This window comes from Daucus carota, chromosome 2, assembly GCF_001625215.2.
Source record: "Daucus carota subsp. sativus chromosome 2, DH1 v3.0, whole genome shotgun sequence".
Taxonomy (NCBI): domain Eukaryota; kingdom Viridiplantae; phylum Streptophyta; class Magnoliopsida; order Apiales; family Apiaceae; genus Daucus; species Daucus carota.
The window spans coordinates 47,093,775-47,145,662 of NC_030382.2; the positions used below are offsets into that span (position 1 = coordinate 47,093,775).

General features: G+C 33.0%; 4 protein-coding genes across 8 annotated transcripts; 2 read left to right on the plus strand and 2 right to left on the minus strand.

The window, feature by feature from the left end:
- The first annotated feature begins 3,588 nt into the window (after positions 1–3,588).
- LOC108206509 (two-component response regulator ARR3) lies at positions 3,589–5,515 on the plus strand. The gene is made up of 5 exons (XM_017376830.2): positions 3,589–3,875; positions 4,010–4,086; positions 4,178–4,255; positions 4,363–4,433; positions 4,884–5,515. The coding sequence occupies exons 1-5, from the start codon at positions 3,707–3,709 to the stop codon at positions 5,323–5,325; spliced, it is 837 nt and encodes a 278-aa protein (XP_017232319.1). The 5' UTR covers positions 3,589–3,706; the 3' UTR covers positions 5,326–5,515.
- A 1,651-nt stretch (positions 5,516–7,166) lies between these two features.
- Positions 7,167–12,011, minus strand: LOC108206569 (pyruvate dehydrogenase E1 component subunit alpha, mitochondrial). Its single transcript, XM_017376909.2, has 9 exons — positions 11,437–12,011; positions 11,094–11,330; positions 10,914–10,993; positions 10,137–10,214; positions 9,152–9,247; positions 8,775–8,846; positions 8,570–8,623; positions 8,381–8,446; positions 7,167–7,726 (listed from the first exon to the last, which is right to left on the minus strand). The coding sequence occupies exons 1-9, from the start codon at positions 11,891–11,893 to the stop codon at positions 7,682–7,684; spliced, it is 1,185 nt and encodes a 394-aa protein (XP_017232398.1). The 5' UTR covers positions 11,894–12,011; the 3' UTR covers positions 7,167–7,681.
- Positions 12,012–18,479: 6,468 nt separating this feature from the next.
- On the plus strand, positions 18,480–32,199 carry LOC108209504 (DExH-box ATP-dependent RNA helicase DExH15 chloroplastic). Of its 4 annotated transcripts, none has more exons than XR_010289031.1 (18): positions 18,484–19,063; positions 19,259–19,434; positions 19,701–19,814; positions 20,680–20,788; positions 20,886–20,972; positions 23,476–23,594; positions 24,310–24,460; positions 24,593–25,189; positions 25,271–25,549; positions 25,817–26,023; positions 26,250–26,597; positions 27,500–27,736; positions 28,479–28,699; positions 28,911–29,010; positions 29,100–29,246; positions 29,720–29,836; positions 31,503–31,677; positions 31,960–32,199. XR_010289031.1 is itself a non-coding variant. In XM_017380442.1 (16 exons), exons 1-16 carry the CDS (start codon positions 18,587–18,589, stop codon positions 29,816–29,818), a joined length of 3,468 nt encoding a protein of 1,155 aa, XP_017235931.1. In that variant the 5' UTR covers positions 18,484–18,586; the 3' UTR covers positions 29,819–29,837. The 4 variants fall into 4 exon arrangements, 1 of the variants encoding a protein (XP_017235931.1); XR_001804633.1 differs by having other exon boundaries at positions 31,591–31,677; XM_017380442.1 differs by lacking the exons at positions 31,503–31,677; positions 31,960–32,199 and having other exon boundaries at positions 29,720–29,837.
- Positions 32,200–35,054: 2,855 nt separating this feature from the next.
- Positions 35,055–45,263, minus strand: LOC108208999 (paired amphipathic helix protein Sin3-like 3). Of its 2 annotated transcripts, none has more exons than XM_017379673.2 (24): positions 45,120–45,263; positions 44,945–44,975; positions 44,657–44,793; positions 43,908–44,063; positions 43,618–43,810; positions 43,437–43,535; positions 43,148–43,312; positions 42,834–43,056; positions 42,028–42,164; positions 41,004–41,079; positions 40,880–40,909; positions 40,381–40,637; positions 40,135–40,289; positions 39,721–39,848; positions 39,383–39,637; positions 38,058–38,714; positions 37,867–37,940; positions 36,722–37,351; positions 36,520–36,611; positions 36,298–36,436; positions 36,074–36,226; positions 35,809–35,969; positions 35,627–35,738; positions 35,055–35,519 (listed from the first exon to the last, which is right to left on the minus strand). In XM_017379673.2, the coding sequence occupies exons 3-24, from the start codon at positions 44,728–44,730 to the stop codon at positions 35,367–35,369; spliced, it is 4,119 nt and encodes a 1,372-aa protein (XP_017235162.1). In that variant the 5' UTR covers positions 44,731–44,793; positions 44,945–44,975; positions 45,120–45,263; the 3' UTR covers positions 35,055–35,366. The 2 variants fall into 2 exon arrangements, with proteins under 2 accessions (XP_017235162.1, XP_017235161.1); XM_017379672.2 differs by having other exon boundaries at positions 42,834–43,059.
- Positions 45,264–51,888: the final 6,625 nt, after the last annotated feature.

The following is a 51,888-nucleotide window of genomic DNA, read 5'->3' on the forward strand; positions in this document are numbered from 1 at the left end:
CAAGGGAGGGCGAAACTATCTTAACTTCCAATTTATGGTGCAGTGATGCTCATTCAAATTATGTTCGCCTCATCATTCCTCTAGGACTCAAAAATAAGTCAAAGAATGGTCATATTATTGTAGTTACAGTCGGTGCAGCCTAAACTGATTATATTTAGTACTCTTCAATTCTGTACTGTTGACGCCTTCCGAGTATATTTCATATAATCTTGTTAAATACATATGAAAGTTTGAAGGATTAAACAGAGAAGAAGCTCTGTTCTGCGGTCGCGAGAGAGAAAAAAGAAGAGTTCGTACCAAACAAATCTTTCATTTCGATTTGAAGATACTTCTTCATTCTTCAGCTGTATAGTATGAAAAACTGAAACACCACTTGAAGAAAATACTGGCAAATTATCTGTGAACTACAATGTTATTACCAAACTGCTTTCTGTTAACTATATCCATGTTAACAAATTTACTCCTAACATTGTGTAGCAGATAACCATTTCTCAGCATCTAATTAATCAAAATGTATTTTCTCGAAATGTTCAGATAGTTGGGGCGCTTATAGCAAGTTTAGTGTACTTGATAACAGCCTGGTGGTAAATGGAAACTATCCCTGACATTTGTGCAATTGCATCTTCTGGTGGCACTGTGTGGACTTGCCCGGGAGATCATGTATTCTACGATGCATCTGTTGTCTGGGGCATATCGGGCCTCGTAGAATTTTTTTGGAGATTTAGGCACTTATGCAATGGTGAGTTGGTTCTTTTTGCCTGGAGCAATTGCTCCTGTTTTTGTCTGGTTAGCTCACAGGGCATTCCCTGACCAGGAGTCTCATAAACATGCCACTGCTACTGTTAAGTGTTAACTATATCAAGATGGTGATGGTAAATCCAAGAAAAACGGTGGAGTGATGGTTGTTGACTACTTGTTGTAATGAGTTGGTCCGAGTGGGAGATTTAATACGGCGATTTTAGTGATTTATTATTGTTAGTGTTTGTTCTTTTTTTTAAAAGAAATAAGATTTAATTACTGAAAAAACTATTAAACTTTTATGATTTTTTAATTTAACCATAATACTAATTTTGTTGCAGAAAAATGCAACTAACTAATAGAAAACATATTTGAGAGAACCCAATTTCAACCATGGTTAAATGGATGTCCTATATATGCAACATTACTAAAATATCATTGTTTTTTATAATTTTGGTTTAAATATTTACATAATTCATTATACACGGACCAAATGTTTTTATTTGAATTATTAGGATTATTCATAATATAATTTTAAATTATTGTCGGCTAAATAATTAATTTATTTTAGTTTATATTTTTTTTGATTAGTAAGAATTTACTCTTATTTTAAAATTATATATGTATATATATATATTAATATTGTTGAAGAATTATATTTATAATCAAAAATCATAATCAAAAAATATATAATATTTATTAAAAATCATGTAGAAATCTCAAAATACCATATATATTATATGTGCTTGTGTAGGTTGTACCCGAACAAAATACATTTATCATATCCATGTTGCAGTAATATCGACAAAATTATTAACACTGATTCATTAAGTGATCAAGAGTTTGAATAAATTTTTAAAATTTTAAATCACATGAAAAATTATCGATACACAGGTATCTAGTAGGCTGATTGTGTTTCAAAAGAATCATGCTAACATTGTCCTCTACCTTCATACATAAATTATGATTCGCTCTATATTTGTGTAAAATATGAATTAGGATTTTGACCTTTTAATTGGATAGTAAAAAATTAATAAAATTCATATATTAATTAATTTAATAATAATAACTTGATAATATATGTGGCATACATCTCAAAGTTAACTTAACCATTATGGATTAGTGATAGTGGGTTTTTAGAATATAATTTTTTAAAGTTACTTGCATTATCCTGCAATAAATATACTATTATGGTTAAAATGAAAAAAACATGATGGTTGTATAGTTTTTTTGGTAATTAAGTCAAGAAATAAATCTTGTTAAAATTTATCACTTTATAAGATTTATTCCCTCACTTTCAATATTGAAAGATTTGAAAGATCAGGAGGTGGAACACATTTTAATGTTTTTATAAAATTTTCTTTTTTTAATATTTTTTTTAGAAAAAAGAAGTTATAGAATTATAAAATATAAGAGCATTAAATTTTTTGCCGAATAGTGAAAAAACGTATAGAATCGAATGAGATTAAGAGAGTATTAAATTTGTCAATATTTCAATATTATCATATTTCAAAATATATTATAAAAATTTTAATTGAATATATTATCATATTTCATGATATTGATTCAGTGATAAAGATTTGTATGGTGATGCATTTATGGTCGATTGCAAAACAATATTGAGAGTTGTAGATATCTTTTCAAAAAAATCGCTAGGTTGCCTACCGAAGAAGGAATGATTTTTACAACGATATAATTCTGCGTTTGTTCAATTTCGATTATATCTGTAGATAACGTATGGCTTTTCATTATTGAATTATTTTCCTTTTTCAAATTTTTTTTTAATTGAATATCTTAAAATTTCAAGAACAATATCTTGAATGAACTATTCCTAAAAATAATGCTTTGACACAGATTTTAATTGCATAATTTATTCGTATATAATCTCAATATTATTATTATGATTGAAAACAATCAAAAAATATCAATTAAGATTTGGGAAAGAAAATATCAGTAACTTTTTTTTTTGTTCATAAAATCTTATGACAAAAAAAAGAAAAAGATATCATAATATCTGTAAATAAAATAAGTATCAATATACAGATTTCTTACCATAAAAAAATCTGTCAGAAATTGGACCGAGTACCCTATTCTCGTTGGACAAATCAGACGGATTCAAAAGACTGGAATTTAAAATTCGGATACCAGATAACTCCCGTCCCGAAGTGAAACGCTCTTGACGTTAACAAATCTGCAACTTTGAAAAAAAGTATCCATAGTCCGGTAAAAGGTGGCTGTGTGATATAAGAGCAAGTCCAACAATGTCCTAGTTAGAGCCCCAAATATAATATAAAATATAGTGTCCTAGTGATTTAGGACATGGTTATGTAAGTTCAACTCCAACAATGTGCCTTATTTTCAATATATGTTTAATATTTTATTATTAAAGTCTTCCTTTCATCATTAAAACACAATATAAAGTAGAGAGAGAAAGAGGGTGGATATAAAATTTTATATTAAAATATTAGATAGGGCAAGGAGAGAGGTGCCCTATTAATAGGGCTTGAAGAGATTGTCCTAGTGATATAAGGCATCACTAGGACACTCTTGGATCAACATTTTTCATCAAGTGCCTTAAATTATAACTTAAGACAAGTTATAGGGCTTCTCTTGGACTTGCTCTAATAACAAAAAATATTGCGGGGGGCAGAGTGTAACGTAATTAATTTAAGACAGAGAAAATCAGGTGGGGGATATGGAAAGATTGTGAGATCCGGAACAAAGTGGAAATCAGAATCTTACCATATTTTCATCGATATTATTAAACTAGATTTTCTCTCCTACACTATCTTCCCTTCTCTTTATTTCCTGACACTGACCCCAACACCTTCTCCTACTACCATTCATTATTTCCATATATAAACAACTTCTTGAACTAAAGTTCAAATAGATTTCTCACCCTTTCTTCTCTCTTTCTTTCCCTTTCTAGCTATACCACTGTATCTTCTAGCCTGCCTTTTCTTCATCCATGGCCAGAAACACCGCTTTCTCACGCCGCAGATGGTCCTCTGAAAGTGTCCAAGAGCTGGGTGAACTTTTGCCTAGTGAGTCTCATGATGTTCATGTTCTTGCTGTTGATGATAGTCTCATTGATAGGAAGGTTATTGAACGCTTGCTCAAAATCACATCCTGTAAAGGTACACACAATCTTTTTATATTTCGGGTCTGCGTACATTTTACCCGTCTTGCAGTTGAGTTGTGACGGAGGTGTTTGAAATATTTTGATAAATAGTGAACAACTTCTGAATAGTTTGATGTGAAAATTTTACAGTTACAGCCGTTGATAGTGGGAGAAGAGCTCTACAATTTTTGGGTTTGGATGAAGAGAAGGCCTCAGTTGGTGTTAATGTAAGTTTGATAGATTGTTTTTTTTTATACTTTTTAGTGGAATAATTTTTTGTATGCGTCTTTAATTGAATGTTTTGGGCTTGGCTTTTAGGGTCTGAAGGTGGATATGATAATCACAGACTACTGTATGCCTGGAATGACCGGTTATGAGTTGCTTAAAAAGATCAAGGTATATTTGAGATTGATTGTTTATACTATAAATTAAACTAAATTAAAAAGTAATGCAATGAAAATCTGTATGTGCTTAGTTTGCTTATAGCCCTTCTTGTTCTGCAGGGATCCTCGACTTTTAGAGAGGTGCCTGTTGTTATCATGTCATCGGAAAATGTCTTGGCAAGGATTGATAGGTAATATTCTGACTATTGTTCCAGAGCTATTATAATCGTAATAGAAAAGAAGTGTTACAGATTTCAAACAGAGAATTCATATTATAAATTAGATACTTATGGAGACGAGTGAATACAAGTAGCCTTTCACTGCAATTCTAAACATTGTGGTGCCATGAGTCATCAGCTAGTGTAAATCTTAAAGATCTAGACGATTGTTAGTAATACATTTTAAAGTGTTTTAACTTATAAGTTACAAATATAAGGTTAAGTTTAATACAGAGTACTCTGTGCCCTGGCATTTGATTTCTGCATGTGATTAACGCAAAGAGACTGAAGATAGCGTTAAGAAATATTCAAGGAAGCAAGTGTGTGATCAAATTAAAAGTATAATGGGACAAGTAAATTATGTTAAGGTATGTGAAATAAATTGTGTTTATGATCATAGACTAAAGCAAATTTCATATGCAGGTGTTTAGAGGAAGGTGCAGAGGATTTTATAGTAAAACCAGTAAAATTGTCGGATGTTAAGAGGTTGAAGGACTACATGTTTGGAGAAGATAAAGTTGTAACCCAAGACAGGCCAAACAATAAGAGAAAATTGCAAGATATGTCATGTTTTGATCCCTCTTTGTCACCACCACCACTGTCCATCTCATCCGCATCACCTGAATCCCCCTTGTTGATCCCTTCTCTTGATTCATTGTCGACGTCGTCACCTAAATCGCTAACATCAGTCCCCTCTCTTGATCCATCATCGACATCGTCACCTGAATCACTCTCACCACAGCTGTCAGCACCGTCATCGCCACAGTCTTCCCCACAATTTCCAGAGCCATCATCACCTCTGCCTTCGCCTCAGCTGTCAGCACCATCGTTGCCTCTGTCTTCACCGTCACCGTTAAATACATAGACAAGGCGGCTTAAGATGTCCAACTATGAATTAGATTAAGAATTTTGTAACTATTAACTTTTAAAGAATCACACTATATGCAGGTTCATTCCTTGTTTTCTCTGAAGCAGTTTGTTGTATTAACTTGTCTTTACAACAATTACCGGGTTAACTCTTATACATATCAAATCAAAGTTAAAGTTTTATTACAGTTGAATGTTACTGCAGTTATAGTTGACTCACATGAGAACACCTGATGTTTTACAGAAGTTAGCCATCTGAAAAATGAAATCACCAGGAAAAAGTTAGGTTTGAATTATTCCACTTACTTTAAGCTGGCCAGTAAGGTCACCACGATATTGACAATAATTATTAGAATGTGATGTTGAACAACTCTAATTGAGTAATTGAGATTTGAATTGATTTGATTCGGATTTGGGTTGATATTAATGTCTGATCTTGTCGGGTTGAAATGAATAATAGGAGTACTATCAGAATTATTGTTAGGACTTGAAAGAGGGAGTATATATGTTTATCAGTACGTTCCTTTTGGTCAGTGGTTGAATAATTCGCAGTCAAATTTACGAGGACTTTGAACAGTGAGGATCGAGAAAGGCAACGAAGTACTCCCTCCATCCAATTTAAGGGGCGGTTTGGCGCTGAAAAGAAATGACTTATTATTTAAAGTAAAGAAGTGGATTAAAAATGATAAGTGAACTTGACTTATAAGTTATTAAAAGTGTTTGGATAACTTTTGTTTATAAGTCAATTGAGAGTGTGGTAATTTAAATTTATAAATTTTAAAAATTATTAAAATAAATAAAAAGTTTATTAATAAATAAAATTTGTTACATATTAAAATTTTTAAAACTTCATAATAATATGCAAATACTGAAAAAGCTCAAAAAAAGCTAGCAATCCTTACTTCCAGCTTCTGACTTAAAAAACCCAAAAAAGCACCTCGGCTTATTTTTGCCAAACACTCGGTAAAAAGTAGAAGTTGCTTAAAGTGGTAAAAGAAGCCCAGAATCACTTCCAAGAAACTTAGCCAAACACCCACTAAGTGTCTAGTTTGACTTTTAAATGGTCAAATTAATTAAATTATATTTATATAAATATTTACTAATAGTTATTAATATTTATTATTTGTAAATATAAGGCATTAATTTAGAAGATATATATATATTCTTATATTTTTTAAATAAATGACATGTGATTTATTTAAAGAAAATAAATAAATTCAAATAGTTGTACAGCATATACTTACTTGATCATCAATCTGACTCTGCTGGCCTGACAGAGTGGGTTCACCCGCCTCAATTCATTCATCATGTACTGGATAACGAGTGTTCTTAATGGATTGTTTACGTTTGCTTCAAAAAAATATATAGAAATTTATTAAAATTTTTATATTTTCAAAATTGTTCAAAAATACGGTTTTAAAATCGGAAATAAATTACAACGACCTATTTTTCTGAAAGAAACAGTTATATAATTAAAATTATAAATAAAATTACACCAATTTTTCTTAAAAATAATTACTACAACTTCTATATATTTTTAAACAAACCCAATTTATGGCCTGAAACAAAGTCTAAACATTTGTACGTTCCGCACAGCTATCCACGTTTGAACTTGTAGTCAACAGAGACAGCAACTACAATAACATGATGATTCATGAGATAAAGTTGTCCAGTCAATTACTCCAATCGAACATGGTCAATGGACCTTATGGAAGTGATTGCAGTCTGCTGTTTACAGATACCATTACTCCTACTGTGTCTGTATTGCATTCACCGATGAGTATCTACTACAGCTGCACCACTCCTAAATAAACAGATTTATTACTAGCATTCTATACGTTGTCTCAACCTTTTATTACTAGCATTGTATACTTTGTCTCAACCTTTTATAAAGTGCAGAATCAGCCCCGGGCTGCTTCAGCCACCAATGCTACGCTACGACACATGTACACACGTAGCATGCCTGCGTAAGCATCTTTGGTCCCTCTTTACAACAAAGATAAGCTAGGGCTCATTATTTATGAATTGAATGACAATTTCATTCTAGCTACTTATTTGTCGAGCACACTCCCAGTGACTTGTGACTGTCAGGATACAAGGAGGCTCGGCAAGAAAATATGAATAATTAGATAGCTTCTACAAACCAAAATTGAGTACCATTGTTGAATCCTTGATGCCTAGAATACTGTCAGAGAAGTCCCCGACATAAAAAAATTGCGGAATTTGTGTCAGCTTCAGGCAGGCAGTGTGTGACAGAACATATGCTCCTGAGTAAAAATTAGATGGCAGCAGGAATGAAATTTGCATCCCTTTTATTTCTTCATGTTTTAGTGTTTTCTCCAAGTTTATAAGCCTCAAGGAAGAACAGCTTTAACTCCCTTCCTATCTGCTCCACACGCCTGCCACAGACAAGTGAATTTTTACGGATTCTAAGTCGCTGGATTGCACAAACAAAAATGACAAACATGACTGCTGGGCAAGGGGAGGAGACTAGAAGTTTAAAACAATAGAATATAGCCCCCGACTCACAGAAAGCATGCTCGGAAAAGTCCAGACGTTATTTGTCAAAAATATGTGAAAAGGAGAGATTGGTTGGCAATTAGGCATATTAATATATAATGACTCATACATGAAGCATACAAATATGTACACCAGATTCGTATTTATACCCAAGTCATTTACAGAAAACACTAACACAGTTATTATCTGGTTGATATAGAATCAATTTCAGTCTAATGTTTATTACCACCACAATCAATACTTTATACAATTAATATTTCGTGAAGACTGGTGGTGGCATCTCCCCTAATTCACTTTTTTAAAACAACCTCAAAGAAGTATGGAAAATATAATTGTTCATCACCCAAGAGCAAAACAGACCACAAAAGAACTGCAGCAAACACTTTTTATTCATAACACTTAAATAAATTTGCATGAGATTTTTCTTTTCATCTTTAGGGGAAGGAGTGGTACATTCAATTAACACATAGTTGCCGAACTTTTATTTATATTACTGCATGCACTTATCAGTAGAATGAAGAAATACAATTTACCTCAACTCCATATCCTTTCACATACACATTAGTGTACAGTTCGGATGGATCTGGCATTGGACTTTCCTGCAACGCCAACAAGCAGGATACATGATTAATTAATAACTGGTTGTTCACTCAATGAACTGCTAAAATTGTCAACCGACGGTTAATCATGACTTTAAGTATCGATATTTGACATGATCACACCTTGGCTTTCGCAATGGCGTCATCCACCTCTTTTCTTTTTTCCTTCTCAATATCCTGGAGAAGAGAGATAAAAAAAACCATAAGACTTTTCCTTAAAATAAAGACCGAAACGAACCTCAATTATGATAGAATGGAAAATATTTAAAAGCCAAAATGAACATGCAAATACAAAGCTGTAGATTTAAACTTCACATCCAATTTTTACCTTCAGCTCTTTTTCAGTGGCTATATCATGAGCTAATAATAGCTTTCTTACTCTTTCGATTGGATCACGCTCCTGCAGGTAAGTATATTAAAAAACAACGCATCAGATATTAAGATTTGACAAGTAAACTTTCAAAATCTTCCAAATAAACCATGTCTTCTCATCCCTGACCCAATAAATATGAAAGATCACATGATTGCATGTTAATAGCGCAGTGCTTCAGATTTTCAATTTCTCAGAACAAAAGGACTGACAAAGAAACATTTTTGTCTAAATAATAGCATCATAAAGTGTAAGTATCAACCAGAACTAGGACAACACCAAGTATCTCAGTAAACACTATCACATCAGAGACAGAGTATTGATAGTATATCAACCTGTCTGACACCGGAAACTTCATCACGTGTTCGATATGTGCTCCCGGGATCAGACATTGAGTGGCCATGGTATCTATAGGTGTCCATCTCAAGAATCTGGCACAAGGGAAAAGGAAAAATAATCAATAAGTTATGCTATCTGGAAATTCTTTAAACATTACATGACTCTTGCTTTACCCCTAGATGTTATGGTTGCAATAATACTATCCATCAAAATGATGTTGATACATGCATAAAGTTATAGGCTCAACGACTCAGGCTGTGATTATCATATGGTACTTGCCATCCTCAATGGAATCCTCACATTCTTTGTTTTTCTTACACTAATGCATTTGCACGAGTGTAATATGGCTCTTCCAAAATCCATTTTGCAGATGAGACCAAAAAAAATTCTAGACACTTGTTAGTGTATACAGTTTCTGTGTGTACATCACAGGCCACCTACAGTACATGTGATTAGATATGATACATCTAACTACAAAAACCAAAATTCATAACACTAATTTAGAAGCACAAACAACCTATATATAAATCAGGTAATTGAGCTTAATTAGATGAGATGTTATAAGGTTGTTGAAATGCTTGAATATATCACCCAAGACAAAAGAAAAATCGCGAGAGGCAGAGGCTAGACTGTATAAAAGTGTATTCAGGCCATTCTAGTACAATTGCAACAATGAATAGTCTCTTTACAGTCTCTGTAATTATTATGAGCTTCTTATACCAATTATACTGTCCAGTGTTAGCTATTATATGAATTTCATTAATAACTGAAGAACAGCAAATCATTATATTATGAGCCCGGAAAAATACTTCAATTTGGGTAAATATAGAACAAACCACTGAAGGGGGTGTGCTATTTTCGAACCAAAGACCACATTTTTGCAATTATAGAGATACCACACTTACTTTTACATCACGATTGGCCTTGCTCTTAGAGAGGAAAAACTTGAAAAAGAGGTGATGTAGTACTGCATTTACTTACAAGTGGTCCATTCTTCAGTGCATGTTCCTTAGCATACATACAAGCTTGTTTCACAGCTAAGGCATCCATACCATCAACCTGCTTGATGATGAGAACTTAAAGTAATTACTAATAAACAGGACATGATAAATTTTCTTCTTCTAACAAGTAAAAGGCAGCGATGCCAAGATTGCTCTATGCATGCGATTCTTTTGTACAGTTTATGCTGTAGGACATGTTACAAACAGAACAACTAGAAACAACTTTACAAGGCTTCTTCTAACAAACATGTATCTCAACAAAACTCAATGATCAAAATACAACTTTTAAACTTGGATTACCAATACCCTACATACACTTTGGGGATATTTGGTTCATGGTTAATAAGCTTAGTTAACGGGAATCGGAACCCTAATCTCATGTGTTAGTAGGATTACTGGATTAGGAATTTAGTTGCTTAAAATGGAAACCTCATTGCCATTAGATGGGTAAATCGCTCCCAAACTACGCCATGGAATTTCATATCATTCTCATTTTCATTCCCATTAACCCCTTTCCCTATACCCTTCGTTCCCATTCCGGATTCTCATTCCCATGAATGATCCAAATGCCCCCTGTATGAATCAATTTCACCCTAACTAGTGCTCAACTTTTAGCAACTTTAAAAAATTATACACTGTCAATCATAAAGCACGAAACAGTTACCAACAATGTCATAAATCTTCTGAAAATTGCAAAAACAAAACTGAATCAATTCAGTTAACAGATTCCTCAGAACTACAACTAACCAAACAGCACCTTTAAACCAGGAACATAGTCCCCTCTCTTATAATAAGATGGGCTCTTAGCCGCCCTCCATTCCGCTGTCCCCATACCATCTGCAAAAACAACCACCACCAATCATAATACAATTTCTCACAACAATTAACCATCAAAACAATTTTTCTGAAAAGCCTAAGTCATTGATTAAACACATACAGTGGTTATTCTCGCAAATGAAAATGGCTGGCAAATCCCAAAGAGCAGCCATATTAAGTGCTTCAAATAACTGTCCCTGATTGGCAGCCCCATCCCCATACAAAGCAAAACTCACATGATCCTCCTTATTATACTTCTGAGCAAAAGCCAATCCAACTCCCAACGGCACCTGAGCTCCCACAATTCCATGCCCACCATAAAACCCATTATTCGGTTTATAAAAATGCATCGATCCACCTAAATTAGTTAGTATTTTAATTTCCGCAATTCAGCAATACGTGTGCACGAGTATTTAAATTTTAATTAACAAACTAAAATTCAGAAAAATAAACACAAAATGCACCTTTTCCATTAGAACACCCATCTTTCCGTCCCATCAACTCGGCAAACGTCCCCAACAACGTCCCACCGCGACAATAATAAATACAATGATCCCGATACGCCGTGATAATACAATCCTTTCTCGTGATCCCCGCTTCCATCCCGATCGCCACCGCTTCCTGGCCGTCATAAAGGTGACAGAAGCCGCGTATCAGCTTCGCTTTGTAGAGCGAGTCGGCTGCGATTTCCATCCGCCGCATCGTAGCCATGTCGGTGAAAAACGTCATCAATTCTTTAGCCGATGTCTCGACAGAGCGAGACGGCGGCTCGCAGTTATGGCCAGTGAACGGGATGCTTGTTTCGACCGTGATGGGTGTAGTGTCGGATGAGAACGCGTGGCGGAGAGAGAGGGCTGAGGCGGCCGGGGGCGGTGGCGTTAGGGGCTTTAGGAGGTGAGGGCTACGACGGAGTAGAGCCATGGGGATTGATCCGATGTGATATGAAATTTCCTGTTTTGTGGGAATAATGCGCGTATGTATAAAATGCAGTGTAGTGGTAGAATTTTAAGTGAGGAGTAGTTAAGCCTAAATTACTGAACTTGTTAAACGCTTGGTGTTTAACTTTTAAATCGTCCCAAATGGTTTACATACGCTGAATATCGTCTCTTATTAACAAAAAAAAATCATATCCTATCCTATATTATAATACCTGAGTCTACCCAGGTATGCAGTTAACCAATCAGAAAAGAGGAATTATTTTAGGACCAATTAGAAGTCATTCCTAAATTTTAGACCAATCATATTGATTCTCCAACTTTCCTTCTACCACTATATGCAGTTAACCAATCAGAAAATAGGAATTATTTTAGGACCAATCAGAAGTCATTCCTAAATTTTAGACCAATCATATTCATTCTTCAACTTTCTTTCAACCACCTTATGCAGTTAACCAATCAGAAAAAAGAATTATTTTAGCAGTAATATTATTCATCATCCAACTTTTCTTCTATTAAATTTTATCCAAAATATTAACCACATACAAGTTAATCATGAGTTAATCAATACAATTTTTTTATTATACAATATAATTAATCAGCTCCTTTTCATTATCTGATTATAACTAAACTAATTAGACTCCTTTTCATTATCTAATTAAAAATAATCTAATTAGATAATAATAGAATTTGAGATTTGCTTTAAGTAATTTAATTCAATTCAATTCAATTTATGAAAAAATAAATTATTTAGGATGTTAACCAATAAAAAAAAGAGGAATTAATTTAGTAACAATATATCATTCCTTATTTTAGCCCAATGATATTCATTCGTTAACTTTAGATAATTTTAGAACAAATCAGAGTCCATCTTTAATTTTTTTTATATGAATAATCAACAATTATATGTTTAGATCAATTTGATAAATCTTTTTTAAAATTATACGAGTCTCCACACCCTACAGATTAGAACGAGCTTTTTATTTACTTGATGGCAAAGAAAAACAGTTTCCTTCTGTTGCGGTGGATAAAATATTAACATGTTACATGACGTGCATAGTCTTTCGAGTATTATATGATATATAAAATTAGATATTTACTATTTTAGAAAATTAAATTCACACTTAGCTAATATAAACATCGTTTTTATAATTATAAATATATAATTATAATGTGATTGGTTAACTGCATACCTGGGTAGACTCAGGTATTATAATATAGGATAAATACAAGTTAGCATCCAGAATGACCAGTTTTCATAAACCTCACAGTAATTTTATAATTTACTAAGACAAATTTTTTATTAAATCCATAAAATTTATTGACATAAGTGAATTTTTACAAGATATACACTTTTACGGCATACTCGATTGAATTTAATAATTTTTATTATTTCATAAATAAGTTAAGTGCATACAAATTATCAGAAATATGGCTATAATGACAATTATGCAAATTAAATGAATATGCGTATAAATCAATTAAATTATATAATATAATAATAACGACTAATATTAGGCATGTATCTACCCGATCCGATCGACCTTAACCCAACATTACTTTATTCAATAGAGGAAATTAAAAAACATTATGACCTTGAAATTACTCGCCCGCTCGCGTCCCCATTCACTAACTGGCTCCCCAGTTCTCATATATATATATTATAAAAAATTTATACATAAATATTACAATATTGTTAAAATTAAAATAATTTTATACAAGTCCACCCATAAATTTTCATATGACTAAACAATATTTCTAATTTGTTGCGGTGGTTAAAATATTAACATGTATTACGTGACATACATGGTTTTTTGAGTATTATATAATATAAAATTAAATATAATATATTTCTAATTTGTTGCGGTGGTTAAAATAATTTTATACGAGTCCACCCATAAATTTTTATATGACTAAACAATATTTCTAATTTATTGCGGTGGTTAAAATATTAACATGTATTACGTGACATACATGGTCTTTTGAGTATTATATGATATAAAATTAAATATTTCGTATTTTATAAAATTAAATTCATACTCATCTAATATAGTGAAAATGCCCTAAATAATTAATATTTATGTAATGCATGCCCAAAATAACAAACGTCGAGTTTGATGCCTTTTTGATGCCTCTTTTAACCAATCAGTGACGCATTCAAAGGATGCGTGTATATGAATCAAGTGATTTAACCGCTACGGGGTACTTCTGATCCAAATAAAGACAACCCCTGCATATTTCTTCATATCCAAAATAGCTTTGGACTCCGTGATGCTGTATGTATGATCATATATGTGTTTTCAAAAGGGAACAAAAAAAAATGACACGCATTCTGACTATGCGTGTTTGTTGATCACGCATACTATATATGCACTCAGTATTCGCATTCAGAGAATGCGACTCTTTGTGGTTATTTTGGTCCATTTTAGTGTGGGTGATCATTATGGACAATATGCGCAGAAAATGAGTTATATTGGATATTCACCCTCTAATATAAACATCGTTTTTATAAGTGTAAATTTATAATTATAATGAGAAAAATAATATAAAATAAACACAAGTTAACATACAGAACGACCAATATAGAAATCTCATAATGACTTTACAATTTACTAGGACAAAATTTTCATTATGTTCGTGATTAAAATAGATATAAAAATAAAATATATTTATCATTTTAAATTCATAAAATCTTATTTACATGAGTGATTTTGTTACAAATTTATACTTTTAAGGCATGCTCCATTGAATTTAATAATTTATATTACTTCGTAAATAAGTTAAGTGCATACAAATTTTCTAAACTATGGCAACGAAGACTAATCATGCGGATATAAATGAATTTTTGCGTACAAATTAATTAAATTATATATTATAATAATAATGACTGATATCAGGGGATGCATCCACCCGACTGACCTTAATCTGACATTACTTTATTTAATACGGAAAATTGAAAAAATTTATGGCCCTGAAATTACTCGCCCCGCTCCCTTCCCTGTTTACTAACTGCCTCCCCAATCCTCATATATATTATAAAAAAAAATTCATACATAAATATTACATAATTGTTGAGGATAATATAATTTTATATGTACATTTTTTATTCTCTTATTAGTTTTCAATATCTCATATTATAAAAACAAATTAGTTTAGATCAACATCGGTGCAAATTCAGGATTCAGTATGAAATTGAGATAATTCACATTTTGGATCCGAAACCGGGAGCGGGATTGCATTCGCATTCCATGATTTCTAAACGATAGTCGATCCTTATATAATATTTGATTGAAAAGAAAATATGATTATTTCATTTCATATAATATGAGGGTGTTGAGTAGAGTATTTAAGGAATAATATTATTTTTTTTAAAAATTTATACCTATATTATGTAATAAAATTATATAAATGATAAAACAATATGTACTTGAATTTGTAAGTATACAAACTTATTTTTATTTTATAAAAATAACCATTCGGTGCGTAGCACGGGTAAAATGCTAGTTATCTATCTCAAATCTTGTCTCGATTTCTTTTTAAATTAAATTCTTCATTTTTTAAAAAATGATATGGTATATAAATAAATGAATAATTTATGTGTTAACTAGAATTTGAACAAATATTTAGATATAAATTTTGGGTATCTAACATTTTTCTTACAGGAATCATCTCATATATGTGCGATCGTTTTAGTTTGATTTTATTTTAACAATAACCCCCGCAAGTTTATGACATGTTGACTGAAATAAAATTATTCTACACATATTTACATTTTGATATTATTAGTGATAAAACAACTCAACAATCATCGATTTTCACTAATATGCGGCTTGGAAATATGCATTTCAAATTAAATGATAAATTGCAAATGACTAAATTTGAGTTGTCATTTCAAATTTTCAGATTGTACTAAAATTTGAATATCATCGGAATGAAATCCAAATTCAAATTCTCCAACAGCTTATTTGATCAAATCCAGAGTTTCAAATGAAATTCAAATTCCTAAACAGCCAGAGGATTATAAATTTAATTTACGTGAAAACCAAACATTGTAAATTGAAATCGTTAAAAGTTGAAGCATTTTCTGTGCAATCTTTGGGCATGATCGAATATCCATTACACTGTTTATTAAATTATGACAATAATATTAGAAATAAATTCCTACGGGAGTACGGGGGAGTAACGGGACTATAGGAAAAAATCCTAATCTTTGAAAACACAAAAATGTTCACAATCAGCCTGAATCGGAGAACATTCGTGACTTCGAGAACAACACCAGCATGGTGTTACTGACCCGTCGCATGTGGTTTTATAACAGTACGCTGTACCTCCATCTTTTATCTCTCCTCCGCTGCGTATCGGACTTAATTTATCTCTGGCTTCACCTGGTATAACAAAAAAAACAGTAGCACAATTGCGCACAAAAATCAATTGAAATTTTACGACCAGGAGAAAATATTTCAATGCATGTTTGAGTTTCAACTGCTGATATGCATGCAAAGACAAATATACGTGTATATACACTTACACATGTTGGGTGTAAATATGCAAAGAAGGTGAAATAGAACGAGTGAAATAACTTGATGTTTAGCCATGTCGAAAAAATGGTCGAAAGAGATGAAGGGTGGACGAGTATCCATCATGTAATTATTTATATACGAATGAGGATGTGCATGATCGGTCCTTAAATAATAATCAATGGATTTGATATTTATAATCAATAGATATTTCATAAAGACAATAATAATCAATAGATTTGATTTGATATTTATAATTAATAGATATTTCATAAAGACAATAATAATCAATGGATTTGATATTTATAATCAATAGATATTTCATAAAGATCAGAACTGCGTGCCTAAACCTAATAAAAATAAAGCTGCATGCCTAATAGAAATCCTTTTAAATTATCCATCCCTTGTCACCCGCGATCCAGCTCATTTAATATTATTATTTCAGAATTTATGACCCATATCTGTACTAAATTATAACAATAAAATATTAATATAATCTGTAATATAATATAATATTCTCATTTTTAACTACCCTTCCCCTATCATTAGTTAAAGTTTCAGGATCGTATTTGTTAAAATCATTAAATATGATATCAAGAATTTAATACAAATATTATTTAAGATTCAATTCTAATTGATAACACATAAAATTTAACTCTTATAGCAATACATTTAAAATATATCAAATTAAATTTGTTAGTTTGATTAAATTTATTGATATGTATAAAACATTAAGCATAAAAGTTAATAATAAAATAATAAAAAAATACAGATTCATTTTAAGATGGTCATATATATATATATATATATATATATATATATATATATATATATGTATATATATATATATATTATAAACTAACATTTAAAAAACCAAATTATATAGTATTTTCAATTCTTTAAATTATAATTTATAAGTTTATTATCCAAAGAAACAAAAATAAGTTGATTTTAACTGCGAAGGATAAAATCCATCCTAGTAAGTTCGTCATTTAGACAAACTATTTGCGAGTAAAAAAGTTTAATATTATTTTTATAATTTCTTAAAGTAATATTAATTATTAAGAACTGGTTTTTTATAATTATTTTATTGTAATTACTATATATATTAATTTAAAAACTAAATTTGATAGAATATTAATTTAAATTATAATATATAATTTTATCATATCAATTACTATATTAACATGAATTAATTATCAATGGTAGTTTTTTAATGTATAAAATCAATTCAATAATGAAAGGTCATGCGTCTAAAAAACAGTCACGTCGAACAAATATAAAACAGAAACAATTATTAATTAATCAACAATTTATGGAATCACGCGATTGATTGAAGATGGGATATTTACAAGTACAATCTTCTCCACATCCGATTACACTTAATCGTGTTTGAGTTATCGACTATAATTGTAATCGTATAACAGTTTTTATCACCAAATCAAAAATCATACTCTTACAAATAAAAAAGTGAAAAACCAAAACTCTCAAGAAAGAAAAAAACATCCAACTCTCACTAAGGAGAGACTACACCAACTAAAATAATAACTAAAGATAAATAAATCTTAAATCTGAAACGGAACCACAGAAAGAAACAACAAAAATCGGACCGAAAGTCCTCCCGTTTGAAATAGAGAAAAAAAGACAACGAAATTTCCGATTATTTTAAATTTAAAAATTCTCCGAGAATAGATCGCAAGCAGAACCAAAAAAATAGGAGAAATCGGAGTAAATGCATTTGTTAGATACTCCCTTCGTTTTGAAATATAAGTCGCTTAACTTTTTGGCAGACATTTCTAAATCTTTTGACCGCTTAGTTAAAATTGTTATTTTTAAAATATTCATTTTTTAATTTAAAACAGTAATTAAATATTTTTATTCAAAAAAAAAAAAATCAAAAATAATGATCTTAACTATGCGGTCAAAAAATTTCAAAATATGTGCCAAAAAGTTAAACGACTTATACTTCAAAAGCGAAGGAGCAAATTTTTAGCTCAATGTGGATAACAAGGTGTATACGATTAATAATAGTTTGATTCCCAATATTTAACGCAACAGGATCAACGGCCAATTAAAACAGGAATTTAAGCCTGAACAAGAATGGATACACGATACAGCATAACACCTACACGCAATTATCTTCAATCCCTCCCACTCCCGCCATGAGCGTCCCATTCTCTCTCCTCTCTCCTCAACCGCTCCCTTTATCTCTCGTCTCTCTCCCACTCTCATCTCTCTACACTCACCGCATCTACCAAACCCTACCATTTCGCAAGCTCCGCGCTCAAACGCCTCTCTCAATTCGAACCTTCTACAAGTTCCCAAAGCCTCTCTTCGCCCTCGACTCTCAGCTCTCCGATGCCGACGACGACGATGACGAAGCTGCGGAAGAGTACGACGATATCTCCGGAGAAGTCTCCGAAGGCATTGAAGAAGAAGATGATGATAGTGAGGATGAAACCGAAGATTCAGCGGACGGAGATGGTGACGTCATTGCGCCGGAGTTGAAGTCGACGTATGAGGAGTTTAAGTGGCAAAGAGTTGAGAGACTTTGTAATGAAGTTAAATTGTTCGGTGAAGAGATTATTAATATCGAAGAGCTTAAGTCGATTTACGATTTTCGTATCGATAAGTTTCAGGTTGTTTATCCTTTCAAATTCACTTTTGATTATGCAAATATATACACTCTAGCTCATTGTATGATTATCATGCTTTGCCTGATTAAGATAAGGAGGTCATGAATTTACGATTTTCGTATATTTGTCTATTCAGACAATCAAGTGATTTAATTATCTAAGTTTGTTAATTTGGTATGTATTCCTATTTTCGTATAGAGATTGTCGATTGAAGCATTTTTAAAAGGTTCGTCGGTTGTGGTTTCAGCACCTACAAGCAGCGGAAAGACCTTGATTGCAGAAGCTGCAGCAGTTGCTACTGTAGCTAGAGGAAGAAGGTTGTTCTACACCACACCTCTCAAGGCATTGTCAAATCAGAAATTCAGAGAGTTTCGGTATGTAATTCTATTACTTCTGCTGTTAAATTAATTAAAATTAGAGATGTAGGGTGAATTTGACACTTCATAATTAGATTGCTGTTTGATACAGTTTGATTATATGTTGAATTTTATCTCATGTCATCAGATATGTTATTCAGGGGGCACTTTGTCATTATCTTTCTTAAAATAAGGACTCTAAGTTGGTTATAATAATTACAAATTTGAAGGTTCATTATTCTGGGATATGCGTGTGATCATGCTTTAGTGTGTTTTTGCCTCAGTGAGACATTTGGCGATGGTAATGTCGGTCTTTTGACAGGGGACTCTGCAATTAATAAAGATGCTCGGGTCCTAATCATGACTACTGAAATTCTTCGAAACATGTTATATCAGAGGTATGCCAAATTTGATTTTTTTCGCAAGCACTTATATGCATTTGTATTTTGGACAAGATATGAAATGTAAATATTATGTTAAAAATAACTTATGCATACCTTGATGTTAAATAAAATTCAAAATATAGATTTATAAGTTTTGCAATCATACAAGATGGAGATCTGCATAAAGACTATTCATTAGACATGCTCAATCATCAATCCCCTATTTCTCTGATCTGGTTCTTTAGTGAATATTACTTGTTTAAAGTGATATCCTGTTTCTCAGTCCTTCCTTTTTTGACAACCACGATCCTCTAAATAGAGTCTTAAATCTAGACAGAAGAACAATTTAGAGTGTATACACGGGGGGAGTGGGGAAATAAATTTAAACGTCTGTCCTGGGTCTATTCAGCTTTACTTTTTTTTACCCACTATTCAGTTGTTGAATTGTATTTTTGTCCTGCTGCAATTTTGCAAGTAAGATTGAATTATTTCTACAGCTATTCAACAAATCTCATTCTAAAGTAATCACTTATATATATAGTTATAAATGAAGAATAAGGTTATCCATCAGACAAATTATAGTGTGTGGATCATAAAGCTGTCTGATTTTAGTTTCCAAATTAATCGCGCCCTTCAGTTGGGGTAACACATCCTTTACAATTTACAAACTAAATGTTAAGCTTTCAGCCTTCCATACATTTGTTTTCATATCCATATCATTACAGTAATTTATTTGCCTGCAAATCTATAATTTTTTGCAGCTTCTTTAGTACTTATTGCAGTTGCTGCTAGCTGCATCTTATGCCGTAGCTATTTTCGACTAAATTAACAGCTTAAAGCCTTAAATTATCATAGTTTTTCTTTCCAATTTCTTATGCAGTGTTGGAATGGTTTCATCACAAGGTGGTCTTTTTCAAGTTGATGTTATTGTTTTGGATGAAGTGCATTATCTAAGTGATATATCTCGTGGTACTGTTTGGGAAGAGATAGTGCGTAACTATTATTTTCCAGGCTGTTTCTTTATCCATGATCTCCAATATGCTTTGACGGTTCTTAACCCATTGTTTTGTAAATACATATATATAGGTTATCTATTGTCCAAAAGAAGTTCAACTTATATGTTTGTCAGCAACCGTGGCAAACCCAGACGAACTAGCTGGCTGGATAGGTCAGGTACAGTAGACAGTCACTTGTTAAGGTTTAATATTAGCACCTTCAATAATTATCGAACCTCAACACTCTCGCTATACTAAGCTTCCCGTTTTGTTTGGTTCAGTGTAGCAAGTATCTAATTTAAAACTGAAACTTCTATACTTCATTATATTGTTTAATTGACAAGTTTTGGAACACTTTAACAATATTCAGATGGTTATTGCATTCTTCCCTGGATATAAGAGGTGTCCATGTGAATTGGTATTTTGTACTTATTTGACAAATTTTGTCCGGGCCGGGCGGGATAAGAGAAGGTTCCTTGAATGGAGTTATGTGTGGTTGACTAGTTGGGGAAACATATACTAGGTCTGTTTAATGGATCATAAGTATAGAAGTGTCTGGTATTCAATTTTGTTACTTTTTACGAGTACCCTTTATCAAAAAAGTTCTAATGTGGCCATGGCAATTGAGTTGGGAAGGCCATAAGCATATATACCAAACTTCAAAGTATACTTGTTATGATTGATGGTTTAGTGGTGAGATGGGGTAAAGAAGTGCCAATAAACCTAGTAAACATAAACACCGTCTAACCTAGTACATGCTATGAGGAAAGTAATCACTTGGCCAATATGTTTTAGTTGTCGAAACAATCAGAGTGTTAAACCTCCCAAACTTATGTGTATTTGCACTGTAATTGAAGAGGTAGATAAGGCGTCTAAAATTGAAGTTGTGAACAGAGAAGTCAACATCATCATGGAGTTGAAATTTGATGTCTCTAGGTTTTGGGACAAATCACTTTGTGTTATTTATAATAGACTTATAGAGATCGTGGGCAAGTTTTTATAAAGGAGAGGAAAATGTTGCGAGAGGATGAAATAAAAGATAAGCTTGTACAGTATATGTTTTATGTACTACTGAGGAATAGATTTAATTGCATGTATAAAGTTTAACTATATTAGAAAATTAAAATAAGTAGGGATGTTCTAATTTGTAGTAGTTGAATAATAAAAAGAAGTTGTCTCCTTAATTTACTAGTTTTTTTTTAAGTACAAAGAATTTACTTATATACTCCCTCCGTCCCACCTGATTCTTTACATTGAGATTGGGCACAAAGGTTAAGAAAATTGTATAAAGTAGTGGGAAAGAGTAAGAAAAATGGGGAAAGTGGTATGACCCATTAACATTTAATTGGTAGACTGGGAAAGGTGGATGAGCTTAGTTTTTATATTATAAAAATTTTCTATTTTTAGAAAACTTTGAAATGTAAAGAATTGAGAGGGACATCCCAAAAAGGAGAGTGTAAAGAAATAGATGGGACGGAGGGAGTAGCAATTATTTTTTATGAGGAGATGTAGTTTTTTTTAACTAAAAGACTTCAGTAGCCCAATCTAATTATTTCCTGTCTGCATTATTATCTTCGCTTTAAACAGAACTCGCCCTCAAGTTTTGAAGTGAAGAATGATCCACAATGCGAAATCACTTTATATAACCCCAAAGAATTGATCAAATGAATGTACGAATGCCAATGCTAGATGTCTTGGTTTCATTGAAGCATAATTAAATCACATAATCAACATGGACGTGTAGAGAAATTCCTTTGACTTAGTCAATGAGAGATATGGAATCATAGGCCTTTTATTTAAAACTTTAAATAAAATACAGAGTTGCCAGTTTTATTTCTGCCACATTATATGGCTTTATGGCTTTATAGGACAAGTAGGTTTTTTCATAGTGATTTTTTCAATAAACAACAATTCATCATTTATTTTGGCTAGCCCTTTCTTAAGAGAAAGCTTATGTTTTTGTGCTGGCTGTGAAACCAATTCGTGGGAAGGCAAGTAAGAGAAAGGATCAGAAACATGAGATAGAACACATCTCCGTAAACATCAGTAAATACTAATTATACTAATAATCTTCATGTGTTTTACATATCCATTAATTTATAGTTTTCAAGATTTGATTAATATTGGATAACTAAATCTCTTTATATAGATAGAAATACCATCTGGGTTAGTGGTAACTGATCCGAGTTACTATCCATATTGTAATAGATAATTATCATCACATACTCCCTCTTTTCCTAACAATTCTTTACACTTTTCTTTCCTGAACCTCCCTCTCAATACTTTACATTTCAAAACTTTCTGAAAGTAGTAAGCTTTTGTATTATAACAATTAATCTAACCTACTAATTTCCACCTGTCTATATCTATCAATTAAATATTGGATACTCCCACCAGTTTACCCACTCTCCTTACACTTTCTCACTACTTTGTACACTTTGGTTAACCTCCGTGCCCCAACCCAAATGTAAAGGAATGGGTGGAATGCATTTATTTTATAAAATAATAAAAATATAAAATTAAAAGCAAATGTCTAAGAACTAAATTTATAATTCAGTCCACGATTTTTCTAACCATATCGATGTTCTTTATAAAATCTTTTATCTAGTTGATATTATCAAATAATGTTGTGGTTTCATAATGGCTAACTTCGTTCTCATTTTGCTTCATGATTTTTCAAGATTCATGGTAAAACTGAGTTGGTGATGTCATCAAGGCGTCCTGTACCACTAAATTGGCACTTCTCCACAAAGACAGCTTTGTCACCCCTACTTGATGATAAAGGAACGACAATGAATAGGTAACCTTCATAATACTATTACTACCATGTATAGTAAACCTCCATAATATGTGTCTCCGCGTCATTTAAATAGTTCACTTCTGATTTGTTAGAGCAGATAGTGCTCTGATGCTTTTACTGAATTTTATAATGCTGTCATAAAAAAAAAAAAAATACAAATCACCTACAATTTATAATAAGCGATATAGATTACTGGTAATTTACTTGACACATTGCGTTTAATCTACTTAAATCTGAAAACTTTGTTATGATTTCTTATGGCCAGAAAAGCTTTTCAAACTGGAAATGCAATATTTCCTTTCTTTTTCTTTTTCTTTTGCTAAATGAAATGCAATATTTCAAAAAAGATTTTACTAAAATGTAGACATCTTTAAATAAAAGTTTTGTAATATATTTAATAGGAAGTTTGAATTATCATTCTTGACGAGAGATTGATAAAATTCAGCCAGAAAAAAGCAATTTTTGTACAGCTTAAGCAAAATTTGCTTTGTGTCTTGAAACTTAATGAGCCACAGTAAGTCGAGCACTTTTTAACTTCTGGTTAACAAATCGAAGTTGTGCTTTTTTCTAATATATAATGATCACGTGAAGCAGTTTTCTCAAACCTTTTTTTTTGCCGGACCTTTTCCAAATCATAAAGGCATAATTACTATATGTCTATAAAGAAGACTTGGACCAAATAAGTGCCTTGCAAATTTTCTTTCCAACTGAACAGGAAGCTGTCGGTTAACTATCTGCAACGAAATTCTGCGAGAGAGAAATCATACGATGACGAGGGATCTAGAAGAAGGAAATCTAGAAAACAGCGTGAGAATGACATGTCCCCTCCTTCAAGGAATGACATAAACACCTTCCGCCGCTCCCAAGTATGAACCTTTTCTATTCCATGTCCTATGCTATAGAATCATACCTCATTTACTATCTAATACAACCTGTATGGTGTGCTTCTTATTAGTATTACTATTTGTCAGGAATGATTGGTTAGTTTAATTCTTTAGGTACCTCAAGTTATAGATACATTGTGGCAACTTGAGACGAGGGATATGCTGCCGGCAGTTTGGTTTATCTTTAGCAGGAAAGGATGTGACGCAGCTGTTCAGTATATTGAAGACTGTCTTCTGGATGAATATGAGAAGGCTGAAGTTGAACTGGCCTTAAAGAGATTACGTGCAAAATATCCCGATGCTGTGCGGGAGTCTTCTGTTAAGGGTCTTCTCCGAGGAGTTGCTGCTCATCATGCTGGTTGTCTACCACTTTGGAAATCTTTTGTGGAAGAGCTGTTTCAGCGTGGACTTGTTAAGGTTGTTTTTGCTACCGAAACTCTTGCTGCTGGAATCAATATGCCAGCGCGAACAGCAGTTGTTTCATCTCTTAGCAAGAGAATTGAAAGTGGAAGAACACAATTAACTGCAAATGAACTATTTCAAATGGCTGGTCGTGCTGGACGTAGAGGCATTGACAAAAGGGGTCATGTTGTTCTTGTTCAGACTGTCTTTGAAGGGGCTGAAGAGTGCTGTGAGGTTCTCTTTTCTGGACTCAAACCTCTCGTGTCACAGTTTAAAGCATCATATGGGATGGTTCTGAATCTTCTTGCTGTATGTATTTCAGTTGGCTTTCACTTTTCCTTTAACTTTGATACTGATGAACTTTCTAAACAATTAATTCTTAATTTGTAGGGTGCAAAAATTACTCGCGGACTAAGTGAAGCAGATGAATTAAGCATTTCCCGAGCCGGACGAACTATGGAAGAAGCCAGAAAGTTAGTTGAACAGAGTTTTGGAAATTATGTAGGAAGCAATGTTATGATTGCTGCAAAGGAGGAGCTCAAAAATATTGAAAGTGAGATTGAAATGCTTCATTTAGAAATTAGTGATGAAGCTATTGATCGCAAGAGCAAAAAGGCATTAACGACAATGGCACACAAGGAGATTACAGATCTGCAGCATGAACTAAAGGTAGATGTTTAGTTTATAGATTAGAGGGATTATATTATGGTTTTCTCAATATGCAACTTCATATTACTTGATCCCCCCTCCCCCCCCCCGGCGTCTTCCTTTCTGGTTAATGCGTATACAATACAGTTTATATTTATAAAAATGATTCAAGTGTATTAATCAAAGTATTTGCTTTCTAGTTTATGATTTTTTTTAATTGGCTTGATTTAAATATTAATATCGTTGTTGTCTGAAACCAACTACTGAAGGCGTGTTGTTTATTGGCAGGCAGAAAAATGTGTACGGACGGAGTTGCGTAGAAAGATGGAATTAGAGAGGGTGTCTGCTCTGAGGCCTCTACTAAAGGAGTTGGAAGGTGGAACTTTGCCTTTTATGTGTTTGCAGTACAGTGATTCTGGTGGAGTTCAACACCTGGTCGCTGCTGTTCTTTTGGGAAGCACTGATATTTTGGATGGAATAAAACTGAAAAAGATGGTAGGTGTTGTATCTCCTGTGTTGATAAATCAATCACTTTGAGTGTTTATTAGCTGAAAAGCGTGTTACAGTCATGTTTAACATTAAAAAAGTCTCAGCCTTCTTACATATTTTAGTGTTGTAAGCTCAAGTGAGAAAAAACTCTTAACCGGTTCATATTTAGCACAATTTATCTCCTTTTCAGTGCAATGTTCTCACAGTGTTACCACTTTCATCTTGAGAACAGGTCCATGTACTCGATCTTGATGGAGAAAATATTCTTATCAACTCTACTGAAGGGCAAAATTCTGAACCGTATTATTATGTGGCTCTTGGTTCGGATAACTCTTGGTATCTCTTTACAGAGAAGTGGATTAAGTCGGTCTACAAAACAGGATTTCCCAATGTTGCGTTGGCTCAAGGTGATGCATTGCCAAGAGATATTATGATGACCCTACTCGAGAAGGAGGATACTCAGTGGCAGAAACTAGTAGAATCTGATCTTGGGGACCTTTGGTGTGGCGAAGGATCTTTGGAGACGTGGTCGTGGAGTCTTAATGTGCCAGTTTTGAGTAGTCTTTCTGAAAAAGACGAGGCAAGTATTATAACATGTTGCTTTATATTAATATCTGATCAGAATGTTCAATTTATGAAAAATACTTTTTAAAAAGTGGTTTGCTCACATCTGCAAATCTATTACACCACTTATGAGGGGAATGCTGTAATTTATGTTAAGCCTCGCAGTAAACACAATATTCCTTCATATGGGCCTTTAGGAGCTATAGGAAAATTGTTGTTTTTTCGTCTAATGTGAAACGGCTTAGCAGGGTGTTCCTGATTTTTGTAGAAATAGAAAGAAAATTCCAAAGAAGTGAACATGTTCTTGAGTTTTACATTTTATAAGAGGAAAGTATGGGCATGAACGTAATAAGAAATTTGTTGAAAAGGTTGATATGGTTATTGGTGGACTCATCGAAAACGTCTTTCCTTCAAATTTTATAATTTCAAGAGGAAGGTTTTGGAGAGAAACACATCTTCCCTTTTCTTTCCTTTTCTTTCGGAAGTAAAACTCAATCCCTAGTATTGTAGCCCAGTATATAGTCTTGTTAACAAGAGGTAGAGGTTTGATTCTTAGTAGAGCCAAATGTGTAAGTATTTGAGTTTTTAAAATTAATCTTGTGCAAAAGAAAAAAAACTTGGGACCACATTTTAAGACCTCGCAATATACTTCATATAGTCATATTTGACTATGCGTGCTGATCAATTTGAATTATCTTAAGATGCGAATTTTTGATAGCAGGCCTCCGAACACTCTTTTTGACACAATCATCTTTGGTAACATGTCTTTTTGCACATTGCCTGATCTAGACAAACTTTTTTTTCCAATCTTGACACAATTTTTGAGTAGCTGGTAAGGGTTCAACCATCATATTGCCGTTGTAGTTTACTCGAGTATAATTCATAACCTCGTGTAAATATTGCTTTTTTTTTTTTTAGGTTTTACATTATTCACAAGCATACCATGATGCAGTTGAATGTTACAAGGAACAAAGGAATAAAGTTTCCCGATTGAAGAAAAAGATAACACGCACAGAAGGATTTAGAGAATATAAGAAGATTCTAGACATGACAAAGTTTACCATGGAAAAGATTCGGCGCTTGAAGTCTAGGTCGAAGCGCTTGATTAATCGTATAGAACAGATCGAACCATCCGGATGGAAAGAGTTTCAGCAGGTAACTTGAGCACGTAAAGAGTTACTTCGGTTCTCAATTATATGCTCGAATTTATAAATACACAAAATTTTTGCTCCCGGAGAAAGGACAATGCTAGTTTTTATGAGGGCCTGTGTCCTGTGAACATTGGAGTAGGAAAATTGAAGTGTGAAAATTATATGTTTCAGTCTGCATTAAAATGTACTGCTTTTGACTTCGAGGGTAGACAGTAATATCTTTTATTATTTGGTTAGCTCTAGAATGATCTATTAGCTTTGTTTATTTAGTCGCATCAAATTTCTTGAGCAGATACAGCATCATAACTCAGGGAGTACCATAAGACTATGGTGCATGACATAGAATATTTTAAAATAAGGCTCTTCTAAGTAGATGTGCTGAATGGTATCTTCCTGTGGTTTTGAAATTGAACTTTTCTCCACAACAGAAGTGGCCTAGTTGATGAATTTGAAAGAACTGGATATTATACTTGGGCAGCAAAAGTCATTTAAGATTGCCTTAATTTGTGCTCTGGTGGGTTTTTTAATATTGATTAGTTCTTGTAAGCAAGTTCTGTTATGATAAATCTGATGTTTTAATTACAATAGCAATCTTCTTTTAATATTTATCATTGACAGAGTCAAAGTTATGGAAGCCATATGTAATATTTTTGAGCATGTCAAGTTTTGTGCAATTTATTTACTACTGCGCTTAAAAATCTAGTATCGTAGTCTGTAAACACGTCATAAATAAAATATGTTTACAGGTCAGCAGTGTCATCCACGAAATTAGGGCACTGGACATTAATACACATGTGATATTTCCGCTTGGTGAAACTGCAGCTGCAATTCGAGGAGAAAATGAGCTCTGGCTTGCAGTGGTCTTAAGAAATAAAATAATGTTAAACCTGAAACCTGCGCAGCTAGCTGCTGTTTGTGGAAGCCTAGTTTCTGAAGGGATTAAAGTTCGACCTTGGAAAAACAACAGGTACCTTTGTTTTGATTTAAATTTAAGGGCTTGCTTTTGCCATGTTACATCGTAAATGAAGTTTTAATAAGAACTTACAAGCTGGGCGTTGAACATAAAGGAGCACCATCAATTTAAGAATGCTAATAATCACAAATAACTGCAGCTCAAATTTTGTTTTCATGATTGAACAAGTTTATTAGATTGTATTTAATTAAAATCTGTGTTGCAGCTATATCTATGAACCTTCAACCGCTGTTCTGAAGGTTGTCACTGTTCTGGAAGAGCAAAGAAGTTCTATTGTACAACTACAAGAAAAGCACGGCGTGAAGGTAAAATAATAAGATTGGGAATCCTTTATCTTTGTTATTTCTTGATACACTTTATGTTATTTATAGTAAGACGTGCATTGATGGTGTAGATTCCCTGCTGTTTGGATAGCCAATTTACCGGTATGGTTGAAGCTTGGGCTTCTGGTTTGACTTGGAGAGAGATAATGATGGACTGTGCTATGGATGAAGGTGATTTAGCTCGCCTTTTGCGAAGGACAATCGACTTACTAGTTCAGGTACAATATATACTGTACAATGGATGGGGCTAAAATTCGGAAAGTGAGAGGGCGAAGTTTGGACAAAAATCTCTAGATATAACAAAGATGATATTTTATATGCTATTTCATTTTTTAGATCATAAAATACAATTAAAAACTAGATTCTTTAATTTTTGTTGAATCTGTAAGGAGTAAAACTAAATTTTTAAATGAGCAAACTTTAAAATATTACAAAAGATTTTACATGAACTATACTATAAGTATTAAAAACTGTATTTGTTTTTTATAAGTATTAAAAACTGTATTTGTTTTTTTAAATTCGAACATAACATAACTCAAAGAAGCTATTTTTTGGGTACTACTATGTATTGCTCATCTTCATATTCCTAAATTGTCTGATGTTGACCCCCTCCCCGGCATTCCTAAATTCGAACATAATATAACTGAGAAAAGCTATTTTTTTGGTACTAATATGTATTGCTTATCTTCAGATCCCTAAATTGCCTGATGTCGACCCCCTGCTGCAAAGAAATGCAGTAGCAGCATCCAGTGTCATGGACCGCCCGCCAATGAGTGAATTGGCGGGATAAAGCTATTTTGCTATAAAGGTCAGTCACTTGAGCTGATGATTATTGAGTTTATATATTCAATTACTTTGTTGTGGTAGGGCACAATTAGTGTCGATCTCATATATGAGTACCTGTTTTTTAGGCTTGTCAATTTAACTATGGCCTCGTTTGGTATCACGTAATCCAACGCAATAACTCTTACTTCCGTGGAACTCAAGTTTGTTACACCGTTTGGTTTGACAATGTTACCGGTATATACAGCAACCTAGATTTCCAAGGTATATATAATTCCTCAGTGACCCACTTACCTCATAGGTGGGTAGTGTGAGTTACGTGGTCACCCATTAAAATATTATATATAGATTATATTATGTCAAAACCATAAATATATGTCAAAATCTAAGTTAAAAAAGACTAATCCACATTAAATGTGATAAAATATTAATTTTTATTTAGAATTTACTCATATTAACATTATATATTTATATTAATATTTTAAATTTAAATTCCGTATTAATTAGTATGTATATATACTTTATTTTCTGTTATGTAAAATATACTCTATCCTAATGGGTTGTTTATATTTGGGAAGGGGGGCTCCCTTGTAATGTATAGTTTCATAAATTATTTTAACTTTTTTCTCTTTTGAATAAACATTTAAATTTTTATTACTTTATAGTTTATTTTAACTTTTTTCTCTTTTTATTACTTTACACTTTTTGGTGTACGCGGGACATTAGGAACTTTATGCAGTATTGCAGTGTAACCAACTTACAAGGATAATAAGTTGCAGTGTAACCATAAAACCCGTGAACCAAACAAGGCCTATATATGTCTTTATTTCTCTTGTTTCTTTAAGAACCTATGCATCTCTATATTGATATATAATGGTAGAATTCAGTTGGTCATTAGTTGAAATTTCTCTTCAAGAATCTAGCTTTTAGATGAGACATGTATTGTAATTAGAAAGTGAAGTCATTGAAATTGCAATGAGGTTAACTGCACATACAAGTACGGAGAGTCGGAGACATAACTCATAAGTGTTAATTTTTAACTGCTCAAGAACTAGCTGCCACCAGGCAGCCATTATAGAAGGTGACTTTCTTGGAAATAGAAAATTTTATATACTAGAATTTGGGACCTAACTGGTGATAATGACAGCTATACACTAGAGGGAATGTGGTTATCGTATATGCTAAGTTGACTTTCCTTGCAGTTTATTATTATGAGATGTACTTGATGAAGGAGATAGGTAATATAATACCAATGTTAAAGAAAATAATCAGCGCAGACATCTATACTGGAAAGGTTTCTGAATTAGGAGATGATACATGTCAATGCTGTTGTATAAGGATAGAGAATTCTAGACTCTAGGACTTACTTCGAGTAAAGAAAAGAAAACAGAGGAAAGATGAAGGGAGAGGAAGGTGGTGAGTCATTGAGTTGAGAGGGAAAGAGAAGGGTTTTGATTACGTAGTCTTCACTCCCTCAGTCTCTTCTTCTACTGTTACAGGAAACCATTGGTAGTATTCACTATTCAGGCCCCTTCTTGAATGTTGAATTCTGCAATACTTTGGAGGGTTTTCGATTTGCTGGAGTACTTTTGTTAATTGCTGAATTTGGGTTGTTATAGAGTATACTGATCCGTCCATTTATATGCATTCTACATTTTTTTTTATAGTTTTATCCCTTTCTGATTTAGCAGAAGTGTTGCCTTGATACTTGGATAGATACCTTATATTACAATTCATCTGGTGTACCATCAAGAAAATCTTTTTGTTGATTTTGTTAAGGAAAATATTTGGAATGCTCAATCATCAGCGAGACGGTAAACAGTTATTGCTGCTGCTCGATCCTACCCGCTAGCATCTTGCTTGGCGGTAAGTAAACCGAGAAAAATGATTAAACTCCTTTCTTTTAATGCTTGATAATTTTTTGTCATATATATTTAATTATTATCCAAGGACCGGGGATACAATCTTCTCTTGATGGGGTAGAGCAGTATGGGTTTATATATATATAGGCAATTATATATATTATCATACTATTTTCTTAAAAAGATTAAAGTTCATAGAATAGTAACTCGGCAATATGATTGAAGTTGATTTTAATAGTTTTTGCTAAGTTAATTATATTATCTTTTGGTCTCTTTCTATTTATAGTGAGTGGTGCAACCAAGCTTGTCAAGGATTTATTGAATCAAAGCAAGCAGCGAGGATTGGATCCACATGAAACAAAGTGGGAGCAGCTGGTGACTGGAAATAGAATTTTTGATATAGGAAATGTAGTTAGAAAGAGCATAAAACAAGAAATGGTAGAGGGTTGCAACTGAATGCAACACTTATATTCAATTGTTTATACTTATGTTATTTTTTTTGACAAATGCAAAAAGATTTCATTAACCTGAATATAACTCAGTTGGGACAAACCCCCAACTAGGTGATAAAATAAATAACATATTAAAAATAATTAGATGATTTGTTTCCTGATCATTTAACACATAGAATTTAAAAAATTTTAAAGCTAAAAACGAAATCAAAGACATCTCAAGTGATCCAAATTGCACCAAAATTTTTAAAAATAGTAACATTGCAATTGACCATATCATATAAAAACTATTGTGATCGGAGAAGTGGCACCACAACTATTTACATGCCGGAGACTAGCTATAGATCTGCCGAAGGCACCTCAGCTACTATAGATCTGCCGAAGGCACCTCAGCTATATACATGCTAGATACCAGCTATAGACATGCCGAAAGTGTAAACCCGGTGTAAACCCGTAAATGATGAACAATCTTTGATTGTGAAAGATGAGCTCTTGCAATAATCACCACTGTCTCATCAATAAACTTGTTCTCAACAGATCCAACATGAAATAAACCCAATCATGACTAAACAAAAACAAACACTCCAAAAGAAGAGACAAAACACACACTACAAGAGGAGAGACACACAAACACCCAAAAGATTGAATTTTATTGAAAAGAAATTAACGAGAGTAAAAAATAGATAATGAAGATGTTGGGGCTTTTTACCGAAAAAATTAGTAGAAGCCCCTCGATTTACTTGAAAAAGGACAAACTCTAATAGAGAAGAAGAGAGGTTTATACTTATGTTATTGATTTGTCTCATTGTTCATAGTTTGAAAATCAAAATTATACTTTGTTTCACCTCACCGGGAAGGCTGAATCAGCAATGCAGGTGTTTGATCACAGAGACTTGTGCATAGTCTTTATCTTTTGGATCATCAAGACCAAGCAACCAATAATCGTTGATCTAAAATTTCCTCTCTTCATAATTGCTATTAACAATCAAAGTTGCAGTTTAGTTATACGTGGTAAGATTATAATTGGTCATGTCCAGACGTCATTTGTGTGTATAAAATATGTGGGGATAATTGGGATGAATATGTCAACATTCAGGTCGTTTGGTTGGAGAGGAGGTATGAGGTTGGAATGAGAAATCGGGTTAAGCTGGTATGGGTTTGAGGTATCATATCTGATATCAGGTGTTTGGTTGAGTGGTGGAATGAATATGGTTGAATTATAATATTTATGAGTTATTAATTTAAAATATTATTAAATTAATATTTATATATATTTTTGAGTCATTAATTTCATTTTGTATTAATAATCTACATGAAATGATAAAAATAGTAATGAAAATAAAAGAAAAAGAGTTTGATTCCTGAAACCCATGTTTCATACCCACCTCCCCTTGGCTATGAAAATCTCATACCTTGGGTTTGAGGAATGGGTTTGAGGGAACAAAATTTTCAACCAAATACCAGGTATGGGTTTGGAATGAATAAAACTCATACCTGATACCAGGAAAGCGCGAACCAAACGACCCCTCAAGGATTTAGGTAAAAGAAAATGTTTAAGGATCGAATAGAAATGAAGGAAAAGGCTGGAAATTATCATTAAAATTACTGAACCTGCAAGATTTTAAAGTTCAACAAATATAATCAATATTAGGGGATTTGTTAAAATTATAGAAAAGATGAATATTTTATTGGCACTGGTTTCTTTTAATAATCATATATTATTCATTTATAATATATAAATTATTTTTAGTTCAGGTTTTAAATTATTGGATATGTTGTAGAAACAATTTCTTCAGCTAAAATTCACTGCCCTTACCTGATTTTGGGTATAATTTAGACTCTATCAGCTAGTTAATTAGCATGTGATTAAAATAATTACGGAGGGATTGAATATTCCAGAGTCGCACGGTTTTACACTTCTTCTACTGTCGCTGTGTTTCATTATGTGCCGCAATGATCCATCCTCAGGTCTTTTGATAAATTACTTTTAGTCCTTCAAATTTAATCTATACTATTTTTAATTAATTAAAATCATAATTCAATATGCAAGGATATGGTTTATCCTTGAGCTTCCTTATATATTAAGATTATTAATATTATAGATTGATTCAAATTTGCCTTTAAATGATTTTATTCAAATTAATAATATTAGAATTAGGGATTAGAAGAAATCTAAAAGATAAAAATAACAAGTAGATAATTAAATAAAACAGATCGAAAATATTGGTATCATTCTATAAAGTTTAGATTTTTTTCTCAAAACAAATCTTTGTCAAATCTATAAAAAAAATAAAATTTATTTTCTATTTGAAATTTAAATATAATAATGATAATAATGGATAAACACAAAAGTTCAATACAATGATAATATTTACTTGATGAAATATTTTAAACTGAAAAAATATAAAATTATACAAACGCAGTGGATAACGGTGGTTTATACCTGTTATTACATAGCTTGCGAAATTAAGGGTAGGATTTGTAAGCTTTTATTTAAATTATTCATTATTTGAACAATTTTATTGTTTAACTAGAACTTGTAATAATAACTAAGCACATTCTAGAAAAAGTTTATATTAAGTAGTTTAATATTTTATTAGACAATTTTATGAGTCCTGAAAACTAATAAATTATTTCATTTAAGATAATAGATTCAATTTCTTTTTTGGTTATAACTAATTAATAATTCTATATAATTTTTTTTTTGACATTGTAATATTGATATACAAAAGAATATGATAAATGAAACCAAAGTTTGAAAAGAATGAAATAAACGGAAAAATTAATTTGAATCAGTTTCACTTGTTATTGTAATTATTACACTAATTGAGCAAATTAATACCATTATGATTCCACAAAAGCTAATAACATTTCTAGTGGAGAAGACACAGCGCACGCATATATAAGGGGTCCTGTTAACTTATTACAATGGCAAAACAAACTAATACCATTATATTCCACAAAAGCTCCTACTTAATCTCTCGAAGATATATTGTATAAAGTGTGCAACAGAGTTCTTGAGAACAAAAGAGATGCAGCTTTTTGGAGTAGTTATTTGACATTTTAAGACATTGCTAAAGAATACATCACCTAGAAACTACCAAGACTACAAATATCATCAGTGTGCTGGCATGTGAACTTCCACTAGATTCAGAAGTTGGATCTGAGAGGTGTTTCCCTTGTTTCCTTTTATCTTTTTGAAGCAACCATACTACTTTAGAGGTCATATAATTGCATTATCCTACAAGGCACATAACAATCTATTAAACTTTTCTGCTCGGTCTGAACTAGCATTTGAAGGATTTGCCGAGTCGCAGTTTGATCCACTCAAGTGATTAGTTCTTCTCCTTTTTATCCGGCACAAGAAATCTTCAGTATCTAAAACATAAGAGACCTGCCAATATTCATATTCTTAAGCTCACAGAAGAATCAGCAACAAAATAAGCAAACAAATGTAATATATATTCAACACAAGGAACAAAGTTTCTTAAGATTTGACACCTTGTATGAATTGCAGGATATCTTGCATTCGAGACCATTAAAGATTTGAAGCCCCTCCATGGCCTGGCTAGTTACGGATATCTCATCTTCGCATGCAAATTTGCGCTTATTTCTGCAATAAGATTTGTATCAGTGTGGTCATAGATACCAGTATTGAAACAAATTCCCGTCACATTCAATACCTCGTCAAGGCAATCCCTGGCTTCTTTGTGTCTCGGACAAGGGAAAGGAAATCATTGTTCATATAAGATGCAAAGTTTGGGTCCATGGAAACAGCAGTTACTTCAGGCTTCTCATACCCATAATCCATAAGTTGTATAGACACATGCAGTGGTGCCGGTGACTGCAATTCAGAATAAATATATCTTTATCTGAATAAACTCACCTCCAGATCTTTACATTATGTTATGCTAAGATAAAGGACAAAATCTAATAGTGTAGACTTACACATTCAATACGATATATGTTCTCATCATGAAGTAGGACACGGGCATTGTCATGATATATTGTATCAACAAATCTCCCACCTTTTCTTGATTTTTCATATGCATATAGCTGGAGCAGTTTGTTGTCCATTTCATCTGTTGCAACTGCTTGCAACTGCAAAGATATAATGCCGTTTTTTTAATAAATAGAAAAACGAAGGGAAGAAAGAATAATGCACACTGTACCTGTTTGACAATTTTATATATTAGTTTGTCTAATGTGAAGAGAACATATGACTGGGCTCCCATCATAGCTCGGCACTCATCCTCAAATTTTGTATTATCAGAGGATCCATCCAGCAGACTGTAGAATGAATTTATAAACCTGTACGGCATAAAGGAAATTCTGAGTACTGTTTGATGACAACAGAATATTAATTCTTTAACAAACTCAGGAATATTACTCACCTAGCATACAAATCATTTGGGGTTTTATCATTTGAACCCTTCCAATTCTTTTCAGCAGATGACTTTGCGGACTTTATTCTTTCATATAGTGTCTGATAATTGGTACAGCATAATGTTTAGAAGGATGCATGAATGACAGATGTCAATCAGAAATTGCAGAAATATGAACAAGTAAACGCATTTCACAGCAAAGTGAACTTACTTGATGAAGACGGAAAAGCACATAGAAAGAATCATTTCCATAAAAAATTTGAGATATCTTTTTCTTCTCCTTTGTCGTTGAAGGCACGTGCATAATGAGAGGCTTTACTGATTGTAAAAAACTTCCAGAAAACGGTGCATGTGTTCCATCTCCTTCATTATCATGGGCGTCTGCAGTTCCTTCAGCCTCGCCCTCACTCTCAGCCTTCTCTTCCTGTTCTCCTACTTCACGTTCATGGGAGCAATCATCTCCATCAGCAGACTCACTTCTTGAAGCTTCACCATTTTCGGAGGCATTCTCTGTGTCTGATGATCTGTGAGCACTTTCCTCACCTTCATTATAGGCATCAACATCAGTTTTAAGTCTCTCTCCACCACAAACTTCTTTTTTCTGGCTGGTTTGATATTTTTGCACATTTGTGGTACCGGTTTTGAGTTTTCGAGTAGCCTCTGCAGCAGAATCTCCATACACCTGGAAGTTATCTTCTTCAAAATCTCCATTTGGGGATAATTCACCCTCCTCTCTTTCAATTTTATTGTGCCCAGCGTTTTCTTCATTATATTTCCGATTTCTGATGCTTTCTGGCACTGCTCCATTAGAAGATGAAACTGGTTTTGTACCATCACCACCCTGCAGCATCAAGAAAGATCAAGAAATTTCCAAAAAGAAAACATGACGACTTAGGAAAGCTACATCTTGTCAGATGGTGCATTGTAAAATCTCCTATGAGTACTATCTACACAACCTTCCAATTCATATTAAATAACTTTCCATTAATTTCAGATTCTTACAATTAACTTATCTTGGTCTCAAGGTATCGCTCTTGTACCCTACATGGGATGTAGAGGGTTCAAACCTTGTCAAAGGCAAGGAGGGTGGGCCAGTGTGTTTAATTATATAAAACAATTAACTTATTTTTTTCTCAATTTGATCAGCAACAAACACATTTAAAATAATGAAACAGGTGAAATGTACTGCATCATGGTTCCACAGAAATGGTCAAAGTGCATCTAGTCTCATGAGGATCACAAGAACGAAGAAAAAACTAAAACCCCGAATCATTCCATAACCAATTAACCAGCTCATTTTGTACTAGAGCAGAAGAAACAAGCTTCCAACTAAGGAACTCTTGGACACAGCAATACCTCTGACGAAGGTAACTTTTCAGAAAGTCCATCAGCCACAGCTTTACCAGGTTTCAAAGGAGTTGCACAGAGACCTGGCAAGGGGATAAGTATTGAAAAAGAAGAATTAAATTTTTTGTAGCAACTGAATGAGGAAAATTGCTCAAAGAAGAAGATGATAAGTGATAACCACAGATTGTAAGAGTACCTACCTGATGTATGCCCCCCTTCAAGCCTTCCATGACTTTCCTCTACTCCAGCTGAAATTGAGACACTTGAACATGCTAGCTGTTCATTCTTGCTGATCCTTGATGTAATATCTGCTGCAGTAGCAATAATTTGCGCATTTCCATCTTGGCATAAGTTGTTCTTATGTGCAATATGATCTGGATCGTGATAACCATTTTCCTTAACCCCATTACCGGAGTTTACTAACCATGCTCTAGAGGTACTCGAATACTCAGGGGGAGTATTATCATCTCCATTTCGAGATGGTTTCGAGTGTTTGCAATTACTTACAACGGCTGAACCAAGAGGACTACCATCACTATCTCCACAACCAGGGACAACACTATTACCCTTAACAAAATCTTCAGTGTCTTCTGCACAATGCGGATGAGATGGAACACCAAGCACTGGTTCGAGGAATGTCGTCCACACCTTCATAACTTTATCCAACTGTTCAGTTGAACATATTTCTCCACAGGAATATTTAATGAGCTGATAAAGATCTTCATGAATGTCCGAATCAGGATATTTAAAATCCAAATTTGGTACAACAGGCCTTCTGTTTCCAGCACCAAGAGATAACAATACATCATCCTCTCTATGTTGAGTTTCGTTGATTTCTTTGATCTCAGTCAGCAATGCTTCCAAAAAAAGAAAGATATCAAGTTGGGTAGATGAGTAGATAGTGTCTGATATGAATCATATTATCTAAGCATGTTTAATATGACATACAACTTGAGACTACTATGTTCTTCCATGTCCTATACTCTTGCAGACTTGTACAACTTTAGATATAGCTATTGGTCCATATTCCACTCTTATATAAGTTTTATAGTGGTCTTAGGATCCCAGAATACCAACTTGCCTCCACACAATTGAATACTAATAGTGTTTAATAGAAGATCAAGCATGCATAGGCAAAATAGACAGGAAGATGAACACTGATTGCATATAAGCTCATATTAGACAGCATGGAAGAAAACATAGAGTAATGACAACACAAAGATGTATGAGTTATGGACAGAAATTGAGATCGACAGCTATGCCCAGGAATGCATCTAAAAAGGACGAGTGAAGAAAGGAGGGCTTTGAATTCACTACAAGACAAAGAAATAACTCAAGAAAAGAGAATACTCTGTTGCAATCAGTTATTTAGCAGTTATTGGCCATAATGACACATATCACGGATGTTTGAATGAAAACAAGAACCACATATCTAACCTAATTTTTTAGACAGAAAAAATGATATGAAATCAGCTAACCATAAACACTATTTGTCAAGTTAAGTGGGATACTAAGACCAAAATACCTTTTGTGCTCAGGCTCTTTGAATCTTGCTGCTTAAAATAAAAACTCCTGTGATCAAGTGATTTATGGTAGTTCTTAGAATAGATTTCAGCCCAAACTTTATTGAAATCAGAACGACATCTCGCCCACTCTTCTTGTTTCTGCTTCAAGCGTGTTAATATTACTGGCAGGGCAAGAGGTGCATTTTTCCTTAATACATCCATCACGTCAAGCCCGTGATCACCATACAGACGTTCAATGCACCTTAGATTTAAAGCTACAAGAAACCAGAGAAGAGAAGTCAGCAAGGAAGCAAAGATTAATACTCGGGAGAATCATTGTTCACTTGCTAGATCTAACCTGTAAAATGGTCTTCGATATGAATCAAGCTGTCCGTTTTGATGGAATTATCATTGATCCTGTCTAATAGTTCTTCAACGCGTTTTGTTGTCACGTTAACAGATTCCAGTAACATGTCCAGTTCAAATCTGACATCATAAATATCAATAGCATCAACAACTTGAATTATATACAGGTAACAATTTGAAAAATGGGTTCAAGGTTCAACATATTGACTTATAGAAGCGGATATATATCACATATGACTATAGATATATCAGTCCACAAAGGATTATTTTCTGGGAAAGATTTGTATACACAAATAAATTGGCAAGCATGGGCGATTTTTTGCCAGATGCAGTATGAGCAAATATTAGGAGCAAATATAGCAACAGTAGTGTGCCATTCAACAAAAGAAATGGCAGAAGTACCCACCTATCATCTTCACATCGAAACAAGCTTTCCTCATACTGGTTTTTGCGCATGTGTTTAAAAGAGTAATCCTCACTTCCTGAAGTGACTGAAACCCAGTGATCATTCAATACTTCAACACCAATATTTGTTCTCTGGCTTACTGAAGGAATCGGATACTGCATTGTTTAAAATTATCAGAAAATGAATAAAGCCTTCATAAGCTAATTAACTCAATTTTTAAATGCACCCAAGAGAAGGGCCACCTACATTGTTAGGCAAAAGACGGTAACTAGGTGTGCAGCTCTCACAGTTAGAAAGGTCAAGTTCTTGAATTGGTTTAGCCAAAAACTTATCCTTGCTCGAATATAGAGAAATTCTGTTTCCCGACACATCCTTGTTTCCGGAGCCTACTCCTTTATCAAGTCCATCCCTCTCTTTGCTTTCACGGTCCATATTATCGTCGTCTCTATCTCTATCATCCATCTTTCCCGATCTAGGTAAATGCCCATCACTCCACAAAAATCCTGGACCAATACAGGTTCAGTCAGAACTTGAGAAACTAACAAGGATAAAAAGTAAAAACCCGTAGTAGTGACATAATGGTCAAAACATAAACTAAATTGTAGCCTATGGCTTTATCTGCGTATATTCAATTTCAAATTCCAGAAAGACTCCACGAAAGTAAGCAATAAAGAGCACTCTTTGTAATATTGTAAGACGAAATTAAACTAAAACAAAAATTAAAGTAGTAAACCACAATACTTACTTTTGCTCAGAATACCAGCAAGAAAACCCCCTGCATGAAAGGCTTTTATTAGACAGTAATCCACAAACACGAGCATTCTAAAAATATTTAGTGACCAATAAATTACTAAACAATTATATCATACCAATCTTATCAGCGCGGTTTATGATTTCATTGAAGCCTTCCATAAGGTCTGAATACCTTCCGATAATATTACCAACCTAAACAAAAGAAATGGCTCGAATTTATTAGCTCTTAGTTTGCACCGTGATATACGTGCCGAATAATCAAAGGGAGGACATCTCTAATAGTCTGTGTTCATAAACAAGGTCTGGTATAACAAGGTTCCAACTCAAATCACTTACCCATACCATCTGTGTTTATAATTATAAGTGTTCCGGAAATGGATTTTTTCTTGCTCTGTACATCCTAATTATAATTCCAATCTATATGTGTCCCTATTATGATGTTCTTTTTATGTAGTCAGTTTTACTTTTCTAAATAACGTAACAATACCATCAAATTAATCAATCAACTATAATTTCATAGACAGTGTTGGAAATTGACATCATGTGCACAAAAGGAGAGACAAAAACAATTATGTCAATTCTGTTTATCAGTGGACCTCTATGTATACTGCTTCATACCTTCATACCACAACAAAGTTTGGCAAGGTAGACTTGTGAAACGTGAAGAGCTGTACCCTCTAAATTGTATAGTAGAGTATAGTTGACTGTCCTAGTACTGTAGTAAATCAGTACTTAACCACTAGAGAAGTAGTTAGTTGCTTATAAATAGAAGACTATTAGCTTTAATATAACTCTCAGATAAAATATGTGTGGAGACTTTCACCAACTTCTTACCTCACAAACTGCCTTTCACTCTTGGCAACTACCTAATAATCACAAACCCTTTCACTCTTGGCAACTACCTAATAATCAAGTGTTCTCTATTTAAACCAGTAAAAATCACCCAACTCTGATATTCTCCTCCTATGTCCTGTGACTGCTCTCTTTTTTAATATTCATTTCCTGAAAAAGTTAAACTTGCAAGCAACGATAGATCCTACTTGATACTGTATTGCATATCAGCATATGCTTAAGGCTTCAGACAATATAACCACTACATTATCGTAAAAATGACAATGTTATAAATGTCATAAGCCTTACCAGAGAATCCAATTCCGACCGTGTGATTATGCCTCTGTTGAAAACATCGAGACACCTGTAAATTTCCAGATACTGCTCTGAATTACGTAGCCTCTCCTTCACCTTCTCAAAAAAGGAACATCCTTCTTCAAGCATACCTGATTCAACAAAAACTAAATTACAGAAGAAAAAGAAGACAAAACGGCATGTGACCAAATTAAAAATAATAATAACAATGAGAAGAAAAATAACAATAAATGACAAAAAGAAGTACTTCCGTATATATAAAATTAAAGGACCAAAAACGAACCTACTCTGCAGAACTTCCCATACAATTGAAAACTAAAAAACCATGAATTTCTGAAAAAGATTAAAATGCAAGTGTGGTGGGAGAACTGAAACCAATGACCTAATACAAGTCTGCAAGATTTTTAAACATCGGGTTGTGGAGACCCGCGTTCTACCATCCATGCCGGTATGATTGAATATGCGTTATAAAAGGAAAATCCCAATGACCTAATGCAAGTCCGGAAGATTTTTAAACTTCCCTAAATTGTCAGGAAAGGTCGCTATAGAGAAAAGATGGGTCAATATATACACACAAGTGAATCTAGAGTGTGAAACCCTTGTAGTTCAAATAGCATTATGAACAAAGGCAAAGGTCAGCCTGAATCATATCCTGGCTTTCTGCTGAAAGACTACCAATACTTAATAGTACAGAGTAGTCTAGAAAACTGGTGACAATTATACAGCCTAAGACAGGTATATCCAAGTGCTATCCAATAGTAGCGACCCTTGTAGACAGTCTAGAGGTTCTACATCTTCACCTTTATTATATGGGTCAGTGACAATGTCATCAACTCTATGGGCATTCTTGCGTTTTTGCGGAGAACATTTAATGTCCTGGTCTATATCTTTATCATCTCGATCCTTGTCTCGCTCTTTGTCACCACGCCTTCTCTGCTCTTTGTCAACTCTCGCCAGCTCTTTTTCATCTGGATCAGCTCGGTCAGTGCTGATGTCACAGTCAGCATGTGAAGATATGCCTTTCTGCTAATAGCAAAACATGAAAAGGTTTTTATATTAATTAAAAGGAGTGCTGAGATTCTAAATTGTTGGTTTACATATTTAACTTTCCCACATGTATAGGCCTCATTGTTGTCATGGGTAAGCTCCTATCATCACGATACAGGATGGGGTTCCTTGTGGTGTGAGCATAATGAATTGACGCTGTCCCTGTGGAATCGGGTAAGAAGTGAGCAAACTCGACTAAAAGGTCTGGGTGATCACGGAAAAGGTCAGAAACCTGCAAATGGGTGGCAAATTATTCTACAGTAGAAAAAGGAAGTTCTAGAATACAAAGGCTTGTAAGTAGTAATGTATAAAGAAAGGAAAGGTGTAAATCTACACAGTTGATAAGACAAACGTGCCTCGCGATAGACATCTTTGATGCTTTTGCTTTCCCTTCTATACATATTCAAGATGTCGAGGAAAGACTTGTAAACCTGATCATCACCTTGAAACCTTGTCTGAGCAGGCAAAAAGGGGATATTAGTTGGGAAACAGGAAAAGGGCAAGTACATGGAAAGTCCAATTGAATGTAGCTTTCACCTTAATTTTGTTTACAAATTTAATGGCCTCCTCGAATGCAACTGACTTCTTCGCCGGGTCTGGACCGTAAGGTTCACCATCCCGAATAGTAATCTCGTATCCCTTGGGCAGAAAGGTATTAAATCCTAAAATCAGTGCATGGTGTCCTTTAAATAATTCCTTTACCCTTTCTATGACACCTGTTGTATCAATTCTATCAACAAGAAATGAACACAAACTGAGATGACTAATTAGAAAGTTCATAAATGCATCAGCTGAAAAAGGTAGAATAAAGAACACAACTTTCAAACCTTTGAGCCTTAAAATCTTTCATAACTTCAAGAAACTCATCATATTGTTCTCTTTTATCATGAAAAATGTCCTTCACAGCCTTCAGGTATGTTAGGGCATCATTTGTTGTTAGTTTTTGCGTGCTGCCTCCACCATTCATCTGAGCTTGCCCAGAGCTGTATATTTCGAGAATAAAAATTGGGGAGAAAAAAAATCAACTGTAAGAACAATATTGCTAATAAAATTATTAGAAGAAATTATCTTGCCAGCGACTATCTCTAAACAATTGTTAAGTGAAGAAAGAAGTGCAACACATTGAGTTGACCACATCTCCAAAAGCTAAACCACGCAAGTCCAGGCAACAAAGTTCTTCCCAATGAAAAAATAATCTTTCTGATTCGAATTATAGAAAGAGTAACATCGGTAATAAGGAAATAATTAATTACAACACCAAGAACAACAAGTGTAGAGTATAAGCTTTTAAGTATAAATTCCAAGTTAAATCAAGTAAAGAAACTACATGAAAACTATTAATATTTTGCAAAAATAAACCAATAACGAATTTAACAAACTGCTAATCAAGATTCAATTTTATTGTTTGCTAAATAAGGGTCAGCTTTACCTTAAAAACTATTACAACATAACAAATTCAGACTTATTATTGAACTTAATTTCATTGCCAACACTCTGTAACAATAGATTCAATTATTAATCAACAAGAATTGTCAAAATAAACAGAAAATTAATACGGAAAATGAGAAAGACTTACGGTTCAGGGCGGGAAGAAACCGTGGGACGTTTAAGCTGCGAATTCATATAAGCATCATCTACAGACCTCTTCATCTCTCTAATTAAATTCAACTCTACAACAAATCATGCTCTATCCACTCCAATATCATCCATCATCTATATTTGAAACTCCGTAATTCAGTCAAAATTAACAAAAACAGATCTAATTAACCTCATAATCACAAATTAATCAAATTTAGCACCACTAAACAAGCTTCATTGAAACACAAAAACACGCACACAAATACGCGTATATATGATGAATTACCTGCAAACAAATCACTTTTAGATGATAAATCCTGCAACAAAATCAAAAATTACATTAACTGTAAGTAAAGATAAGCATATAATATAATAAAATAAGATGATAATGTAATTTTTTTTATAAATTTACAGATAACAATTAAGATCGAAGAACAGAGCAATATTCATCGAGAGATTACTTGTTAGAAGCTCTCTGTGTGCATACAAATATCGTATGTATATAAATTCTGCAAAATTGGCCTCTCTCTGCCTCTCTCTCTCGCTCTCTTTCTCGGTACGCAAGACAATATATGAATGTGTATCTATCTCAATAGCAGTAGAATGAGAGATTTGAGGGTGAGAGATTTGGCTTATAATTTTGGTCTTTGTGAATAAAACCTTTGTAAAGAGAAAAATAATGAATACTGTTACGCTTTTCGTTAGTATACGTAGTATGATATAATTGTTATGCTTTCGATTTTTATTTTTACTAAGCAATACCATATTCTAATTTCTTTTCCACTAGAATCCTTTAAATTATAGAATTTTTTGAATTAATACTCATAAATTGATAAAGATCGCGGTTCCACTAATATTAAAATCAAATAATTTTGTACTCATATTTAATATATTAAAAAACGTTGTATTAAATAAATCTAGATTATTACGTAAATTGATATTTTCGATCCTAACATATTTTTTATATAATTTGTGAATATAAAATAAGTTATGATACTTATTCATACAATTTTTCTCGTTATATAACTTTGATAGGATATCTTTTTTTCCGAATAATTTTCTGAGAAATTAATCCGACATTTTTAATATTTTATTAATTTAAATATACAGACACCTTAATTATAATTAATTCCTTTATGAAAGAAGATTAAATAAAATATATTATATAACAACTAAAAATGATAGAAAGTTTTAACTTTTAACATATAAAATCATCAAAGTGAAACAACTAGCTCAAAAATGCATTTTCAACCACTAATATATTTAAATTGTTAATTTAAAGTTGGTCTCTCATTTCTCCTATAAATAAATATATTCTGCTTTAACTTGAAAATTAAATTTCAGAGACCGGGCCAACGTGTATACATTAATCACACTCAATCTGAGAAGAGCAGGTCATTACATCACTCAGCCCTATTTAAGTCAGGCCAGCCCACCGTGCGTCCCGTTCAACAATTAGTGGGCTTCGCTACAATTGATCAATTTAGTTTGCAAGGAGCAGCTGCTGTTTGTCTTTAAATAAATAATAAATTTAAAGTCGTACGGTATAGAGTTTAAAAAATAATTAAAAATAAAAAAATTTAAATTATAATATCCTTAAAATTTAAAAATATATTATGCAACTATACTTTATATAAGTTTCAAAGTGTACCAAAATAAGAGCAAGTCCAATAATATCCTAACAATTTCTTATATATATATATATATATATATATATATATATATATATATATATGATATATAGTGTCCTAATGATTTAGTAAATATCTTGATATATCAACTCCAATAACTATCTCATTATTGTGCCTTATTAGTAATATATTTGAATTGTTATTGGAGGGAAATGAAAAGAAAAGAGGAGAGAAATTGGTTGAAATGGAAGTAAAAAAAAAAAATTTACTAACAAAAATGATTTAGGGCATGCATAAATAGCGTCTCAAAGAGGTTGTGGTTGCATGTCCTCGTATTTTTATCATATTTAAAGGCACTACTAGACATTGTTGAAGCATTAATTTGCTTCACATGCCTGAAATTTTGATTTATGACATCAATTTTAGTTATGGTTGGAGTTGCTCTAAAGCAGAGAATTTGCACACACACGGAGTAAGTATTATTAAAGTTAAAGATATAAAAATTTGTAATTTAATATTTGTACATTACATTATAATTGTTATATTGACCCAATTAAATTTTTTATGCTAACTATGATGCTAACAGAGGACCAAAGTTTGATTCCGTCAGCAATATATTAGTTATTAAACGTAGCATAGAGACGTAGCATCTGTATTACTGTATACTTGTGTGCCTCCAAACGTTCAGCCAATGGTTTATTAAAGATCAGGAAATTTACGTAGTACATAGCCAGTTAGCCATAGTTAAACGTTTACACCAAGGTCTGAACTATTGATATGAGACATAAATGGTAGCTGTTCAAGAAAATAGAAAAACATTGATCACTACTGGAGTACATACAGTATATGTTAAATGTTTGAATGCAATATTATAAGTAAAAAACTTAACCATGACACCATATGCAGCTAACATGTTCGTTTCCCAGCAATCTTATTGGCCCTCCTAGCTAGACTACCATGTGCTTCATTTTTCTACATGTGTGCTCAGAAGATGATATAATATATACCTTTTTTTTAGTAAGGATAAAATATATACCTAATTGTATTTCAGTGATATTCGATTTTTCTGCAGTCTGGCCATAATTAATCTAGTTATTGTTATATAATATGATTATATGAACAAAAATATAAGACATTATTCCAATTTTGTAAAAGGGGAGTGGGATTGGGTGTTTTGAAAAGTGAATATAAACTTTTATATAAATATTACCGCAACTAGGGCTAAGCATTCGGTCGGTTCGGTCCAAAACCGGACTGAATCGAATGGACCGAGAACCGAACTTTGAATTTTTTTTGGACCGAAGTTTTATCATGGACCGAACCGGATCGAACCGAAATAATTCGGTTCGGTCCGGTCCGGACCAAAAGGACCGAAATTATTTTAAAAATAAAAAATTAAATTATAAATAAAATTAAAATTCATGTTTTATTTTAAAAAAATTCATATTAATTAATCACCCCCAATTCATTAAAGGTAGATATAATTAAATTTACAAATTAGATATTATAATTATAACGTATAAGATATATATATAATATAAATATAAATATAAAATATATATATTTTGGATTGTTCGGTCTATTCGGTCCGGACCGAAATATTTTTTTACGGACCGAACCGGACCGAACTTTATTTCGGTCTATTCGGTCCGGACCGAACCGAACCGAATTTTCAGAAAATTAGGACCGAACCGAATTTACACGGTTCGGTTTGGTTTTTCGGTTCCGGTTCGGTTTTGCTCACCCCTAACCGCAACTTCTCCAATTTCCTGCTGAATTTATTCGTACCTGGAATTTTCAAAATTACAGAGAAATTCCTTAGTTATCACCGAGCCGAGAACGGAGCAGGGAAGAAGCAGTAAGAGATAAGGTGGAAAATAGACATTTCATACAACAAAATAATAGCTGCCAATTATCACATTACAAGTCCTTCCCTCGAGATAACAGTACAGAGAAGAATGTTTTTCTATCACAACTGGCCTGTTCGAGAACATACAAATACGAATGAAAGTAACATAAGTTTAGCAGAAAAAAAAACTTTTGTCATGAAAAATTCCAAATTAATAAGATAATTTTGTGCTCAACGATATTATAGCGTCATAGCATCCCTTGTATACATCAAAACATAAAATGAAGTTGTTCAGCGTTATTTTTCTAAATACATACTACTAACATATGAATGTCACGGACCAAGACCTTTCTCTCAAATTTATTATTTAACATACAAATGTCACGGATTCGAATCATTCTCCTAAATATATGTGACGACCCCAAATCCGCTTCCCGCAGATCTGGCTCATCACTAGCATTTGACATCAAAACAACACTTGCATAGATATTAATATTATACAATATCTGACTCTCGCCCCACAAGTCCAGGGTCGATCGTCTAACTTACATCCAAACTACTAATATGATTACATATAAACAGGGTTGAAACCAAAAAGAAACAACTACAGCTCGAGTCCCTACTATTCTTCGTTGTCTGGCAGCTTCAGCTGGAGTGATGCGCCTTTCCCTTATCCGAGCTCGCACCCGCTTCCGAGCGGTTAACTTGATTCGCGCCATACTCGCTTTTTACTGCTAGTTGATAAAACATAGATGCAAGAATGAGCACTTACATGCTCAGCAAGCTCACATAATTGTAGATAGCATTTAACAATTTATGCATTTAGGGCACTGAATACAGTTTAAATCAACAAAGCATCAAATACCAGAACAAGTTTTAAATCAAAGAATTTGCTGGTCTTCCAACCTCTCGATATCACTACATGGTCCGATCAAATACCATTTCGTGAATATCATTCTCCTGTGTAGTCCCAGTGGTCTGATCGTCACCACTAGAGACACACCAACACTCTCTTTGCTAGCATCAGGGTTTAACACTGGAACCCTACTATCTGCCTTACCAGATAGTAACTTTCCTCTTCACCACGAATTTAATAAATTCGTGTTGACCAGCCGAACAAGAATTCTCCGAGTAGAAAGAACATTCTCCGAACAAACTCTTCTGATTTATCAATCAATCACTATTAACCAGAAGATGTGAACAATACATCTTCTATCAGAAACAAATCCTTAACCAATCAATTAATCATTGTCAATTAGAAGATATGAACAATACATCTTCTATTAGAAATAAATCTTTAACCATTCCTGGACAAAAGGAAGGTTGAATTACGTAATCAATTTTAGGAGTTCACTTTAATGATTTATAACTTATATTGGAGCGAAGGACATAGTCGAGGTATTTAAAATATTATTTGATCAAACAATTAAGGTAACTAAACAACTTAAATAGAGATAAGGATAGTGAACTTGCCTCGAGTCCTTAGCTTTGGGAATTCCGAAATTATATAATTTTGCTTCGTCCTTTCCAGACAATATATATATTCTATGACACATAAAATAATAATTTAATAACGTCAACTTTTAACAACTTAAAAGAGTTAATTATATACTATCTATTAATTCACGTCTAATTAGTTTAGTCTCTTTAATCAATTAATCAATCACTTTCCTTGACCAAACTTTATATCTTTAATTCCATAGAATATTTTTAAAATGGATAGTAATCAATCCTCATTTGTTATTCTTCCTTCCCCAATCTACTCATCAAAATTTCCAACTCAACCTTAATTATTCATTCATTGCTAAATTAATACTTAATGACCTTCCCGTAATAAACTCTTTATACATCACTTTTATAAAGGTTTAGTTAAGAAATGAGAGATCCTGTCGTGCATGTTTTGTCCAACTGCTGCAGGCTCACTTATCATCTATTCAACTAATTTCAAAAATGATTATTTAATACTAAAATTAACCTTACCATTATTATATTCTCAACTTCTGATCCTTTTTCATTTTATTCTAACTATCTATCAATGTCCCCATCAATTACCTTTATGCATCATTTTATTCATGCTACTCCATTTATTAATATTCCCCTTTATATTTATTTAATAATTCTCATTTCCCTTATTATATTATATATTAGCACCAATCCTCATTACTAAACATTAGTATTATACACATTTTAGTTTTTATTTTATCATCCCAACATACTCTTATTTTATCAATATTATTTTAATTTTTATTATTTAGATTTTTTTTTCACTATGGAGGTTATGGTTTTACCCTGCAGTACCTCTCCCCTCATCTACTCTTTTCCCCCTGGTCACCACTGTCACCACCGTTCGCCGGAAGTCGGCTCCGGCGGTGGTCTACCGCCACAAAATCTCTCTCTCTCTCTCTCTCTCCCAAATTCCCGCCGCCATCTCCTTCCTCGACCCACACCTGTCAATCGAACCCATCTCACTACTTCCTCCCTCCGGTCACCGGCGAATCTCTCCTTACAACCCAATCAATCCACCCCTTTTTAAAAAGTCGAAGCTCCTCTCCTTCACACATCCAAATCAATTAGTTACAAACTTATTATAAAGTTTTAGTTTAGGTCTGTATAATATGTACTGTTAATGGATACAAATCCCCAAGAGTATACATATAATTAAACATATGATTATAATAATATTTTCCTTATTCAATTAGAGAAGGAAGGGAATTACCTTGATGTTTTTAAAAGGTACTGAACAAGCTGCTTCTTCCCTAAATTACTCCCTTAACTAAAGCTTTGCCAAAAGAAATTACCCAATTAACTTCTCTTGGGTATTTATACTAGTACTAACTATGATTAATTTAACCTAACCTCACATAAACCTTACTTGGAGGCCACACAAGAAATTCAGGGTGCTTAGAATACTAGGTGCCAAATTACTGCCTGTTTTCATTACGATGGTTTTGTTTTTATTAAATTATTATTTATTTTGCACGCAAATCAATATTTCGGTTTTAATTTATTCAGCTCCTTTTATTCCTGAATATTTCGATCTCCGCTTCATATTTAAAATATTAAAATATTATACCGAATAAATTGAATATATATATATATATAAATAATAAAAAAATAATTAAATGACTAACTATTCTATTATTTTCTAAATATTTCGTAATCTCACAAAATAATTGGTACGAAATATTTATTCTGGCTACCTGTAATATTTATAAAAATATACCCGGGTTGTAACAAAAATTATACTTCTATCAATTTATTTACGTAACCAATATTAAAATCTTAATGGTACGAAAACAGATTTAGCTTGCTAGTCGGTATAAACAAACCTCGTACTAGCCAGAAATGTTTTTCGTACCCATATTTTATTAAATAATAATTTCGCAATTATTTAAATAATAATTTCAACAGCATAAAATTAAATAACTAATTTATTTACGTACTTGAAATTTCTCGGTTGTTACATCCTTCCCTCCTTTAAAGGATTCCGACCTCGGAATCAGATTTGATATTGAAACAACTCTGGATACTTCTCTTTCATTGCTACTTCCAGTTCCCACGTGGCTTCTTCTATAGCTTGATTTCGCCAAATTACTTTAACCAATTTTACTTTCTTATTTCTTAATTCCTGAAACTTAGAATCCACAATTTCCACAGGCTTCTCCTCATATGTTAAATCAGACTGAAGGTTAATCGGCTCATAATTTAGAACATGTCGATCGTCGGTTTTGTAAGCTTTCAAAAGAGATA

Coding starts and splice junctions, on each gene's coding strand:
- LOC108206509 (XM_017376830.2), top strand. CDS start 3,707: ATGGCCAGAAACACCGCTTTCTCACGCCGCAGATGGTCCTCTGAAAGT. Junction 4,087..4,177: donor AGGCCTCAGTTGGTGTTAAT/GTAAGTTTGATA, acceptor CTTGGCTTTTAG/GGTCTGAAGGTGGATATGAT. Junction 4,256..4,362: donor AGTTGCTTAAAAAGATCAAG/GTATATTTGAGA, acceptor CTTGTTCTGCAG/GGATCCTCGACTTTTAGAGA.
- LOC108206569 (XM_017376909.2), bottom strand. CDS start 11,893: ATGGCTCTACTCCGTCGTAGCCCTCACCTCCTAAAGCCCCTAACGCCA. Junction 8,624..8,774: donor CCACTGAAAAAGAGCTGAAG/GTAAAAATTGGA, acceptor TCTCTTCTCCAG/GATATTGAGAAGGAAAAAAG. Junction 8,447..8,569: donor ACGCCATTGCGAAAGCCAAG/GTGTGATCATGT, acceptor TTGGCGTTGCAG/GAAAGTCCAATGCCAGATCC.
- LOC108209504 (XM_017380442.1), top strand. CDS start 18,587: ATGAGCGTCCCATTCTCTCTCCTCTCTCCTCAACCGCTCCCTTTATCT. Junction 25,190..25,270: donor TGGTTCTGAATCTTCTTGCT/GTATGTATTTCA, acceptor CTTAATTTGTAG/GGTGCAAAAATTACTCGCGG. Junction 25,550..25,816: donor ATCTGCAGCATGAACTAAAG/GTAGATGTTTAG, acceptor GTTTATTGGCAG/GCAGAAAAATGTGTACGGAC.
- LOC108208999 (XM_017379672.2), bottom strand. CDS start 44,730: ATGAAGAGGTCTGTAGATGATGCTTATATGAATTCGCAGCTTAAACGT. Junction 43,060..43,147: donor CAACAATGAGGCCTATACAT/GTGGGAAAGTTA, acceptor TTTTGCTATTAG/CAGAAAGGCATATCTTCACA. Junction 36,437..36,519: donor CCAAATGATTTGTATGCTAG/GTGAGTAATATT, acceptor TATGCCGTACAG/GTTTATAAATTCATTCTACA.